The following is a 60000-nucleotide window of genomic DNA, read 5'->3' as shown; positions in this document are numbered from 1 at the left end:
ACGATGGCGATGAATGCGCTTGGGGGCATAAAAATATGTCGGCCAGAATTGACCCAGGCCATGACAAATTTATTAGTACCACTGATTATGGAGACTATAATAACAGTGGTGATGATGGTAGTAGTAGTAGTAGTAGTAGTAGTAGTAGTAGTAGTAGTAGTAGTAGTAGTAAGGGGTGGTGACAATGACGACGACGATGATGAGGATGGGGTGGTGACGATGTTAATGATGATGATGCTGATGACGATGGACAATGCTAACCATGATGACGTAGGTATAAAGCCTTTTTGTGTGATTCACAGTCTCAAATTGACACAGTCACATAAGTGTAGTGGATTACCAAATACGATTAACAATACTTCTATCGGGATTATCTCGAAATGACTAAACTTCCACTTTATATAATCCACTATGAATGGGTAATCATTGATGGTCGCGGCAAGGGAATACAGATTTGTGTGTATTATGTGTGAGTGTGTGTAGATACATATATGAAAAAAATACATACATACATATATATATATATATATATATATATATATATATATATATATATATATATGTATGTATATGTATGTATGTATATATATATATATATATATATATATATATATATATATATATATATAATATATATATATATATATATATATATATATATATATATATAATATATATATATATATATATATATATATATATATATATATATATATATATATATATATATATATAATATATATATATTTTTCAATTCTTCTTTTATAATTCCAAAACAAATTATTAATATTCAAATTATTCGATCTTTTAGAAATAATTTAGGAGGATTTTCACTAATCATCTCATCATTATTTTTAATAATTATTAATTTTAATCTATGTATTAATTTTAATATATGTATTAATTTTAATCTATGTATTAATTTTAATATATGTATATATGACGGGTTTCTTTCAGTTTTCGTCTACCAAATCCATTCAGAAGGCTCTGGTAGGCCCGGAACTATGGAAGAAGACATTTGCCCAAGGTGCCATGCAGTGGGACTGTACCGGGAACCATATGGTTGAGTTGCAAGTGTCTTACCACACAGCCACGTCTACACCGTATATATTTACCATACAAACAAAACCAGGTACTATGTTAGTTAACCTTCCGATCAAAGCCAACGAAGCTGATGTCATGCAGTAAATTCTGTCGATGGAATTAAATATATAAATTGAACCAGAAATAAAATGAAGTGGAGGTTGAGCATTGAAGGATTAATGTAAAATAGTTGAAATATTTGTTTTATCTTAATGTCAAAGAAATATTTCCAATAACAGTCTTAGGAATATAAATGGTTAACTTCTGCTTCGAAAACTACAAGGAATTTTTAGGTGAGGTTCAGTGAAATTGGAGTGTTTCCACTCTGAATATTGCACAAGACTGCTTACTGGTGTTGTGGATGGGGATGTGTGTGTGTTGTGTGTGTGTGTGAGTGTGTATGTGTGTGTGTGTGTGTAATTTTGCATTTGTAAATGTGTGAGAGTACGTTTGTGTACGCAGTTGTGTGCGTACAGATACATCGATACGTGCATATATAAGAAGAAGGAGAAAAGAAATGTATCTATGTATGCATGCATCTATGTACGTGTGTGTATGAATATAATATGCATATATACACAAATATGTATGTATGTGTATATATATATATATATATATATAAAGTACTAACTAGGCTCGACATTGCTTAACTTCGGTGATCGGACGAGAAACTGCCAATCAACTTGATATGGCCGTATGTGTGTGTCTTGTGGGGTATGCGTGTGTGTGTGTGTGTGTGTGTGTGTGTGTGTGTGTGTGTGTGTGTTTGACAGAAGTAGATAGAGAGAAGTAGACAGATGGATGGAGACATACATATATATAGATATAAACGTCAACGTAGGTACGTACGCATGTATGTATGTATGTATATCTGTATGCATGTACATTTGTATGTATATATGCAGTGTGCATATACGAATGTATTATGTACGTATGTATGTATGCATGTACATAACACACTCATATATACATACATACATACATACATACAGAGGTGCTTTTGGCCAAAGCTATGTAGACAACAGGAAACGACCAGCTAAATGGCTACAGGCAGAAGAGATTGAATTTTCCTAGAAAGCCATTTGTAGAGAGATTTGAAAAAGCCAAGGAAGGCCATTTTGACATAAGCAAATTACTTTGCTTTAACACGAAGAAACCTTGCAGCAAATAACGAAATCAATGTATTTGACGGAGAAGCTTAGGCCCATTGACAAATACATTCATATCAAATATTAAATAACCTGAATTATTAAAATTATCTCTGCCTCTTGAAGATGTTTCATACTCACCAACTGGTAACTAAGACCGGCTCAATTTGAGAAGGAGAGATAATTTAAAGCATTAATATTTTTCTCTCTCCGTGTTATTACTTTTTTTTTCGTTCTTCCTCCGTTGTTTTATCCCCTCTTAATTTTTTCTGACGAAGAGCGGAAATTCGAAACGTCAAATACTTCTCTATTCCATTTTTGCCGAGCGTTAAACTAATACACCTGCTTTTTGTTCTTTCACCTGTCTTCAGCTTTTGTTTTCTGTAAATTTGAATTATATATTTAACAACTGCACGCAGAAGAGGGGGGGAAACTGTTCCTAAACTCAAAACTTTTGCATCGATGGTCTTTGTCTATCTTCATGTCCGACACAATGAGTCTTACAAATACATATACACATTAATGAAAATATATCATACGAAAGCAGAATGAAAACGAACAGAGTAACCAAGGAATATTCTTTTCTACTCTAGGCACAAGGCCCGAAATTAGATCGACCCCAGTACGCAACTGGTACTTAATTTATCGACCACGAAAGGATGAAAGGCAAAGTCGACCTCGGCGGAATTTGAACTCAGAACGTAACGGCAGACGAAATACCGCTAAGCATTTCACCCGGCGTGCTAACGTTTCTGCAAACTCGCCGCCTCAGCAACCAAAGAATATTATAATAGATACTGTTTAGGATATGGCTGTATGACAGTGGCGTTTGGTGGTTGTTGTATCGAGTGTGCTCTCACACCCAATGCCACCAAATTTCAAGCAGAAATATAACAAAGGTCTCCCATTAAGATCTGTGATTAAATCAATGAGAAAGGTTAATCTTTATAATGAATTTGCCATTGTCGATGGGTGAGCAGCGCTCACCTAGAACACCCAAAATATACACCCCTGACGTCAGACATTTGCTGTGACAAAAGGGCAATATTCCCACAATGCATTTGCAGTACCATGACTGATTTCAGCAAATCAGCGAGCTGGCAGAATCGTTGGCGCGTCCAACAAGATGCTTGGCGACATTTCTTCCGGCTCTTTACGTCTCGTCGAGATCGACATAAGTATACGCACATACATACATACATACATACATGCTTATGTGTGTGTGTATATATATATATATATATATATATATATATATATATATATATATATATATATATATATATATATATATATATATATATATATATATATATATATATATATATTAATGTTTAGTTATAATAAACACAATTTTACGTGAATCTGATTGGATAATATCAGAATTTTGTTGACAGTGACTTCGAACATTCTTGTTTAAGAATAATGTGTGTATGTGTATGTGTGTGAGTGTGTGTGTGCGCGCGTGCGTCTGTCTGCGTGTGCCTATATACATATACATATATGTAAATGTGAATTTAAAGTTATTGATTTAAAACAAATTCAAGATTAAAAACGGTTCATTTAATGAAGAGGAGACTCAATGCCAAAAGCAGAGTCAAATTTATAATAGAATTAATTTTGACTGGAACTTCGAATTGCAACTGACGGCTTTTTCAACCGATCTATGTGAGAATGTATATATGTACGTACGTATCTATGAGTGTGTATATATATATATATATATATATATATATATATATATATATATATATATATATATATATATATATATATATATATATATATATATATATATATGTATATATATATATATATATATATGCTTGGATGTGGATGAATGTCTACGTGTGTGTGTGTGTGTGTGTGTAGGTGATGGTCTAATCTGAGATTTGCTCTTGGCTGGGTTGTTCAGCCGAAACATTGAATTCTTTATCAGATAATGCTTACACACCACAAAATCGTATATATATATATACATACATATATATATATTTCATGCACATGCTCATACAAACATACGCACATGCACACATACACACCCACACCCACACACACACATATATATACATATGCATGTATGTATATGTGTATATATATATACAGACGAGGGTGTGTAACTGTTTTATGTTGAAGTTTCTTTAAATTATATATCTGCGCACTTATTTACATAATGCACAGACGCACACGCCCCCCCCTTTCCCCAATACATTCACAAACCCACACACCCACACACCCACACACAATATATAAATACCCCAAAGACCATATATATATATATATATATATATATATATATATATATATATATATATATATATATATATATGTATATATATATATATATATATGTATATATATATGTATATATATATATATATATATATATATATATACATATACATATATATACTGTTCGTGTACTCTTCAGCACAAAAATTCACAACTTTAATCTTCTACGAAAATAACCTGATTAAAATCCATGAAACAAAATAGAATAAACTAAAATAAAACGAAATTCTAAAACAAAATAAAATAATATAAACTAAATAATATTTGCGTTTTCTAAAACACAAATAAGTTTTATCACACAAATTTGTACGGCTTCCAAGCTTTATTGGTCGCCGTTATCCACGATACCAACTTATTACTACAAGGTTTCGATGTCGTATTTAAGTATTGAGAAGCTGAGCCAGATATCAATGATAAGACTGACATATTTCAATGAAGCTGATCGGTATTCAATGTAAGTTATCTTTTATGAAGATGAAGATGAAGTAAATCTTATACCGGGGTATAGGATATATATATATATATATGTAGATTTAGATGTATATTTGGACGCGTATTTATATTGCTAAACAGCGAAATATTCAAGATAACGGAGCAAACTAACATTTAAATTTGAACGATACCATATATATATATATATATATATGTGTAGACGGTTTAGATATAGATTCAAGGCTTGAATATGGTACTTATGCGAAGGCACCCGAATATCACATCCCAAAAGGATGGGTGATTAAAATCAAATAATAAGCAACACGGATTTCAAAAGTGATTGCAGTACGCACGTTTCATGCTACTTCAATTTATTTAAGTAATGTGAGCATTACCTTAAATGCAATATGAAGAGCAATCTTCAGCTGCACGAAAAAATGTAGAAAAAATGTAGAAAAAAGACATATTACAAATGTGGCAACATATTAAAACCAAGTGGGAGAGAGCAGAGGAAGAATATATAAGTCCATCTTGACATAGCAGGGTCTATCAGGCTAGTCTGATAGACCCTGCTATGTCAAGATGGACTTATATATTCTTCCTCTGCTCTCTCCCACTTGGTTTTAATATGTTGCCACATTTGTAATATGTCTTTTTTTCTACATTTTTTCGTGCAGCTGAAGATTGCTCTTCATATTGCATTTAAGGTAATGCTCACATTACTTAAATAAATTGAAGTAGCATGAAACGTGCGTACTGCAATCACTTTTGAAATCCGTGTTGCTTATTATTTGATATATATATATGTATGTATATATGTATGTATGTATGTATGTATGTATGTATGTGTGTGTGTGTGTATGTATGCATGCATGTATGTATGTATGTATGTATGTATGTATGTGTGTGTGTGTGTACGTATGTGTGTGTATGTATGTATGTATGTATGTATGTATGTATAATATATACATTCATATATGTATATGTGCTATACATACATAAAATTTACAGCTCTGGTAGAATCGACCTCGGCGGGATTTGAACTCAGAACGTAAAGACGGAGGAAATGCTGCTAAGCATTTCGTCCGGCGTGCTAACGAGTCTTATTTCTTTATTGCTCACAAGGGGCTATTGCTGCCCACAAGGGGCTTTACGATATGGTGACTGTAATGATGATGATGATGACGACGACGACAACGACGACAATGATGATGATGGTGGTGGCGGTGGCGGTGGTGGCCGTAGTGGCGGTGTGGTAGCGTCCAACGGTTGTGATGATGATGATGATGATGATGATGGTGGTGGTGATGGTCACCAAGATCGTTCTCTCCGAGAGGATTAAGACGTCACCCTCCGCCCCGTGCACGCACGTCTATCTGACATGACTAATGCAAATAGTCATAACACACTTCAACCATACCAACTCAACTGCTGCCGCTGCTGAAGATGATGGTAATATCAAGTTGGAGATAGCGATGGTGATTGTTATGGCTAATGTGACGATGATGATGATTGATGTTCGGAGGTTGTTAGCGATCGAATGACACATCGGGTGATGATGATGATGATGATAATTATGATGGTGTATGTGCGCGCGCACTCACACACACACGCATGTATACATATATATATATATTATATACATAATCTTTTTATTATCTTTATCTTATGATATTTACTTTGTATTATTATATTATACTCATTTATTGTGCTTTTAATTATTAATTTTTCTATATGTGATGGTGGATTTTCATCGATGAGTTCATGAACCTTGGTTCTTTTCCCTAAAACTATATATTTTATATATATTTTATCTATAAAGCTCAATTTAATTTTAATTTTTTATAAATTGATTTTAATTGAGTTTTTACCTGTAATTTTGGATTTTGTCCCTAATATTATTATTATTATATACATATATACATATATACATATACATATATATATATATATATATATATACATATACATATATATATATATATATATATATATATATATATATATATATGTATATATATATATATATGTATATATATATATATACATACAGGGTGCGATGGATAGATTGTCACCATTTTATATTTTTAATTTCGCGCTTGCGCAATGTTTGCTTTTGATTTTATCGACTACACAGTATAGTAGGGTCAGTTGGGCACCGTCTGTCAGTATCATGACGCAATTCACTATACTAGAAATTTGAGTACGACATGCAGTACTGCTTGGTATTTATGCCGGAAGCTCCAATCCGAACATTTCAGAGTGTTTCGATGCCAATCTGAGGACAGTGCAGAGGATTCAGAAAGAGTTGGATGAGTCTAATGGTGATTACGAAGGTACGGCAGTTCGGAAAACTCACACTGACTGTTCTAATAAGAAAAGAACTCCTGAATTTGTTGGTGAGATCCAGGCCATGGTAACGATCCCTCCAAGTCAATCACATCCATCGCCAGGGACATGGGAGTATCTGTGTTTCTTATCAGGCAGGTAGAACATGAAGACATTCTGTATTTCTCATACAAGATGAGAAAAGGCCAATTCTTATCCAAAGCCACCAAGGACAAGAGGAAAGACCGCGCTATGAAGGTTTTGAACAAACTCAAGCATCCCCACCAACCGAACATGCTTTGGTTTTCCTCAGATGGTGAACACACAGAACAACCGTTGGCTTGTCGTGTCCCCAAAACATGTACAAAGAGAGATAAAAATCAAACATTCAGTCAACATCATGGTGTTTGGAGTGATCACTAGTGATAGCGATGTTATGCCTCCATTCATCTTCCCACACGGCCTCAGATTCAACATGGAGGTCTACATCAAGTGCCTGGAGGAGGTAGTGTTGCCGAACACGACAAGCTGGTCGCTGGTTAATGACACATGGCACAATACACTATATTGCCTCCTCCTACTTCTGTACCTACCTCTTGTTCCCAAACGCGATTTAAGGCCATTGAACACAGCAAAGACACTCGGAACACACTACACCCAGCTCTCTCCACCCACTGTTGTACACACCCGTTGTTTCACATTAAGTGCTAGGTGGTACGGGTCAATTAAGACATAAGCGTATCGACCCCTCCATCGATCGGAACAACACAAGCAATAAGACATCTATATCAAATGATCCCACGAGTTGAAAGAGAGGAGCAGTAACAGAAGGAAAAGCTGTGTAGCTGTATTTAATATTGCTTGTTTTGATGTTCCATATTTCTACAGAAATATGGAACATCAAAACAGTAACAAATCAATACTAATGTAGACAGCGGAGCACTAAACGATATGTATATATGCAAGTATATATATAAATATGGAAGTATTGCGTGTTGGTGTTGGTGTGTGTGTGTGTGTGTGTGTGTATGTGTATGTGTGTAGGTGTGTGTGAAGTAATTGATATCAATATAAAATGTGTGTGTGGGTGTATATATGTGTGTATATATGTATGTATATATACATACATAGACACACAAGTACACATGTATATATACATGCATATTTCTATGTTCATATATATGTGCGTGTGTGTGTGTGTGTTCATATATATATATATATATATATATATATATATATACACATTATATACATACATGTAAATATATGTGTGTATTTATATATATATATATGTATATACAATAGTTCTACATATAAATATATGCGTGTATGTATGTATATATATATATATGTGTGCGCGTATATATATATACACAAACACACGCACACACATATATATATATATGCATCTATGTATGTATATGCGTATGTATGACTATAAGTATGCATGTATGTATGTATATATAAACAGGTGTATATATTCATATATATATATGTATATATATATATATATATATATATATATATATATATATATATATGTATATATATATATATGTATATATATATATATATATATATATATATATATATATATATATATATATATATATATATATATATATATACATACACATAGACTCATGATTAACTCTTTGACTGTGTCAGTGGTTCGGTCTTATTTCTTCATTTCATATTCCAGCATTGCTTCTGTAGCACCGCACACACACACACACACACACACACACATACCACACTCATGCACTTACACGTAGAGGCAAACTCGCAAACACATACCTAAGCATACATGTCTGTGTGTGTGCCAGTATGCCTACGTACATATAAGCATACATACACAGCGCTGATTTATATACATATATATATATATGTATGTGTGTAAGGACCATATATGTATCTGATTATATATATATAGAGAGAGAGATACATTGTTTTTTTCCTTTCTATAGTTACAGCTCAGAGCTGCGGCCATGCTGATGGCCATTTTTCTGGCCATTTTTCTTTGATTGCTTCCTCCAGTTTCATTAGTTGTTGATTGTAAACGTCTGAATTGATCGTTTGGTTCCTTGGAAGCAGTTCAAAATACACAACACCTTTGTAATCCCACCAAATTGACAGCATGACCCTTTTTTTATGCAATTCAGCTTTCGACGAGGTTTGTGCTGGTTCCTTACGCTTGGACCATGATCATTTTCGATTCATATTATTGTAGACAATCCATTTTTCATCACCATTGATGATTCGTTTCAAAAAGTCGATTTCTTTGCGTTTGAGATGCATATAGCAAATATTGATTCGTTGTGAAACCCAGATATTGAGCTTCTTAACGAGTCCAAGACATCTTAAGTGATTTTCAATTATTGTGTGCGATACATTTAACCTCTCTGCAATCTCTCGCACAGTTATATGACAATCGGATTCAATTATGGCTTTGATTTGGTCATCATCAATTTCAGTAGGTCGACCAGAACGTTGGTCATCTTTGAGTGAAAAAGATCCATGACGGAATTTTTAAAACCAATTCTGATATGTGCGTTTTCTTAAGCAATCAACACCATGAACTTCACATAGCTCTTTGTGAGCCTCAGCAGCTTTCTTGCCTTTACGGAATCGAAAAGTAAACTATGGTAAAAATGTTCGTTTTTGCACTCCATATTAAAATTGTCACTGAACTAACAGCTGTGAACAAAATTACACGCAATTCGCTTCTAAAATAAGATAAAAGCAACGGCTATCAAGGTCAAAAGGAAAAAAGCATAACATTGACAAATGTCATTCAAAAAATCCTAACTCTATTTGCGAAAAACGAAATTACTTTCTTGCAAACTCAATGTGTGTGTATGAGGCTTCCACACAGTTTCTGTCGACCAAATTCACTTGCAAGCCATGGATAGTTGCCTGTCTAAGGTGGCTCGCGGTGGAACCGAACCCGAATCCACGTGGTTGCACAGCAAGCTTCTTAACCACAGTCAACGGCGCGTGGCTTAGTGGTTAGGTGCACTCGGCTCAGATCGTAAGGTCGTGAGTTCGATTCCCGGCGATGCGCTGTGTCCTTGAGCAGGACACTTCATTTCACATTACTCCAGTCCACTCAGCTGACAAAGATGTGTTGTACCTGTATTTCAAAGGGGCCAGCCTTGTCGCATTCTGTATCACACTGAATCTCCCTGGAAACTATGTTAAGGATACACGCGTGTCTGTGGAATACTCGACCACTTGTACGCTAATTTCACGTGCAGGATGTTCCATTGATCGGTTGAACTGGAACGAGAGCGTACCAGTTCTTAACCACGCAGCCATATCAGCGGCTAGAATGCAGAAAATAATCCATAAAACATCACAGTGTGCCAGAATGAAGAATTTCTTTCTGATACCTAATTGGATCCAACCGTTTTTTTTTTGTTTTTTGTTTTTTTGAATCGTTTTACGTTTTTGTTATAGAATTATGAATGAGAGTGAATGTACAGGAATACCGACTGCATAGAAGTATATAAGAACTGCTGTTACTGGAATTAGATTAATTAGTGTCTGGCATAGTATGCTCTGCTTGCATATGTGTACATACATACATACACATATGCATACATATATACAGACAGGCAGGTAGGCAGACATACTTGCATAGATACATACATGCATACACACACAGGCATATATATACAATGAGCTCATTATATATATATATATATATATTCATATATACATATGTATATAAATATATATATAACTATATATATATATATATATATAAATATATATATATATACTTATATACATATATATATATACATATGTATATATATAAATATATATACAACTATATATATATATATATTATATATACATGCCGACATACATACTTACATACCCACGTAAATAGATGTATTTGTGAGTATATGTATGTCTACACACACGCACATGTATGTATGTATGTATATAAATTAGTGGTATAAAATGTGGATGCAGAGAATCGTCGGTTGGCTTCTGATTTTAGTTTGGTATGTATTTATGTGTGTGGAGATTTCTGCGGGACAACCTGTTGAAAGCCACCGACCAGATTTGTGGGTGGTGTAAGGTCCCCTCCCAACCCAGAGTAACGTGGTGGTGGAACAAGGAGGTAGACAGGGCTATTAGACAAAAGAAACAAGCTTGGAAGGACTGGAAGAACGGTGGTAGCAGGGAATTGTACCAATGTGCCAGAAGGGAGGCTAGGCGACAGGTTTATTTAGCCAGAGGGGAAGCAGATAAGGAAAGATTTGCCAATGTTCTGCGCCGTGAGGACCAAAGACTCGAGGTATTTCGGGTTGCAAGACAGTGTAGGAGAGAGAATAGTGATGTTGTAGGAGAGAAATGTGTTCGCATGGATGATGGTACGCTTGCATTAAATGAGGATGCAAAGAAAGAGGTCTGGAGATGCCACTACGATAGATTGCTTAATAAAGAGAATGAATGGGAGAAAGAGAGCCTGCCTTATGTCGACCCAATAGAGGGACCAGCTATCCGAGTTGATAGTACCAGGGTAGATAAAGCAATTAAGAGTATGAAGACCGGGAAAGCCCCCGGCCCATCAGGAATCACTGCAGAGATGCTCAAAATATCTGGCAGTGTTGGCTATAGCCTAGTCACCCGTATTACGAACCAGGTGATACACGAAGGAGTCATACCCTATGACTGGTGTAGCAGCATCATAGTCAACTGCTACAAAGGTAAAGGGGACGCTTTAGATACAAATAATTACAGAGGCATCAAGCTGTTAGATCAGGTTATGAAAGTTACAGAGAGGGTCATAGCCCAACTAATTAGGGAGCGAATCAATTTAGATGAGATGCAGTTTGGGTTCGTGCCAGGTAAAAGCACTACTGATGCCTTATTTCTAGTGAGACAGTTGCAAGAGAAATACCTAGCCAAGGATAAACCTCTGTACCTGGCTTTCGTTGACATGGAGAAAGCCTTTGACAGGGTCCCCCGATCCCTTATCTGGTGGTCAATGAGGAAACTTGGGATAGAAGAATGGCTAGTGAGAGCTGTGCGAGCCATGTACAGAGATGCGGCCAGTAAGGTGAGGGTTGGAAATGAGTACAGCAATGAATTCCGGGTAGAGGTAGGGGTCCACCAAGGTTCCGTCCTCAGCCCCCTATTATTTACCATAGTCCTCCAGGCAATCACAGAGGAGTTCAAGACAGGTTGCCCCTGGGAGCTCCTCTATGCTGATGACCTTGCCCTAATTGCGGAGTCACTATCAGAACTAGAGGAGAAGTTTCAGGTGTGGAAGCAAGGTCTAGAATTGAAGGGCCTTAGAGTCAACCTAGCTAAAACCAAAATCCTAATAAGTAGGAAGGTAGATAAAACACAAACCCCTTCAGGTAGATGGCCCTGCTCAGTATGTAGAAAAGGAGTAGGTAGTAACTCTATAAGATGTACCCGGTGCAAGCTATGGACACAAAGGCAGGTTAACTAGCAAGTTAGTTTTTGTTTGTGGCAGATGTTCAGGTGCAATAAAGACTGCAAACAAACAGGAAACAACTTCTATCTCATTCCAGGGTGAAAAACTAGAGGTAGTCGATAGCTTCCGCTATCTGGGCGACCAAGTTAGTAGTGGGGGTGGGTGCGCTGAAAGTGTAGCTGCTAGAATAAGAATAGCCTGGGCAAAGTTTAGAGAGCTCTTACCCCTGCTGGCGACAAAGGGACTCTCACTCAGAGTAAAAGGCAGACTGTATGACGCATGCGTACGAACAACCATGCTACATGGCAGTGAAACATGGGCTGTAACTGCTGAGGACATACGTAAGCTCGCAAGGAATGAAGCCAGTATGCTCCGTTGGATGTGTAATGTCAATGTGAATACCCGTCAGAGTGTAAGTATCTTGAGAGAAAAGCTGAACATTAGAAGCATCAGTTGTGGCGTGCAAGAGAGACGATTGCGCTGGTATGGACATGTGGTGAGAATGGAGGAGGATAGCTGCGTGAAAAAGTGCCACACCCTAACAGTTGAGGGAACCCGTGGAAGAGGTAGGCCCAGGAAGACCTGGGCTGAGGTGGTGAGGCAAGACCTTCGTACATTGGGCCTCACCGAGGCGATGACTACGGACCGAGACCTTTGGAAATGGGCTGTGCGTGAGAAGACCCGGCAAGCCAAGTAAGATCGTTGCCAGTGCCCCTGGACTGGTTCTTGTGCGGGTGGCACATGAGATGCACCATTTTGAGCGTGGCCGTTGCCAGTACCGCCTGACTGGCTCCTGTAGGATTTTCGAGCGAGATCGTTGCCAGTGCCCCTGGACTGGCTTGTGCGGGTGGCACATAAAAGACACCATTTCGAGCGTGGCCGTTTTCGTGCGGGTGACACGTAAAAGCACCCACTACACTCTCTGAGTGGTTGGCGTTAGGAAGGGCATCCAGCTGTAGAAACTCTGCCAAATCAGACTGGAGCCTGGTGTTGCCATCCGGTTTCACCAGTCCTCAGTCAAATCGTCCAACCCATGCTAGCATGGAAAGCGGACGTTAAACGATGATGATGATGATGATGATGATATATATATATATATATATATATACACACTCACACACATATATACATATATATATACGAAAATATACATATACATACATACATAATATATATCTACATATACGTATTTATATACATATATATCCATATATACATTCATTTCATGCAAACATGTATATACATATGTATGGTGTATCTGGTATAAAATACAGATGATATATCTTATAGCCCCGATCCCAGGTGACTAATGATCAAAGACGATCCATCCGCGACCACCCTGGTTTTTATTCATGCATTACCTTCACCACCACCACCTCTGGTAACCATGACTCCGGTTTCGTTTTGTGATCACACTAAATGATCCACCAATTCCCACAACGTGGTCCTTTCCAAATAGCTTTCGACCTTCTCCAACCCATTCTCAACCACCTTTTCTTTATCGCATACCCCCCCCCCCCAACCGTCACCTTACCTTTCCAATGCATCAACTTACGAACACCATCATCTCTCCCCCCCCCCATGTGCTAACCATTCTGCCAGCTGTGATTAACAACCCTTTCTACTAAAAGCACAAGGCCTGAACTTTGTGGGGAGGGAACTAATCGAATATATCAGCCCCAGCGTATCACTGGTACTTGATTTACTGATCCTGAAAGGATGAAAGGCAAAGACCACCTAGGCTCACTGCCTTTACTCTTTTTTTTTTTACTTGTTTCAGTCATTTGACTGCGGCCATGCTGGAGCACCGGCTTTAGTCGAGCAAATCGACCCCAGGACTTATTCTTTGTAAACCTAGTACTTATTCTATCGTTCTCTTTTTGCCGAACCGCTAAGTTACGGGGACGTAAACATACCAGCATCGGTTGTCAAGCGATGGTGAGGGAGACAAACAGGGACACACAAACACACATACATATATATATATATATATATATATAGATATATATACATATATACGAAGGGTTTCTTTCAGTTTCCATCTACCAAATCCACTCACAAGCCTTTGGTCAGCCCGAGGCTATAGTGGAAGACACTTGCCCAAGGTGCCACATAGTGAGACTGAACCCGGAACCATGTGGTTGGTAAGCAAGCTACTTACCACACAGCCACTCCTGCACCTTAGCTGTTATCAATAATAATAATTCATATTTATTCAGCTCCCTAGCTTACATCGTGGGCTTCTATCTATAATACAGCCATATTAAAAGCAGGGCAATTTTTTTTAAGTTTCAAACTAGAAAAAGCATGTCTTATATACGAGCAAATATAAATAGTTAATTATACAAAATAAAACACATCAATTCTCCATAATATAACAATATTCTCTCAAGGTTTATTAATCTATTTACACAAAGAAATAGTTTTGCTGAATGACTTTGTTGATAGTAGCTGGTTCCAACTTGTTGTTTTTGTTGTCACTGTTGTTGTAGCATCATCATCATTGGTAGTAACAACCACAGAGATAAGAGCAAATAAGAGCCATTTTCAAGTCAGTTCAGCTGTTTTATTCTTCTTCATCATCAGGTGGTATCCCTAATTCTTCATCTGTCCACTTGGATGGAGTAGGGTAGGTAAAATGTCCCTGGAAGGAAGAAGAAGGAAAGAAAGTGAGTCAGAAAGGCAACAGAGAAAGAGAGAGAGAGAGAGAGAGTAGGAGATATATGAAGATAATGAGAGAGGCATAAAGTAAAACAAAAAAAAAACAAATGTAAATGAAGTAAATAAAACAAGGAATTGATAGCAATATCTGACTGTGAGAATCTCTCGTATCAAATTCATCAACATCACCATTTAATGTCCACTTTATCATGCTTGCATGGGTTAGACAGAATTTGCTGAGATGGATTTTCTACAGACTGGATGCCCTTCTCGTCACCAACCCTCACCTGTTCCCAATCAAGGTAAATATTTCCTCAAGGCCAGGCATGTTTCTTTTTTTTATGCACAAAAGGGAAATGAAAAATATTGCTTTCATTTATGTGATTATGCGTTTTTAGAATGACATTGTAGGGCAGGTGCGAGGGGCCAAGTCTGACCAGTTTTAACATAAAACAGGTAGAATATTATTTGTGCCGAATATGGCAAAAGGTTAAACCAGTAAGGTGTGACACAAGAGAAAAATCGAGCAGCTATTTCTAGCAGGTTAAGTGGCCATATAGATCAGGCATAAGAAATCTTTCTCATGGAGCGGGCTGCATGAAACATGGCTTATCATGAGATAGGCCACACTACTAGAAAAATACAAAATAATTTTTGTGCTGTTCAGAAAGCCCTACGGGGGACCCCATTTGCCCTTCACTGGTGCAGAGTGTCCCTCAATTCACATCATCATCATCATCATTATCATCATTTAACGTCTGCTTTCCATGCTAGCATGGGTTGGACGATTTGATTGAGGACTGGTGAAACCGGATGGCAACACCAGGCTCCAATCTGATTTGGCAGAGTTTCTACAGCTGGATGCCCTTCCTAACGCCAACCACTCCGAGAGTGTAGTGGATGCTTTTACGTGTCACCTGCACGAAGGCCAGTCAGGCGGTACTGGCAACAGCTACGCTCGAAATGGTGTATTTTATGTGCTACCCGCACAAGAGCCAGTCCAGGGGCACTGGCAACGATCTCGCTCGAAAATCCTATGAAGGCCAGTCAGGCGGTACTGGCAATGGCCACGCTCAAAATGGTGTATTTTATGTGCCACTCACACAAGAGCCAGTCCAGGGGCACTGGCAACGATCTCGCTCGAAAATCCTATGAAGGCCAGTCAGGCGGTACTGGCAACGGCCACGCTCAAAATGGTGCACACGAGATATTTAAGTCGGTGCTAACATACTTCATGCATGAGGACAGAATGATTTTAATTTTAATTAAGATTACACAACTTATGAGACTCGTGTACCTTTAGCATAATCCTTAAGTATTCAGCTTACTCTGTCAATCGTAATGTTTAAGTTTTCATATTGTTGTGAAATAATCATGCATTGTCTCGTAGCTTCAAGATTCTAATAATGTGGTTGTCTGTTTTTAGAATGGCATTGTAGGATAGGAGTGAAAGGTTGAACGTGGTCAGTTTGAATAAAGAACAGGTAGGACTTTTCAGTCTGAGATGGCCAGTATTAAATGTCAAAGGGTTAATGAATGGTTGTGGTACAAGGGAGGAAACTGTGAAATTTAAATTTTTAAAAAATACCACATGAGGAATGGAGAAATAGAGTTTGGGAGAGTGTTTGATTTTTTTGGTAAGTACAGGGGCAACAGTAATTGATTCTAAATTAATTAAAAACTTAATGGGGGAATTCAGCAAGGAAGGGAGTCTGATCTCTGATAAGTACAGGACAGTCATAAGTTATATCCACAATATACCAAGTCGAAGTGTAACACTACATTTCCACCATATACCAAGTTGCCATGTAATACAATATTTCCACAATATACCATGTTTGTATAACACAGCACTACATTTCCACAATATACCAAGTTTAAAAAAAAAAATAAAACTACACTATACAAAATCACTATATAACATTACATTTCTATAATACACTAAGTCGGTAACTTTACAATATATATAAATATACTGAGGTCTCTCGCTGTAAAGGGGCAACGTGACTAATTACATTTTAGAAGAGAGAAAGTAGGAGTCAGAGAGAAATGATGGTTGGAGGGAGAGTAGGTGATGACTGGCAGAGCTAAGCAGCAGAATAGCAATGATGAAACAATAGACAAGAGAAGGACATGAGAGAGAGAGAGAGAGACGGAGAGATGGTGTTGGTAGATTGCAGGAGTGAAAGTGGGTGAAAGCATGAAATGAAGATTAGAAGGATTCAATACTCACGACTATGTGGTCAAACTCGTGATACACCTTGTACATCATCCAATACCAGACTGTGAATCCCAAAACATTACAGAGTAAAATGGTGGCTTTGTTTGTAATTGGAGGTACATCTCGATACCGAAAACTGAATAAAAAATATAAAAAAGAAAATACATTTACATTATTATTATTATTATTATTATCATTAATAATATTATTAAGACGGCAAATTGGCAGAATTGTTAGCATGCCAGACCAGACAAAATGCTTAGTAGTATTTTGTCCATCCTTACATTCTAAGTTCAAATTCTGCCAAGGTCGACTTTGTTTTTCATCCTTTTGGAGTCGATGAAATAAGTACCAGTTGAGCACTGGGGCAATGTAATCAACTAGTCCCCTCCCCCAAAATTTCAGACCTTGTGTCTTTAGTAGAAAGGATTATTACTGTTATTATTATGTGAGAGAGCTGAGCATGCCCTCAAAGTGACTCTAGGGTAAAATATACAAAGCCCATTATACCCATTATGACTACCCGTCTGATAAGGGTACACCAGGCACATGCATCACAACCATATGTGCATGACATGGTGATCTCATATCGAGATACACAGTGCATGACCTTGCAGGTGGGGCCCAGTTCGAATTTTATTCAGGTCGAGTAGCCCATACCACTCAGAAGGTCCCTGAATAAGAGTTGTTTAAGGATGTTGTACAAAACACCCATGTTTCCAGAGGTGAATTATTCAAACCCCAAAGAATTCCTCTCAGCACATGCCCCCACCTCCACCAATCGCTTGATAACCGATGTTGGTGTGTTTACGACTACCGTAACTTAGCAGTTTGGCAAAATTATTCAAACCCCAAAGAATTCCTCTCAGCACATGCCCCCACCTCCACCAATCGCTTGATAACCGATGTTGGTGTGTTTACGACTACCGTAACTTAGCAGTTTGGCAAAATTATTCAAACCCCAAAGAATTCCTCTCAGCACATGCCCCCACCTCCACCAATCGCTTGATAACCGATATTGGTGTGTTTACGACTCCCGTAACTTAGCAGTTCGGCAAAATAGACCGATAGAATAAATACTAGGTTTAAAAAGAATAAGTTCTGAGGGTCGATTTCTTCGACTAAAACCCTTAAAGGCGGTGCTCCAGCATGGCCGCAGTCAAATGACTGAAACAAGTAAAAGAATAAACGAAATATTTCTATACAAATAAAACTCACTCAACGAAGAACGATAAGCCGTGTTGTTGTGGAACTCATGCCTTTCTCATGGACATCAAAGATGCGAGCAAATAAGCTTTTCCTCTGGCTTAAAACCGAAGATTTCAACCGTCACATCATTCGTAAATTAAATAAATCAAATTTGATTAATTAAATTTCCAAGATACAGGACACTCGCTGAGGTGTGTCATGTTTTTTTTTTCTATACCTAAGGATGGATAGAAAAACAGGGACCCACGGGGCAACGCCGTTTCTAGTTTATTAACCTTCACCCCTAATTGCAAAGTTCCTACCACGTTTAGTTTATGTTCAGCCCTAGGTCAGATCAGACCTGACGCAGCAAATCTATAATGAAAGGCGATCCAACCGTGAACAACCCTATCGTTTTTGTTATTCCTTGTTCTGTTTTTCTTTGTTTTAAAACACTGTAAGATGTAATTCAGAGCTGTTATTTCATTACAGATGCGAGCAAATAATGAGATTTCCGACCTCTAAATGAATTCTTGTTTAGCATATATGCCAACGATTACCCGGGTTTTATAGCCAAATATTGTGACCTTCACATGGTTCGTAAATTAAACAAATAAATCAATATAATTAATTAAATTTCCAAGGTAAAGGAGACAATCGCGAAGGTCTGTTCTATTTATTACACAACCTCTGCGTGGTTAGTAAAAGAGGGACCACCTGGACGAGGCCGTTTCTTATTTATTAATTAACCTTCATCACAAATTACCAAGCTCTCAGCACGTTTCTGTTTAATCCACGATCAAAGGCGTTCTAACCGTGACAAACCCACCGTTTTTGTAGTTTCCTTTCCTATTTCTTTTAATGAGGCACACGGTAAGATGTAATTCTAGGACAATATAGTTGCTATTTCGTTATTTCATCCCAGATGCGAGCAAATGAGGAGCTTTTCAACTTCTAAAGTTATTATTTTGTTTAGAGTCCATGCTAACGATTGCTTTGGGGTTTAAATAATTACAGATTTTGATCATCGCACCGTTCGTACATTAATTAAATATATTAATTAATTTCCCACGATACAAGAAGCCGTCGTGAAGGACTTTGCTAGGTTCCAACCACGTTTAATAAGTTGTTTAGCCCGGGGTTAGACCTGACCAGAGCAGATCTGTGAACGAGGCGTTCCAGCCGTGACAAACCCACCGTTTTTGTTATTACTATCTTTTTTTGAATAACACGATGTATAATTTAATTCTAGGGGGGGGGGGAATAAAGGGATAGATCATCCAGGCAGAGATGATCGATCCCTTGTTTGTAGTAATTTAAAGGTCAAATAGGAGAACGAGCGATGAAGTTTAAATATAATAAATATTACCTGAACGAAGAAGACATTTAAACATATAAATGCAAATTTAATATCGTATTTAATAATAACTCACCTTCCACCGCCTCCATACCTGACAGGTTGAGAGAGTTTGGTTGAACGAAGGCAGGTATTTCGAAGAGAACCGAGAAATCTAAGCGCGACAGACATCGCTGCTTCCTTCTACAAACACACACGCACTCTCTGTCTTTATCTTTCCCCCTCTCTATCACTTTTAGTCTATCGCTCTATTTCTCTTTCTCCGCTCCAAGTCTCTTTACTCTTTCTCTCTCTTTGCTCGACACTCTATCCCTCTTACTTGTCTTCCTCCCTCTTTGTCTATTGCTCTATCCCTCTCCCCTCTCTACTTGTCTATCGCTCTATTTCTCCCCTTCACTCTCTTCTTTCCCCCCTCTCTCTCTCTAATGTCCTTTCAGATTTTCACTCTCACCAATTGCATTCTGGGATATTGATACAAGCGGCTTTCTACAATTTCTATTTCTTCAACTATTTCTGAAATGCCCTTTTTTAAATAATATTTCTCTAAAACTATTTTTCTAAATAATTCTTATTTTTTTCATCGATTTTCCTCGTTAAATTCTCAAATTTGTAAAAATCCAAAATAAAATAATTACAATTAATATTCATTACAACCGAGTTATCTCTCTTGAATTCCGGTGTTCAAAACTCGCTGGAGTCAACTTTTCATTCTTCCAGGGTCGATAAAATAAAATTGGTGTGATGTAATTTGTGATACAATTGACAGTATACTCGACCACAAAATGTATAGCTTTGAGACCATGTTTGAAAATACAATGAGATCTACCTACTGAAAGAAAAAACCTTTTTGATTGGAGTCGATACAGTTTTAATCTATTACAGTAGCGGATCAAATATCCAGTAAGCTTGGGACCGGCAATATCCCGGATTTCTGGATATTTTCCGGTTTTCTGGAGACTATACTTAAAATATGAAATAACCATGAAAAATAAAGAACTGTTTGTTTCGTATTTATTGATGCACTTAAAATATATCATGCTGTACTATGTTATCTTTTACATGTTCCAGTCATTTGGCTGCGGCCATGCTGGGGTTCCGCCCAGGGCTTTTAGTCGAACAAGTAAGCCTGGTACTTATTCTATCGGTCTAATTTGCCGAACCGCTAGGTAACGGGAACGTAAACATTAAATTCCTGAGACCCCGCAAGCAGACGCGAGAGATTCCAGATAGTGGTCAAAGGGAGACAATCCCTTGCGCTTGACACACACACACACCCTCCTCCTTTCTATGCGTGCCCGTAAAAATTGCCACGGGGCCTTTTCTCCTGGCATTAAGGTCTGATGAGACGTGTGTAAATCTAAATTCTTTATATATACATATCTTAGAAGGTTTGGAGGTGATGTACAGGAATTATATATTAGAAAAAATAATTAAGGTACTCAGATATCTGGATGGTTGTACATTTACAGATTTTAATTAATATGTCACATGTTTTTTATAAATTAGCGCTTGCATCTATTCTTGCAGATTCTCCAGATTTAATTTTTCTTGAGAGGATTTGTCTCTTTTTATAGTATTATTGAATGTTTAGGGGTGGAGAGAGAGATATATAGGATAGTAAAAGAGGGTGAGGAACGGGAGAGAAAAGTGAGAGAGTGCGTGCGTGTGTGTGTGTGTGTTTTTACACACTCAGACACTTAAGCATTATATTATTGAGTCAGGCTAGATACAAGAGACCGTCTGGATTAAAACTAGCCTTTATTAATGAGCGGCAGGTACAAAATAGGCTTACGGAGACCCAGCTTCATATATAAGACCAGCGTTAATTTGTTTAAACATAATTTCTGTAACAAGGCATTCAAACAAGTCGCTTCCAAAACAGTCGACCTAGTTATCTCCCCCTTGCCAACTAGTTTAGCGTCTATCGTTGCTATGTTTATGTTGTGCATTCGTCAACAAGTGCATGATACAAGATTATTGGATCTTCCCGCTTCCTCAATTACTCTTCCTGTTATTGTGGTTCCTCAGTGTTCGGTTTTAGAAGAGAGTAAGTATGTATTTGTGTGTATTATATGAGTTATATGTAGATGCGATCGTATATTTCTTGAGCGCCAAAGCTGGCGAGAACACACACACATACATACATACATACATACATACATACATACATACATACATACAAACATACATATACATATACATATACATATATGTACACACACATGCATATACGCATGCTTACATACATACATACATACATGCATACATACATACATACATACATACATACAAACGCACACACATATATAATATGTGCAAATTATTATATATATATATATACATACATGTGTGTGTGTGCGCGCGCTGGGTTAAGTGAACGTTTCATTTTAGAATGGCAGGGAAAAAAATTACTCAACGAATAAAACAGACTTTCTGTATTTCTATATTTCTCTACTTTACTCGATGCTATCGGAGTTTATGCTGTCGAAAGGGAGAGAGTGTGTGTATGTACATGTAAGTGTATATGTGTATGTGTATATATATGTGTGTGTATGTATATATGTGTGTGTATGTATGTCTGTGTATATATGCATGCGTACGTGTATTGTGTATGCATGTGTTTATGTATGTGTGTGTGGGTGAACGTTACGCCATGTGCAGCAGGAAATCGATACGAAGCATGTATTTGAGATATTGATATTGATAAACTGTTTGTCGAAGGCGTCGATCGATCTCTGACCTCGAGGGACGATTGAACTTGTCCAAGCATGTGCGGACATGAGGCATACCTGAGCAGAAAACTGACCATAACGGTGCCAGTCGTTAGTAGTAGCAGCAGCAATAGCAGCAGTAGTATGAGGAGGAGGAGAAAAAGGTGGACACGGAGGAAGGAGTTATAAGTTAAGGGGGCCATGGAACACAAACGGTCATTGTTGTTGGTGGTGCTGGTGGTGGTGGTGGTGGTGAACTCAGGAGAACTCAAAGGAAAAATTTCCGATAGAATGTAGGCTGGTTGTGGTGTGGACGACAAGGTGCGACACAGTGATCTATATATTCTTAGTTATACCATTCCTTTTTTCATCTCCAGGCTACGTTCTGAGTTCAAATTCCGCCGAGGTTGACTTTGCTCTCATCCTTTCGTGGTCGATAAATTAAGTACCAGTGAACCACTGGGGTTGATATAATCGACTAGTCCCCTTCCACCAAATTTGAGGCCATGTGCCTCTAGAAGAAAGGATTATTATTATTATTATTATTATTTGGGTGGCGAGCTGGCAGAATCGTTAGCATGCCGGGCAAAATACTTAGTGGAATTTCGCATGTTTGCACATTCTAGGTTCAAATCCCGCCGAGGTTGACTTTGCTTTTCGTCGCTTCGGGGGCCGATAAATTAAGTACCAGTTTAATCGACTCCTCCCACCCCCAACTGCTACCCTTGTAGCAAAATTTGAAACCATTTATTATTATTATTATTATTATTATTATTATTGGAGTGGGGAGAGGTCGTGTTGAAGAACAAAGAAAGGTAGTATGGGGGTGGTGATAATAATATCCAATTTTTAAATTAATTTTCGTTTCCAATTCAGGTCGATTCTATTAAGACAACTTAAGCAGAAGTGTGAAAGAAAAGAAAAAGGAAGAAAAGGGCTGAAAAGAAATCTAAAATAAATAATTAAATAAATAAACGCAATTTTAACGAAAATGACTGAAAGTTATTGTGAGAACATCTTTGGTGAAATCTCACAGAAAAATGTGTTGTTTTGTATTGAGACATCGGGTAATATGCTGCCGGTATTACCCATTGTCAAAAACCATTTGCAACTCACACTAGAGAAAATGGCTGCCAACGAAAGGAAAATATATTTCAATATTATTGAGTTCAATTCTAGAGTTTTAGCCTGGGCTGATAAATTAATCTGCAGTACACACGAAACCGTCTGTATGGCTATTGATTGGCTGAATGAACTATCGGCGAGAACAGGATGCGATACGTTAGAGGCTCTCCGTTCGGCATTTAGACAAGACTGCATCGATGCTGTATATTTGGTGACATGTAGCCAACCTGACCAACATCCCGATGTCATTTTAGATGAAATAATTCCCCTAAGTAAAGGCTGTCCTATTCATTGTATATATTTTACTGGCGATCTGCCTGACGATATTGTAGAAAACTTCCTGGAAGATCTTTCTCTAGAAACTCATGGAACTTTCTGCATTTTCCAAGCATCAGATGAAGATTACAGATTTTCTTATCCTAAACTATTGTATTCCTCAAACAATAAAAGACAAAATGTAATTCGATCCACATCGGGAGATCGATATTCACCAGAGAAAACATGTAGTGTAACAAGTACTCTACAAGTCGATCCTAATCCTAGCTTGATTCCGAATTCCTACCCAGTCATGTATCCATTTGGCATTGGAATGACAGCTATGACGAAACCCATATATTATCATCCAACAGCAGACGTATTTCCGTATTATTTATCTAAAGCTTGCCTCAGAAGCAAACAGTTTGAAGTTTCTCCTTATCTCTCACCCGGAGCAGGCGCCATTCTTATTGGGAAGAAAGTTCTCGCCCAAAACTACGAAGATGGTTATTTCTACATTGGAGAAGTTCACAGTCAGGTGAGTCAAATCTATTCTACGTTCCTTTCTTCAGCTTTCAGAAATGAACGTTGGGCGACGGACGGGTTGGACATTTTTCTTTATATTTTTTTTTTACTTGTTTCAAACATTCGACAGCGGTCATGCTGGAGCACCGGAGCACCACCTTGAAGGTTTTAGTCGAATAAATCAACACTTTATTATTATTTTTTTTAAAGCCTGATTACTTTTTCTATCGTTCTTTGTTTACTGAACCGCTAGTTTACAGGGACTTAAACATATCAAGCAGCGGTGATGGACAAACATAAACACAGACAGACAGACAGACACACACACACACCTCTCTCTCTCTCTCTCTCTCACTCTCTCTCTCTCTCTCTCTCTCTCTCTCTCTCCACTCTCTCTCTCTCTCTCTCTCTCTCTCTCTCTCTAAACAAAGCTAGTTTTCCTGTTGGACACATTTTTATTTCTTAAAGCATAATAAAAATATAAAGAAGGGAAGCTACTCTCCAAATCGCTTTCCAAGGGAAGTCACTACTACGACACTTCTTTCGTGGAAGACAAATTTTAGCCGTTCAAAAATAGGAAAAAATAACCCTATTAATTTCACTTAAACATTTATAAATTACGATCAGACGTTTCCAGTCGTTCAGTCTACGACCTGGTCGCTCTTCAACAAAAAAATGAATTGGTATATAAAACTGATTTGTGCAGTTAAAAGTAATGAAATTCTGAATGGATATATCCGATTTCCGCAGTAATAAAAGCTAATATCTGTTTCTCCATGCCGGTATGGGTTCGGACAAGAAGTTATTTAATACTATGTTTTTACAGCTGGATAACCTTCCTAACTACAGTCATGTAAACAGCGCCTGTTTGTTTAACCCTTTAAACTATGAAATTAAATTTCATGTTCGTTTTTATACCAGTGTGAGTGCTGTATACAAAGGCAATGGCATGAATGCTTTTTATGTGACTCCGGCACAAGAGCTTTTTATGTGGCGCCCATGTCATAATCCTCCATATCAATCCTCACTCATATATCAAAACCACTCGTCTATTCTCTCACTCTCGCTCTTTCTCTTTTTTTTTTTTTTTTTTTTCGTATCTCTCCCTTAGATTCGAACCAGTGACTTCTTGGTCGCCTTCAGTCCATGCCATAAGAAATACAAAGAAACAACCTACCAAGAGACCAACGTCTGTGACATCATTGATTACAATGAGTCTCTAAGACATTCCATTGAGGTGGGGGATTGTGTGCTGGCGCCTGGCCCACCACCACAGAACACATCCAGGTTTTCATGTGGTCGAGTGTTGGAAGGCCAAGAAGCGAGACAAACCGAACTGAGTAAGAAACAGTTTGTTCTCTATTGGTGATGATGATGATGATGATGATGAAGTGGTGCTGGTGGCGGTGGCAGTGAGTGTTGTGGTGGTGGTTTTTGTGCTGCTGCTGATGACAGTGGTGTGTAGTGGTAGGTAGTGTGTCTATATGCTTATGTGTGTAGTTGCGTGTGTGTAGTTGCGTGTGTGTGTAAGTTCAAATGTGAATATGTATGTGTTTGTGTTCACGTTCACTTAGGCATATGTGTGCATTTGAATGTGGGTAAGTGTGTGTGTGTGTGCATGCATGGTGGTGTGATCTGCATGTGTATGTGTGTGACCGTGTGTGTGTATTGAACATGTTCACATATATTTGCATGTGTGTGTGTGTGTGTAGTTTGGGTGTATGACTGTGTGTAGGAGAGAAGAGACAGTGTGTCAGCATATATGTGTTTGTGTGTGTATGTATGTTTGGGTGTATATTAAGACATGTTTGCGTATATGAGTGTTAATGTGTGAGCGAGAAAGAGAAAAGGATCACGCACACGCGCATGTCTGTGTGTCTTTATGTATGTAAGACTTATCATTATAGAACTTCAACAACAGAAAACCTCATCTTAATTTCTCTTCCAGAATACAAGGATGTCAATCTTGTTGTCTCATTTGAAAATGGAACAACTTCCAGAATTCCCAGAAATGTTGCCATTTGGATCCCTCAAAACGCCTTTGACCACATCAAGTTAAAAGTTCATCAGCCTCGTTCTTTGAAACAAGAACCATATTACAAAAGTCAAACAGAAATGCCTGAATTTTTCCCTTTAGAACCAAGAATTTGGGCCCCTAGTTTGAAACTGAGGGATTACCATCCAATGGCATTACCCCCTTATGTTCCAATGACTCCCCTGGTATATAACATGGGAGCAGTCACTCCTTATGGTATTCCTTATTTAACCCAGCCTACCTGGTACCCAAAATACCAAACCCTTACACCCAAATATTCATTCAGTGCCAAAGACCTTCCTCCAGAGAAAGTTGCTCCTGTCAGTAAATTATGCATCAAAGAGCTCGATGATAAAGTTCAGTCCATGGAAGATGAACCAAAAGACATCCCGAAGACTGAGAAAGAGATACCAAATATTGGTGATGAACAACAGAAGGAAGTCTTGGCAGACGTGTACCAACCAATGCTTTGTGAAACTGAAAAAACCAAGGATGCGTCTATTGAAAACTTCAAAGATGGCACCTCTTATCTGCCTTACACCTCAGAGAATTTACCAGATTTAGGTTTCTATGATGATAATGGATTGGAAGAATTGTATCAAACAGATATAAAAGATGGAGGGATGAATACAGAATGCTTAAAATTCCCGAGCAAACCTAGAAACCCTGGAAGACCAATGTGGAAATACTGGGCCAAAAACCCGACCAAAAGCCTAGGTGTATCAAGGAGAAATCGGAGTCCATTTCAAGAAACAGCTCAAGATGTTCCGTTTGAGTTACGTGACAAAAACAGGAGTTTATATCAAGGTAAATTTGTATTGATTAATTTTAGGCTTTTGATTTTTCTCTCACTTAGGATGAAAGGTGGCTTTTGTGTAGCTTGTTATAGTGCCAGACTGTTAACTCATTAACCCTTTCATTACTGTATTTCTGTTGAGATGCTCTGTGTTTCTTTCAATTACTTTTAAATATAACAAAGAATCTAGTAAAATAACTAAGTTATCATTCAGCTGGTGTTAGGAACATAAATTGTGACTAAGGTTTGGTGGAAGATTTTAATTCAAAACTTATGAAAAGAAAACATCTGTATACACACACATACATCTGGAGACACATACACATGCTCTTACGTCAGTATAATCTCAGTAGTTGTCTTGAAAGAATAACTCAGCTGACATCAAAAGAGTTAAAAGACTGAACTTTATCTGTTTATTTCTCCTTATATGGAAACACTATTTCTTCTCTGTGTTTCTACAGACTACGCCTCAAACTCAGCCTTTCGTCAGGTCGACAGATTTTCGAAACATACGCAAAACGACAGTGTAGCAACATTGTTAAAGACACCGAAACCACCTTCTGTTGCTCTGCCAGCCCAGCAAGAACAACATCAGATACGAACACCAAACAACTGCAGAAACTGTCAGGAAGATTCTAGTCAAAAGGAATGGTAAGGTCAAACAAGTTCATATAATTTCTGCTTATACATACATACATACATACATACATACATACACACATGCATACACACACATGCATGCATGCATACATACATACATACATACATACGTTAACTTAACATAGAAATGGAGAAAGACATAGTGCGAGATATAAAAAAATAAGCCATTTAGGGCCAGAAATAATGCAGGAAACTATGCAATTCTTCGAGCAGGCATGTTTTAGGTGAAATCGGTGATGAGCCCGAGTGACGCTGATGACCTGGTGTCACCTCTGATATGTGTGTGTGTGTGTGTGTGTGTGTGTGTGTGTGTGTGTGTGTGTGTGTGTGTGTGTATGTATGTATACAACAACAACAATATGTATATGCATATGTATGTGTATGTATATATATATACAAGGAGGCGAGCTGGCAGAACCGTTAGCATGCCGGGCGAAATACTTAGTGGTATTTCGTCTGCCGTTACGTTCTGAGTTCAAATTCCACCGAGGTCGACTTTGCCTTTCATCCTTTCGGAGTCGATAAAAAAAGTACCAGTTATGCACTGGGGTCGATGTGATCGACTTAATCCCTTTATCTGTCCTTGTTTGTCCCCTCTATGTTTAGCCCCTTGTGGGCAATAAAGAAATATATATATATATATATTTATATATTTATATATTTATTTATATGTAAAACCTATGCGTTTTATTGCGCCCTCTGTAATCGTTACACGAATTACTATCCTTCAGTGCAAAATCCTCGAAGATGCTTGCAGTGAGACATGGAACAACAACAGAGGAGCACAAGAAGAGATTTAAATTCGGGAGAAGGCACAATCGAGAGAGGATCTTACAGGACATAATACAGGGAACTAATGCCGACTTGAACAGGCAGGAACAGATTGATGTGACCCATGCGGCCAAGAGAGCAGTGAATGCGGAAATATCTCAGGCAGTGACTGAATACCACCAACAACAACAACGCCGACGACTGCAACAACAACAGCAACAACAACAAAGAACGTTACTAAAATGTAAAGGAAATGTGCAGGTGAAACCAGCATCGGTCCGGTTTAGTAATAACAATAATAATAATAATAATGATAATAGTAATAAAAGTAATAATTATCGACAGGAAGTGAAGGGGCTTGATTGTGTTGATAAAAGGCGACAGGGATATGGTGGAATCGATGTGGCCCCTTTAAAAGAAGACCAGAAAAAACAGGTGAATATATAATGTTTTTTTATTTGTTTTTGTGTTTGCTTTTGTTTGGTTCTTTTTTTTTTTTTTTTTTTACTTGTCTAAGTTATTTGAGTGTGGCCATGCTGGAGTACTGTCTTGAAGCGTTTTTATTTGAACAAACAAGGTGCAGGAATGGCTGTGTGGTAAGTAGCTTGCTAACCAATCACATGGTTCTGGGTTCAGTCCCACTGTGTGGCACCTTGGGCAAGTGTCTTCTACTATAGCCTCAGGCTGACCAAAGCCTTGTGAGTGAAGTTGGTAGACAGAAACTGAAAGAAGCCTGTCATATATATATATATATATATATATATATATATATAGATATAGATATAGATATATACATAAAACCGTCCAACCCATGCCAGCATGAAAAACGGGCATTAAACAACAATGATGATGATGGTGACATATATATATATGTGTGCATGTGTTCTTGAGCAAAGCACTTCATTTCACGTTGCTCTGCGATCATTTCGTCATCTGACATGTGGCACCCAGTTGCACCTGTACAGGTAATGTTGATTTGATCACTACAACATTTGATCACTATAAGCAAATCTTCTGTGTGGTTGTTCGGTAAGAAATTGTCAAACCCTCATACATCATCTAATGACGAGAGAGTACATCACCCCCCCCACACACACACACTAATATTGAACAGTGAGAACGAGTGCTGAACACCGCATTGGTGGATAAATATTCTTTATATGTCAGTTAATAAGACAACCAATGTTTGTTCAACTGCACCACATGGGAGTGCTGACACCTGTCTCTATTTTGCATTCTCATTTGAAATAGAGATGAGCACCAAATAAAAAAAAACAAGTATATATATATATATATCAACATACTTATGTTTTTCTTTTAGCAAAATCCTTATGGGAAGAGCCAGCAATACTGGGCCAATGTCCGCAATAACCTTTTGCAAAGGGAATCTCTGGAAAAGCAGAAATACAAAGAAACGCAAGAGACCCGGCTGTTACGAAAGAACAAACCCTTAAAACAATTCAAAGAAGGAGACCAGAATAAAATATATAGGGGACAAGAGTTGGTCCTTTATCGTGCCAAGATAATATCATAGTTCATTTTGGGTTGTTGTAGTGGTGGGCAGGGAAGTTCATTATTTTCCAGTGGATAGATTTATAACGAAGGGAATTTATTTGAATTAGTTACGTATTATATTTTAAGTATACTTTTATCCTTCTCTCTCTTTTGTTGAATATAGAAAAATCTTATTGCATGCATATGTATACATGCATGTATGTGTGTGTCTGTATGCATATATATATATATATATATATATATATATATATATATGCATATATATATATGCATGTATATATGTGTGTATATATGTATATATATATGTGTGTGTGTGTATGTATATATATATATATATATATATATATATATATATGTAAGGAGAATTCACAAAAAAAACAACAGATGAAGACAGGTGGTGTTGAAAACAAACAGATGTATTAGCATAAAGCTCGGGAATTGAAAAAGTCTTTAACATTTCGAGCTTATGCTCTTCATATATATATATATATATATATATATATATATATATATATATATATATATATATATATATGTATGTATGTATAATTATCACTAATTATGACTGACAGTGCAAGTTAGCACCTACATTGCTAGAAATAAAAGTTAAAACTCTTTGAGACACAAAGAAACAGGTATCTATGCACTGACAGGGGAGATAAGCGCCCTCCACAGCATGCAAGATTACTATACTAGTCTAGTTTTACTTAAAATTAAAGCTCATCAGTGGTGATTATTCCATCACTGGATGGTTTGACTAAATTCCAACTGTCAGTATATAGTATTTACAATATGAATCAATGGCTGATTAAGCAAAATGGCAATGTAAAAATTATAAAATAATGAAGACAGCAATATGCAATATAAAACCAAAAAGGAAAAAATTCAATTGTCACTAATTATGACAGATGGGGCAGGGAATCACCTACATTGCTAGAAATAAGAGTTAAATCACTTAGAGATGCAAAGAAGCACATGTCTATAAACATCAGGTGGTGATGAAACAATTGTAAACAATGTATTAAAATAATTTGCTAACTCCATTCTTTGCTATTTGTTATCATATATCTAATCATGTTTCATATACATTCCAGTATGTTAACCAATTTCTCTACCTGACCTGTAATTGAAATTATTGTTTCTGGATAATAAAAATGATACCAGTATCTTCCTTCCTTTATTTGTTTTATGTATATAGCACATGTGTATATTTTTGTATACATGCATTCATGTGTATATTTATGTATACATGTGTGTGTTGTAAGTGCTTAAAGTGTTATTTAGCAGAGGAATAAAGTCTCACTGTTATTTTAAAGTCTGTTTCTTGTGCTATTTTCATGAGTTAACATGTAGCACATGTTATATAATGGCATGCAAGATTCCGTAGTATACCAAGAGAGACTTTATAACCACCCCAGCTAAATAGCAAAGGTTACTTCAAGTTGATTAAGGTTTTGGTAGGGTAGACTCTGGCAGAGGGCAATGCTACCAGGGGCGATGTACCAGGGGTGATGTGATGTGAACTGGACACATACTAAGGCTGGATCAGCCCTGGGTGAATACTTCTAATTGTTGACTGCCCCAAAACAATAAGACCAAGAAACATTATTGGTTATGTATGTGTTCAAGTACATGGCAGGATGGTGATTAGAAAAACAAAGATGGTTTCTTATAGTTTCTGTCTTCTAAATCCACTTGCAAGGCTTTGGTTGACCCAGGGCTATAGTAGAAGACACTTGCCTGAGGTGCTGTACTGTAAGATTGAACACAAATCCATGGGATTGAGAAGGAAATTTAGTCACCCTGCAGCCATGGCTGGGCCAACTGCCTGGGTATATACCATTGTGTAAATAAGAGTGCTTTGCAGTCATATGGTCCCAGGTTCAGTCCCACTGTCTGGCATCTCGAGCATGTGTTCTCTACTATTCTTTTCTACTCTAGGCACAAGGCCCGAAAATTTGGGGGAGGGGGCCAGTCGATTAGATCAATCCCAGTATGCAACTGGTATTTAATTTATTGATCCTGAAAGGATGAAAGGCAAAGTTGACCTCAGCAGAATTTGAACTCAGAACATAAAGACAGACAAAATACTGCTAAGCACTTGCCCCAGCGTGCTAACGGTTCTGCCAGCTCACTGCCTTCGTGGTCCCCACCAAACAATGCCTTGTGAGTGAATTTGGTTGACCAGGGGGCAAGAGTAGAACTCACATGCCCAAGGTACCATGTAGTGAGATTGAACCCTAACCTGTATAGCTACATAGTGAGCTTCTTAATCTCAGTCAAGCCTGGACTGAGCATAATTAAATAAATACACAAATAAACAAATAAATAAATAAAAACAGAAAAATAAAGCAGAAAATACGACCATAATTAATTTGATTTAGCAACCTTATTTTATTAATCCACACATCTGTGACAAAATGATTTAGCAAAGAAATAACATAACAATTAAATTCCATCTTCCTTTAATTTTCCTTAAGATTTGTTTAAAGATGTTTCTTACTACAATATAGAATTCCTGATGTAATAACTATGAAAAGTACTAATTAAGTAAGAGTATGCAGTTAATTACAGTTAGTTAAATAAGAGTATGCAGTTTTTTGGGTTTTTTTTAATCAGTTATGGCATATCTATCATAATTTCTGTATTTGATGGCATAAAAGACGCATGGGCAATGTACTTCATTTTCAGCAGCTCATATTCAAGGCATGACATATTGGTTTGGAATAAGATATTGGCAAGGTGTAGCATATTGGCAAGGCAATGCATATTGGCAAGGCAATGCATATTGGCAAGGCAATGCATATTGGTAAGGTACAGGGCTAAGTCGTGGGACTGCAGCATGGTGGATTGTGAAGAGGCAGTGGAAGAGTTCAAATGAGCCGATAGAGGTCCTTACATTGGATCTGAGCAAAGGGACCCCAGAAGATGACTGATCAAGATCAACAAGCTCTATCAAGAGGGTAACTATATTGCATCCATAGGGGTGATGTCCATCCATGACTGTGTAATTAGCTAATGAAGGAGTCATTATGACTCAGGCTCCCAATTCAGATATGAAAAATAGAATTTGGGTGGGAGGTGACAGAGGGAGTCACAAGAGTCCAAGCAAGCAGCACAACCGGTCAATGATGATATTGAAGAGAATGTATGCTGAAAGGACAAAATCAGCTCAAGGGAGGACCCAACTTCACAAACGAGACCCAGAGTGATATTTTGAACCCCTTTTTTATAATCTTTGGTAAAAAGAAAAAAAAAAAGAAAATGTGCATCTTATATGCCACATGGTATTTAGTAATAGTTATCAATCATTAGCTATCAATCATTAGTTATCAATCATTAGCTACCTATCATTATGTAATATCACTTATCTCTTACATGTTATCGAATAACTTATATACTGAGTGTGAACTCCTGTATTCTAAATGGCTTGAAATACTCATCCTGCCTAGGTTTTCTGTTGTCCTTTTTACTCTAATGTAATATATAAGTACAGATGTATATACATATATATATCTATGCATGTATATATATATATATATATATATATATATATATATATATATATATATATATATATATATATATACATACATACATACATAAATATATATATGTATATATATATATGCATTTATGTATATATATATATATATATATATATATATATATATATATATATACACATACACACACACATGCACATGCACATGCATATATATATGTATGTATGTATGTATGCATGTATGTAATATGCATATTTATATAAATTTCATTTGGGCATGAATCATGGAATTTACTGTATATACATATATATATATATATATATATATATATATAAATATATATATATATATATATACATACATACATACATACATACATGTATACATACATGTATACATACATGTATACATACATGCAAGATTTGTGTGGATTATATTTTGCAAAGACGCTGTAGTTTTGTGGGTTTTCATTCTTTTGTGGTTGGTGTTTCCTTTATTTCTTTCTTTCATATTTTTTCTCTTTTTGTTTTTGTGTTTTGTTTTTTTACAACCAAATTTTCACCGGAACCTTTCATGTATAAAACTTAACAATTCATCTTGCTCTCGATTCATTGACTGGCAGGCAACGAGTGTCAGCAATGAGGTTTTGGGAGCAAGAGTGCCAGATGGTTTACTTTACAACTGTTCATAGCCTGCTGTAGGTTTACGAAAACGGTAAAAGAGATAGACAAGAGCCAGAAGCAAAATTCCAATACCAATGCCTGCTGCAATTCCACCACCAAACGAAGCACCATCAAATGAGCTCTTTTCAGTCGAAGAGGGCGCTGCACTGCTTGTGACTGTACTGTGGTGGTCAGTGGTTTCATGACCCGGAGTAACTGTTGTGTAGTTTCCAGGAGTGGGTGTTGTGTAGTTTCCAGGAGTGGGTGTTGTGTAGTTTCCAGGAGTGGGTGTTGTGTAGTTTCCAGGAGTGGGTGTTGTGTAGTTTCCAGGAGTGGGTGTTGTGTAGTTTCCAGGAGTGGGTGTTGTGTAGTTTCCAGGAGTGGGTGTTGTGTAGTTTCCAGGAGTGGGTGTTGTGTAGTTTCCAGGAGTAACTGTTGTGTAGTTTCCAGGAGTGGGTGTTGTGTAGTTTCCAGGAGTGGGTGTTGTGTAGTTTCCAGGAGTAACTGTTGTGTAGTTTCCAGGAGTGGGTGTTGTGTAGTTTCCAGGAGTGGGTGTTGTGTGATTTCCAGGTGTAGTAGTCGAATGGTTACCTGGGGAACTTGTAGACTGTGTTGGATCATCAGTATGATTCCCATGGGCAGTAGGGGTAAGATCATGTGTGCTGGGTGTATATGTACTCTTGTGATCTGTGGTCTTTGTATGAACATCAGTTGTTGATATTAAATGTGTAGTGCTATGACTTGCAGTTGTGATTGGAGTAGACTGTTCGGTAGATATACTAGTAGTACTTTTCTCTGAAATTATACAAGAAACAAATAAAGACTTGTTAAAACATAAGGAACAAAAAATATTTCCATAATTTTATGAAAATATTTAATAGACATACCTTAAGTGTTTCATTAACTCTTTGCCTAGTGTAAAAAGGCAGGATGCACATGTAGAGGCAACACCACATGTCCACTTACTAGCCAATGCAGCACAAAGGCTGTTGTATATGAGGCAAAGGTGATGTGAAAGGAACTTAGCAGGCAAACAGACATGCAATGATATGTGGATATGATAGAATATCCCTTCAGTACCAGATCCAATGACCGTAAGTCTTCTTAAATACTTAAGAGAGGCAAAATATCACAGCCTCGGCTAGGCATGCATGGTCATTGAAGGAAAGAGCCATGAATGTCAAGTGGAGAATGCTAGAGAGGTTCAAACCTTACTTTAATAGTTGCAGGAGGTGCAGTCTATGCCTAGCAGAAGAAAAAAAAAACTATAGTAAAGAACTCTATTCACCTGAACACCTACTTAAACTGCAAATACAACGTCTTCTTTCCTTGCCCACATGAAAGGAAATATAGGATTAGTTACCTGCTGACTGCATCATGAATATAATTGTTAGAACTTTCACCATAGATACCTCACATCACCACAGTTTGAGTGTTCAACACAATCATTACCACATCCAGCTTTACATGAAAACATGGTTTTAAGATGTGACACCCACCCCAGCCTCTCTTTCCACACACACACTTTGCACACATATCCACATCACACCACCCACACCCAAGCCACAACCCCCACTTTGCTGGCAGTCACCCTTCACACCATGAGGGTAATTCATCTTGTTTTTTTTTTTTTTGTACAAAGGGGCATAACTCTTGATGAATTTCCCTCTACCTTCTCGTGGTTTTTTTAAACATAGTACTCACAAATTGGATGTGATATTACTTGTCTCCAATAGCAGAGTACCATCACTAAATTTTCCCAAGCAACCTCTCTGATAAGCACCATCTTAGGTTATCACCTAACTCATGCATACAAAACCAATTGGAAAAAATAAGCTGGAATGCATCCTTAGTGAAGTACAATATAAATATGGACTTTTCTTTTACTTGTTTCAGCTATTGAACTATGGCCATGCTGGAGTACCACCTTGAAGGGCTTTTGTCTTTTTAGTCAAGCAAATCCCCTTCAGTATGTCTCTTTTAACATATATACATAAGTACAATGCACAGAAGTTCGTTTGGTAAGCACAAGGTTTCTGTTTCAGTCCCACAGCCTGGTAGCTCTGGCAAGTGTTTTCTTCTAGGACTCTCGACTAACCAATGCCATGTGAGTGAATTGCGTAGATGGGAACTGAGTGGAAACTCTGTGGAAGCGAACTAAAACCCTTCGAAAACAGTGCTACAGCATGTCCACAATCCACTGACTGTAAAAAGTAATATCTCTCTCTCTCTCTCTCTCTCTCTCTCTCTCTATATATATATATATATATATATATGTATTATAAAGATAGATAGATAGCGAGACATACATATGTGTGTGTATGTATATACATATATATATATTTATATATATATACATATATATATATATATATATATATATATATATACATATATATATACATATATACTGCTCTATATTTTAGAGTGTGTTTCTTCATTCGGATTTATACTTTTTTACAAACAATTATATCTATCTATCTATCTATCAATCTATCTATCTATCAATATATATATATATATATATATATATATATATATATATATATATATATACATATGTATGTATGTTTATCTGTGTATATGAGATGCTGGGATTAAATGAGCTTGAAATTTTGTCCATATTTCCAATTGTCCACAAGACATGCTACATATCAGCTGAAGACATTCCAGAAATTTACAGGCTTAAAACAATTGTATAAATACACGCATAAATAAAATAAAATGAAATAAAATAAAATAAAATAAAATAAAATAAAATAAAATAAAAGCAAATAAATAAGCGAAGAGAAAATATGACCACAATGATTGAGTTAATCAACCTTATTTTATTAATCTACACATCTGTGACATTATGTTTTGGGAAAGAAATGTTTGTGTTAGAATTGCTGTTCCAAAATATTTCTTATCACAATATATAGACATTTCTGACAAAATATTTATCGTTAGCTACTTTGCAATAATTAATACACACATAACAGTTGCCAGGAATGTTTAATATGCAAACAGTACATCTATCTACACCACAAAACCTAGCAATAACTTTATATACATTCGGTAGTTTAAATTAGGTGCCCTTTCCTCAGCACCTAGCTATACTACTGTGTATGTGTGTGTGTGTGTATATATATCAATTTAAATAAACAACCAAAAGAGCTACAATTAGTTTCATGGCGTATTTATATAAATGCACCTGTTCAGGTATCATAAAAGCATGAAACTATAAATAGCTGTTTTGGTTGTGTATTTAAATTGATGTTTATCTCTCACTGGATGGAATACTATTTTTCTTTTGTTGATTCTACCTCTATTGGATCTTTAAACTATCTATTATCTATATCTATCTATGTCTGTCTATCTATCTATTTATCTACCTATCCAGTAATCTATATATATATATATATATATATATATATATATATATATATATATATATATATATATATATATATACTATATATAATAATAAAAATAATAGACCAAAGATAGAATTTCATAAATATCTTAATGCATCACTACACATGTTTCCACAAATCCTATGTTGTTTGTGACTACAATATGCATCGATAGGAAGGCTACAATAAAATTTGTAATATCCATGGATAGTATGGCTTGTATTGTAATCACTCTATGGATGCAAATTATCATCACAAATAACATGTGATATATATATATATATATATTGGTATATATATATGTGTGTGTGTGTGTGTGTGTGTATATAAAATTAGTGAATTGTTTAGCAAATTTAAGTCCTTCAGGAAGAAGGGTTTTGATATAGAAAGGTAAAAATCTATGATGTCAGATTGTGTGAATCTATGTAATTGTACTTATGGTCATTCGTGTAGATATGGATATAAATTTTGTTGAAAAGCTAGGTATTTTCTTTTTTGATTTGATACATTGTTGACTTTTTTTGTTGTTTCTGTTTTTTTTTTCTTCTTTCCTTTTTTTTTTGTATGTGTTTTCCAATTTTCAAAAAAAAAACAAAAAAAAAACAGGGAAAATGTCACCGGAAAGTCTTCATCGCTTATCATTTAAACCATTCCTTTGTTTGAACACTGTCTACTGAAAGAGAGAGCATTGCATAGCACCAATACCAATATCAAAAAGCGAATTCTTGTGAGGAGCGGATGACAGTCGAAATGTGTCTTAACATTCCTCATAGGCAGGATTAGGTTTGCGGCAGTAATAGAAGAGATAGAGGAGACAGAGAAGCAAAATTGCAATTCCAATACCAGCTGCAATTCCACCACCAAAGGAAGCACCATCAAAGGTGCTCTTTTCAGTTGTAGAAGGTCCTACACTGGTTGAAACTGTGCTGTGCTGGTTGGTGGTCTTTTGACCAGGTGTTGTGATTGTATGGTTACCAGGTGTGGTAGATGTCTCTGGACTACCTGTATGATTACCTGTAGTGTCTGTGTGGGGTGAAGACGTGTGAGGAATGGTAGTGGAGCTTGAGTGTCCTGTGCTCAGCTTCGTACTAGCTGATGAAGTTGCTTCAGTTGTAGCAGGAGTGGTGGGCTCTGAAATTACACACAAAGCAAAAAAAAAAAAAAAAAAAAAAAAAGAGAGAGAGAAAAAAAGGAAAAAGAGCTCATTAATTAGAAAAGAAGACAATGAAAATGTTTCTACAAACATTTCAAAATTCATAATCATCATCATCATCATCATCATCATCATCACCACCATATATATATATATATATATATATATATATATAGAGAGAGAGAGAGAGAGAGAGAGAGAGAGAGAGAGAGAGAGAAAGAGAGATAGAGAAAGAGAGAGAGAGAGAGAGAGAGAAAACTTACTTGGAATTGGATTTGGCTTTCTATCATATAATAATATAACTAAGGTACTGCACTGTGGGACTGAACCCAAAACCGTATAGATGGATAGATAGATAGATAGATAGACAGACAAACAGACAGATAGATAGATAAATAGACAGATAGGTAGATAAATAGATAGATAGATAGATAGATAGATAGATAAATAGATAGATAGATAGATAGATAGATAGATAAACAGACAGATAGATAGATAAATAGACAGATAGGTAGATAAATAAATAGATAGATAGATAGATAGATAGATAAATAAATAGATACATGATGGGTTTCTTTTAGTTTCTGTCTACTAAATCCCCTTACAAGGCTTTAGCTGATTTGGGACTATACTCGAAGGTACCTCCCCAAGGAGCCACACTGTGGTGCTGAACTCAAGACAATATGATTGCCTAAGATACATATATATATATATGTATGTATTTATGCATGTATGGATGCATGTATGTATATGTTTATCAAACACGGATGGCAACACATGCGCACATAATGATACACATCATAGAAGAGCAGAATGGAGTGAGTGGAGCAAGAGCACACACAAATACGAAAAGTGTCACTGAAGAGGTCACATATGTGTGATGGAAGATTTTCAGACAATGGACATGAGTTAAAAATAAGAACAGCAGTAAACGAGTGAAGAAGAAATATATAGTGTGTGTGTGTGACCATCCTGAAATACAATATCTATATATATACATACATACATACATATATATATATGTATATATATAGCTGATGAAGGAAAATGTTCTCTATGTGGCTTGTGTGTTTTCTGTACTCTGCTTATTATCATTTTCTTGTCTACGTTTTGTTTGCAATGTCCTGTACCCAGATATGCACCTATATATACAGGTAGACGTAGGTATGCACATACTTGTACGTATATATGCATATACTCATTTATTATTTGTTATATATATATATATATATATATATATATATATATATATATATACGTAATTTAAGATTAGGTAGGGTATATAATACCACTTGCTAAAATCAAAGTCATTGCTCCAAAAACCACCATAAAAATTGTGATATATATATATATATATATATAATTGAAATTTACAGAAAACAAAAGATGAAGACAGGTGAGGAAACAACGAGTAGGTGTATTGGTTTGATACTCGGTAAGAATGGAAGAGTCTTTGATGTTTTGAACCAAAACTCTTCGGTAAAAAGGATTGACATGTTAAAAAAAAATGGAGAGTGAACAAAAACGAAACTAAGGGAAAATGATTTAATATATGTATATATTATATATATATATATATATATTATATATATGTATATATAACATACATACATACATACATACATACATACATATATATATATATATATATAATTTTATTTTAAAGAGTTCCAACTATGTTTTTTATGTTTTATTTATATTCTTGTAAAATTAATGTGGGATATAGAATATATAATATATAATATAAAAATAAATGGTAAAATGAAATGAAGTATTGAAATAACAATTTTTTTAATATTATATATTATATATTCCATATTCTATATCCCACATTAATTTTACAAGAATATAAATAAAACATAAAAAACAGAGTTGGAATTCTTTTAAATAAAATAATATATTCCTCTATACACGATCATACAAAACCCATTTTTTGTATCTATTTTTTATTCACACACACACACACACACACACACACACACACACACACACACACACACACACACATATATATGCATGTATGTATCATCATCATCGTTTAACGTCCGCTTTCCATGCTAGCATGGGTTGGACGATTTGACTGAGGACTGGTATACACACACACACACACACACGCATATATATATATATATATATATGGGAGAATATACAAATAATAACAACAGACGAGGACAGGTGGTGTAAATAACAAAAGTATATATTAGTATGACGCTCGGGAATACGGAAAGTCTTTGACGTTTCGAGCTACGCTCTTCAACAGAAAGAATACGGAGACAAGGAGAAAAACACGGAGAAAACAATTGAATAGTGTTCAGTCAACGGTCAATCATAATAATGTCAATCATATATATATATATATATATATATATATATATATAGCAAATTTTATTTGCCGACACAATGTGGTGTACCTATAAAAGATGATGTTTAAGCCCCATGGAAAACATCTTTTCCAGCTGGTATGATACATAATAGCTAATTATACAGTACATAGAAGCAAAACAACAAAATAATATATGAGAAAATTGTGTGTGTGTAAAAGAAACTGTATGTGTATGTGATGTGTGGTTAATACTTACTGTTAGTATTACTTTGTCCATGGGCCAAATTGCATACCAAGGCCAAACATACCACTGCTATCACAACTACACATTTCCCCAACATTGTTTCCTTTTGATTCTTACTCTTTCTTCTTCTTCTTCTTCTTTTCTTTTCTTTCCACCTGCTTGTCCTTCACTCTATCTGTTTCAGCAAACTAGATCCGGTTCTGTTATTTTATGCTTCTTGTATATGTATATGTATATATATATATGTATATATATATATTTATATTTATCTGTTTATATATTCACTCATGCACAAGGAGACACTAACTACCAGCGTGTATATATATATATGTGTGTATATATATATATATATATATATATATATATATATATATATGTTATGCTTGTGTTGAATGATAGAAAGTTGTTAGCAATAAAACAGAGCTGTGTAGTTAGGAAGGTCTTGATAGCCAGACAGATCCTGTCTTCCTCTCACACTCTATATAATACACTTTGTAAGTAAGTACGCAATATGACTAATGAATTATGTGACTGATTAGAATTTTACTCTGTTTAAATCGTTTCACTGATAATGTTTCGAAATGCTTAGCATGTTCAAAGGTCAAACTTGTGTATTATCTCTGATACGAAAGAAACTCCTCGAGTTGGGTCTGAGACTCAGGACATACGGTGCAAATAATTTAGACTTTTAACCCACTTCATGTCTGTTTTGTGTGTAGCATATGAATGAGTGTGTGTGTGTATAGATAGATATATATATATACACACATACATACATATGTACATACATATATATATATATACAAATATATATATATATATGTATATGTATATATGCATACACACATGTATATATGTATCATCATCATCATCATCATCATCATCACAATTTGACGTCCATTTTCGTTTTCCCTGATGGCATGTGTTGGACGGTTTGACAGGAGCTGGTTAGATAGATAACTGTATCAGACTTCAATGTCTATTTTTGGCATTTTTTTAACTACTGGATGCCCTTCCTAACACCAGCCACCTTACAGAGTGGACATATATATATATATATATATATATATATATACATATATTTATACACACACACACACACACACATATATATATATCAGGTCATCCCATAAGTTATGTCCGAATTTTGAATAAAGAAGACAAGTAATCAAATGTTATATTTAATTGAAATTTAATCATCAATGTGCTTCCCCTGATTATCTACGACTTCCTTCCATCTATTGACAAGCTTTTTAATCCCATCAATGTAAAACTCTTTTGGTTTCAAAGTGAAGAATTCTGAAATGTTAGTTTCGACCTTCTCCTGGCTCGCAAAAGTTATTTCCCCCAAGTGATTCTGTAAACTACAAAACAAATGGTAGTCTGAAGGAACAAGGTTGGGAGAATGAGGTGGATGAGGAATTTTTTCCCAACCAAGCTCTTCGATCTTCTGTGATGAGATCTTTGCAGTGTGGGGTCGGGCATTGTCCTGATGAAACATCACTCCTTTTTGATTCACTAAAGCGGGTCTTTTTTCTTCAAAGCTTGGTTCAAACGCTCTAATTTCTGACAATAGACTTGAGCATTGATTGTTGCATTAGGTGGTAACAATTCAAAGTGAATTACTCCTTTGCAATCCCACCAGATAGAGAGAAGAACCTTTTTTTCCATGAAGTTCCCTTCTCGGTTGTGGTTGAGCTTTTTCCCTTTTACCAAGCTTTGTACTGTACTCTGCTGCAAACTATATATATATATATATATATATATATATATATCATGTGGTCTGATGTTGTTAGCACACATCTCGTCCTGATATAGGTTGTTTCTCACTATGAAATCGTCCACGATCTTATAGTGTATACACGATTCCATTCTGGGCCCTTAGATTTATTTCACAGCAGCTGTTATAAAACGAACTCATTCTTTTTTATTCAAGATTTTAGTAGCATCGTGGATAACATGAAAGCTCTCTGTGAAGTAGAAGTCACATGATTTTAATCGGTTCTTAAATCTCTCTATCTTATTTAACGCAGTCTTTGTGATGATAGTGGTTGCTTTTTTCTGTCTTTCAGTTTTCAAATAGGCTTTGAAAATGTTGTCCTGTTTTCCAAGTGATGACCACAGAAAGTGATGACGTCAGTACCAATAACATTTGAAGGAATTCCCTCTAAGCCCAGCTCATCTTATTGCTCAAGTGACATCGTCCTAGAACTCAATGATTCTTTTTCCTTAGTATTTGATCTTCAGAGGGAAAAATTTAGTGATTACATATTTGAATAATCTTGCATTGTGGTTTATGAGGGAATGAGAAAGAATTTTTGAGCAGCTTTAGCACACTTTAATGGTGTTTCTATTAAACAACTTGTAAAATTTATGGTTGCTCGTGGTATGTCTTTTTTCCTATCAGGAGACAGACATAATTTATAACACTGGTATTTATGGCAATGTTGCATGGTCGATTATACGATATAAAATATATTTTCTATGTTTTGATGATGGTTACTAACTGCCGTTGATGAACGCTTTATTAGGTTTTAGTAACCCACTGAAGTTATTGTGAAACTCGTTGCAAGTAGCTTCATTGGTGGATAATGCAGTTACCTTCTTGGTCAAGCTTGTCAGAACATGATAAGCATACATTCACACAATACATACACACACTCACATACATATGTATTAACGTGCGTGTCTGGTGCAATCACACACAAACACATATAAACCTACATACATGTGTGTGAGTGTCTGTTTCCTTCTATTTATAAATTTATGTTTCTGCATGTACACATATAAATACACAAACACACACATACACACATTCGCATATAGGTATGTATATGTATTTACAGAGAACACTGAATGAGGCGGGAGAAAAAGTGCGGGGAAAGTGATACAGGGAAAGATATGAGGGCCAGTCATTTATGTAATTTACATAAATTACATGATAACGATATCTTAATCTTATCAGACTTGTGACAGCAATAACAAGGGTGTCACATGAGAAGTAAAACAATTTTAGGGAAATAGACGAAAACACACACATACACGCACAAACACGTATACACAAGCACACACACAAACACACATGCACACACAAACACGTACACACAAACACGTACACATACACACTCACACATACAAACACAAACACATGCATGGCCATACACATATACACACATAAACACACGTATGTAACATACCCGCATATGCAGGGTGGGTGGAAAGTAACTAGGTGTAAGAAATTGCTTATAGAATTTTTACTGTCACTAAAGTCATGACAAATTCATTTTTAAGCAGACAGCACTAATGGGAATTTTGTATTTTCTTATTGTTTTATTTCTTATTCCTTATTTTCCAGATGGCCAGTCACTTGACTGTTCAAGAGCGTGCTAAGATAGCAGCACGCTATGAAGTGTGAGATTCCATAGTTTTGGTTCAGAGATGGTGGCATGCATTGAGAGGTAAGCATGCGACACTACGCCAGAAGGCAATGAAAAGTTGTTATGCAAAGCTGATGGCCGTGGGCTCTGTGAACGATGCAAGAAAAAGTGACTGTCCAACCACATCCCGAATGGTGGAGAATGTGGCAACAATGCAGAAAATGTTTAATCGCAGCCTGCAAAAATCAACACGTCAACAGCTCGTAAAAGTGGTCTAAGAAGACACACAATACGTATGGCGTTGTATAACGCGCGGAATTTTCATTCGTGGAAACCCCATTACGTGAAGGAGCTAAAACCCGAAGACTGTGACCGCAGAAGTCCGGAACTCCAAGAAGTCCAGCCCTCACTCCATGTGATTTTTACCTGTGGGGTTACACAAAAGAGGAGGTGTACAAGACAAAACCTCGCACACTGGAGGACTTGGAGACACGGATTCATGAGGTTCTCAATGATATCCCAGATAATGTCCTTCAGAAAGGTGTTCTTCATTCTATCCGTGGCTGTTTGAAGAAAATGGTTGACGCCACCGGTGTTTACGTTGAAATATGAAGATTTACTCTTTCATTTTCCCATGAAATAAAGAACATTTATCATTTGTTTCAATAAATTTGTAAAAGGAATATGGATTTTATTTCCAATTTTTAATGCCTGCTTACTATGTGTGTGTGTATATATATATATATATATATATATATATATATATATGTATGTATGTATATAGACACGCACGTCCGTGTATATGTATATGGGCATGGGTGCGTTCACAATCTTGAGAGTGGAAACGACAAAAAAATGCAAAGGAAAGGTCGGGGAGCAAAGGAGTGTTCAGGGTATCTCATCAAAATGACCAGAGTGTGATGTGTCGGTGGTGGTGGTGGTGGTGGGTGATCAGTGGGATAAAAGTTCACTTACTATTCTCGTCAGAAGATAAAAGAAAAATCTACCATCCACCCTTAACCCACCAACCCGTAACCTTCGACCCACACAATTTAAATTTAATTAAACAACAATATAACTATATCTGTACATTTCTTTTTAAAAAGTAATTGAAGAGTTGGCAGTATCGGTAGAGCACCAGACTGAACGATATGTGTTGTTTAGTGACGCCTCCTTCTGTTCAGAGTACAATTCCCGACTGGCGTCCTTAAAGATAACAAATATTTCATCTCTTAACCCTTTACCCTCAAAAATATGAAGCTATCTGTCAATGTCAAAAATCACTACTACTACTACTACTACTACTAATTGGTTCTCCGTCTGTTACGACGACGAGTGTGCCAGTTGATTCGATCAATAGAACGACCTGCTCTTGAAATTAACATGCAAGTGGCTGAGCACTCCACGGACACGCATAACCTTTAACGTAGTTGTTAGGGAGATTCACCGTGACACAGGGTGTGACAAGGCTCGCTCCTTTGGTTTGTAGGTGCAATGCGTTTTCGCTAGCTGAGTGGACTGGAGCAATGGAGAAATAAAGTGTCTTGCACAAGGACACAACAGCGCGCCACCGGGTATCGAACTGTCGACCATACGTTCATGAGTCGAATACCCTGACCACTAAGCCTCGAACCTTTACTACTACTACTACTACTACTACTACTCCGTCTATTATTACCTTTGTCCTCAACAGCATTACTACTGCTACTACTACAGTTGCTGCAGCTACTACTACTACTACTGCTGCTGCTGCTGCCAGAGCTGAAAAAAATCGTTAGCATATTGGACAAGATGCTTGGCGGCATTTCTTCCTTCCGCCTCCTTATGTTTGTGTTCAAATTCCGCTGAGGTTTAATTTACCTTTCGTCCTCCTAGAAATATAATTACCGGCCAAGTACTGTGTTTGATGGTATCAGCTAATATACCCCTCCCCACTTTCGCCTCAATTGCTAGCCGTCTGTTCATTTTTTTCTTTCCTTGTTTCTGTATACATTCGCTGCTTTCTTCCAAGGAATCTAATGCTCTTAGCTTAGTTTTTCCTTGGGGCTGGCCAGATTGGAGCAATATTGAGAATAACCAGCCGAAATTGTAAGGATAATCTGGATCTTGACTGAAGAAAGAAAATTCCGAATGACCTGTCCGTGTTTTCTTTGTATCGTCTATCTGGATGTTTTGTCCCTTTCTTGTATCACCTAACTGCCTTGATGTTTTGCGTTCTTGTCCCATTCTGTATTATATATATATATATATATATATATATATATATATATAGAACATGGGGTGTTTAGTTCACTGATCTCAACCAATAGGTAAGCTGCGTAAGTGCTATAATTGGTCATCCTTTAGGCTCCAAGTTCTCAGCTGAGGCTGGCGCTAGGAATCTGTAATAGGCTCTTGAGTCAGTGGGTGTATATTAAAGGAAGATGAACAACAAAATCAAGACAGGAGGAGCCTCTCAGGTCATTTAGAGTATTTAATTAAAGTAAGGTGAATCAAAAGGAGAAGTAGAAGTAATTAATGTCTTACAGCTGTTTCTGAGATATCGCAGGTAATGGGTCAACACCCTCATACACTGAGCATTCCGTTATTAGAGACAAGGTGTGTATGCAGGAAAGTTCCAGAAAGATAATTCACCGTACATAGAAGAATATATAAATACTGTTTTATTCTTCTATCTACAATGAGTTCTCTGTCTGGAACTTCCCTGTATACACACCTTGTCTCTGATGATGGAATACCCAGTGTATGAGGGTGTCGAACCATTACCTGGGATATTCCAGAAACAGCTGTAAGGCATTAATTACTTATACTTCTGCTTTTGATTTGTCCTGCTCTAATTAAATATTCTAAATGACCTGAGACGCTCCTCCTGCCTTGGTTTTGTTTTCCTTTACCTTTAATACGTATATATATACGAGGGGCTACCCCAAAGAAACTGGAATTTTGCAATCGCCTTCAAAGTGTTCTCCATTTGAAGCAATGCATCGGTCCAGGTGCGTTTTCCATTATCCGAAGCGGTCCTGGAACTCTTGTGAAGTGATTCCTTTTAACGCCTCCATCATTTTTTTCAACATCTTCCACATCTTCAAATTCCGTAGCTCCAGCTTTCTTCACCAGTGATGACCTTTGAAAAAAGGTCCGGATCAACTTCCAACTTTTCTTTGAGTTCGTGACACGCATTCAGTCGTGACTGCTTTTGATCTTCCGGAAGCAATCGACACACACATTTTGCTGCAAACTTTTTTTTCATTCGCAATTCCTCCTCACTCAAAATTTGTTGCCAGGAGCTCCAGGACTCACCAATCATATCAAAAAGCTCGTCAATTATTCGGTGGCTGTCCTTCAAGATCAGTTCATGAATTTTCATGATGTTTTCATTCGTTCGGGAAGTTGACGGTCGTTCGGAACGAAGTTGATCTTCAAGGTGTTTGAAGCTTGTCAACTGTTTCCACCGCCGTTTAGAAGCACGCTGTTCCTTCATTTCAGCCATTACAAAAATTGATAAACAGACGAGAAGCACTACAAAACAAAGACGCACCATGTTGCAATACAGCCTAAGCCAACGCCGCTGGTTGGCAGACTGATGCCTGAGGGTCGCATCAAGTGGCTTCTAGAGGCGGAAGCCTGAACTAAAACGGGTTTGCCCTGCAGCGAACGCTTCCAGTTATTTTGGAGGTACCCCTTCGTATATATGAATATGTGTGTGTGTGTGTGTGCGTGCGTGCGTGTGTGTGTGTGTGTGTGTGTGTGTGTGTGTGTGTGTGTGTGTGTGTGTGTGTGTGTGTGTGTGTGTGTGTGTGTGTGTGTGTGTGTGTTTATATATATATATATATATATATATATATACATATTCTTTTATTCTTTTACTGGTTTGAGTGTCCCCTCGTATATATATTCTTTTATTCTTTTACTTGTTTTAGAAATTTTGACAGTAGCCGTGCTGGAACACCGCCTTCAAGGGTTTAGTCGAATGAATCGGCCCTAGAATCATGAAGCTACAAAGATGTAAACAAACCGTCACCAGTTGTCAAAGTAGTGGTGAGGGACAAACATAAGCAGAAAGACACACACACACACACACACATAATATGATGAGGCTTCTTTCGTTTTCCATCTACCGAATGCATTGACAAGGCAGTGATTGATCCGGGGCCATTGTAAAAGATACTTGCTCAAGGTGCCGTGCAGCAGGACTGAACCTAAGACCTCGTAGTTGGGAAACAAACTTCTTAACCACACAGCCATCTATTCATCTATTAGTCTTTCTCTTCTCATACTTATTCGTACTTTGCTTTAAATATATATCGATATAATACTACTAATTTAGTATTAGATAAGTAAAAGAATGATTTGCAGGGACGCCTTCTGCAGGAGAAATAAACCGATTCAGGCTAATGCAAAGTTAATGCCCTTGGATAATTCTTCCGTCCAGTTATTATCGTTATTAGTAGTCTCTCACACAAAATCAATATATACGAATCAATTTTATCGGATCTGACAGATATTGATACGGGTGTTTCACTGATGAGGGATAATAAGACCGAAACGTGTCCCTGTTTTATGTTAAAGCACAGATTTACTCATATTTGATAATTCTTTCTTTCTTTTTTTTTTCGAATTTCGAAGTTATGTCCCTTGTTTCTTCTTCTTCTTCTTATTATTATTATAAGGGAAAAGGAAGAGACCCCGTAAGACCTTTGACAACAGGTTGCTGTACGCTCTTACAGACTAACCTAAGTACAATCGAGAGTGCAGGGAAGTACAATGGAAATGATGATGATGATGATGATAATAATAATAATAATAATAATACTAATACTAATAATAATAATAATAATATTCTACTCTTTTAATTGTTTCAGTCATTTGACTGTGGCCATGCTGGAGTACTGCCTTTAGTCGAGCAAATCGACCCCAGGACTTACTCTTTGTAAGCCTAGTACTTATTCTATCAGTCTCTTTTGCCGAACCGCTAAGTTACGGGGACGTAAACACACCAGCATTGGTTGTTAAGCGATGTTGTGGGGACACAGATACACATATACATACACACACACACACACATATATATATATATATATATATACGACGGGCTTCTTTCAGTTTCCATCTACCAAATCCACTCACAAGGCTTTGATCGGCTCGAGGCTATAGAAGAAGACATTGCCCAAGATGCCACGCAGTGGGACTGAACCCAGAACCACGTGGTTTGTAAGCAAGCTACTTACCACACAGCCACTCCTACGCCTAATGATAATAATAATAATAATTCTCTGATATAGATCCAGGAACTGGCTCTTATGGTTTCTGATCTTAACTGATTGGAAGTGTTATCATGTACATTGTTATGTTTTGGTATAAAAGATGGGCTACAGCAAATGTTCTGCTCAATACCACAGATTTGATTGTCAGTTATTTGACCTTAACCATTTGAGCATGTCCTTTATTGTCTGACGATATGTGCATCTCTGATCACGAGCGAGATGGGCTACTCGACCTGAAGAAAATTCTAACTGGCCCCCACCTACAAGGCCATACGCTGTTTATCTTGATATGAGATCACCAAATCGCGTGCATATTGTGATGCATGTGCCTGGTATACCCCTATCAGACGGGTGGACCTGATAGGCATACTGGGCTTCGTTATTTGTACCCTAGTATCACTTTGATGGCATGCACTGCTGTCGCACTCAATAATAATAATAACGATGAAATCTTGGAAATAACTAATTTTTAAAAATATCTTAAATTTGAAAAGTGGTTATTATAAAGGACTTTGAATTGAAATAAATTATTGAACAAACTTCGGTGTTTTTGTGGTGTTACCTTTTTATTAATTTTTTTTTTTTAGGGACAGGAGTTTACAAAAGGACCAGAAGAATCAGAGCATATATTGATATAAGCAGTCTTTGGGCTGTTCCATTGTTATATGATGTACCTTTGCTAGTTGTGCTATATAATGGCTTCTTAGTAACATGTGGCGTCGATCTGTTAAAGTCTGGACTGTCGGATGACAACGTTGAGATGACGGTCGTAAAATCTGCAGTAATAAATTAAAAAAAATATATATATGTATATACATATGTATACATGTATATATATATATTCACACATGTGTATGTGTCTGCACGGACGGTTATGTGGAGTTCGTAGGTATATAATGAACTACATGTCTCTATACATTCATGCGCGTGTGTCGTTTTGTATAAGTATTTTGATAAAGTAATGGGAGACACTAACAATACGCACGTCACATTTATGTCCCATATACTGCCACTAACATCAAATAACAGCCTTGTTCTGATTGAATGTAGCAACACCAATAAATAAGAAATGTGATTGTTGATCGTAGCATTTCTCCCAAGAAACTCGCTCATGTAAAATATGTACATACATATAGATGTATACACATGTTCGTCTACCGCAGGGGTTCTTAACTATTTTTTTTTATCTATGGACCCCTTTGATAACTATTTTAGGATCTTTTTTAAAACGGAGGCCACATTTTTCATTAACGAAACACTTTGAAACTGGGAACACTGGTAGAATGTGTCATATAAAACATGTTTTTCTCTTAGACTTCTTTAAAAAAAAAGAAATCCATAAATTATTCCATGTTAAAGTTGTCGTATTTCTGTAATTTCAACCAATCACTGACGTCCATTCAGCCGATATACATTAAGTGCCGACTACATAAACAAACGATTCTGAAACAATTAACCCTAACCCTAACCCTAACTCTAACCCTAGGGTTAGGGTTAAGGTTAGGGTTAGGGTTAAAGCAAATTTAAAATGAAAAAAGCAAATAAAACGAAGAATCGTTTGTTTATGTAGTCGGCACTTAATGTATATCGGCTGAATGGACGTCAGTGATTGGTTGAAATTATCGAAATAAGACAATTTTTTACATGAAATAAATTCGAATACAAAAATATTTTTCTGTTCTATAACACAAGATAGATAAGTATACGAAGTTTGAAAGTCTTTCGGTACCAAAAGCACTACGTAAAACATTAATGGAAAATGGGGCCCCCGTTTTAAAAAAGATCCCTATTTTATTCTGTTGGACCCCCATAGCCATTCAATGTTTAAAAACTAGCTTTATATATTCTTCTTTCAAAATTCCTGTTTTATTTTTCGCACATTTACTTGTGTAGAGAGAATACTCAATATATACTAACACACACTTTTGCCATTTTAGTTTCTCTATTAACCGTCCTCGCGACTCCCTTCGTATCAACGACGGGCACCGCGAACTATACGATGTAAATCCCGAGTTACTCGTGGTCGGTGAACTTCTAATAAACATGCGAAGGTGATTTATCAATTCAAAAATCGATACTCACGAAATAATCATGCTTTCTGATTTTTTAATGCTAAAAACCTTCCTGACGACTGTCTATGTAATCCCGAAAAATATCGTAACCACTGGTCGAGCCGTCTGGCCGTAAAGAGGGAACAGACAGACGGACATAACGCCCATTATAATAAGATAGCAAATCTGCCCATCGACGGTGGGAAATAAAGGGATAGCATCGCAATTCTAAACCCTCTAAATTCACGAAGTATACGGTGGGGTGGGGATATCCAGAGTTGATCTGCGTTGCAGGAATTTTAACAGAAACAAAAAAAAGATTAAAGGTAATTTATTAATACAAAACTCAATATCCACTAAATAATCATATTTTTTCTCATTTTTTTCGCTAAAAACCTTCCTGATTAGCATCTCCCTAGTCCCGAAGAGCATCGTGGCCATTGGTCCAGCCGTTTGATCGTGAAGAGGGAACAGACAGGCAAGCATACGAACAGACGGACATAACACACATTATAATAAGATTCCATCTCCCCTAAGTTGGTTACTGCCGCTGGGTCCGGCAGAAGAAGCCCGCTTATTTTGCAAATAACTAACATACGTCACGGTCATACAACCATCCACCGTACAGGAACGAAGTTCGCTTAGGGAGTGCAAAACCAGATCCAAAATTTTTATGAACAAATTCGATATTTTAAGATCTTAATAACAAAACAAGACCAGGTATAATAGTAATAATAATAATTATCATATTTGTACAACAATCAAATCAGATAAATTCAATAACGGAAAAGTAATGTGTGTGTGTGTGTGTGTGTGGCCTGTGTGTTTTCTGTGCTCTATTTATGTTCTGTTTCTCATTTTGTCCACGTTTTTTTGTAACGTCCTGTACCCAGATATGCATCTATATATACATGTAGATGTAGGTATGTACACACATGCACGTATATATGCATATACTCACATATTATTTGTATTACACACACACACACACACACACACATATATATACATACATATATATATATATATATATATATATATATATATATATATATATATATATATATATCAATTTATCAAATCTGACCCTGAGGAGATACAATATTCCATATTTTATAACATACAGGAGTGAGTCAGGATATTGCATCGAAATGGTCATAGGTCATTAAAAAGTTTTTTTATACAATGGATCGCGTTATAGCTCTTATTTAAATTGATATGCACACAAAATTGTATGATTAACAACCTTTCATATGAGAATTTTGCTTCGATGATAATAGGTACAATATTTTTACCAAATTTTGGGTAGAGATCTATAAATACAAATGTATATATATATATATATATATATATATAAATTCCAAAATACGAGGAGCAAACACACACACAAAAAAAAAAACAACAACGCGAAGACGTCGTACGTGTAAAGTATTAGCAGACGCTCAGTGAAGGAAAGAAAGGTGGTTTAACGTTTCGAGTAGAGCTTTTCTTCAGAAGCAGGAGACAGAGGAAAGTCCAATACAGAAGGAAGACGGAGGAAGAAAATCGCCAACGATTCACATGTGGTTACACCATACATATATATATATATATAATTATTTTTTTGCTAGTTTATTTTGTCTCTTTGTCTTCTCTCCTGGTGCTGTATGAACATTTAATGTGGTTTTAGAGTCAAGGTTTGACTGTTATTTCAAGCATGATAGTATCTCTTAGATACCCTAAATTATAATTTTTATAATAATTATTACCTCTGAGGATTTTATTGCCATACTGGCCACCTGATGGAATCGGTATTTTTAAATAATGATCTTATACTTAGCTATATAAATTTTTATATATATAGAGAGAGATTCATATACATATACATACATACATACATACATACATACATACATATATATATATATATATATACATATATACACACATACATACATACATATATACATATATATATATATATATATATATATATATATATATATATATTTCTGATCATCATCATCATCATTTAACGTCCGTTGTCCATGCCGACATGGGTTGGACGGTTTGACCAGGGATGGTAAGCTGGAAGGCTGCACCAGGTTCCATACTGATTTGGCATGATTTCTATAGCCGGGTGCCTTTCCTAACGCCAACCATTCTCAGAGTGTGATGGGGCCTTTTACGTGCCATTTGTGTGACACACATACACGTGTGCACTGACGTGCACGCAGATACACACACGCACTCAATCACGCACACATACATGCACACACACGTACACGTGCGCACGCGGGCACACACACACACATACACACACGCACTCTCTCATACACATACATGAGCACACATACATGCACACACATATACATGCGCACACATATACATATACACACATACCTGCGCACATTTGTACACATACACATGCACACACATACACATATATGCACACACTTGCACACACATACATGTGCGCATTCAGGCAAACGCACACACACATACACACATATGCATACACAAGACGTGCTTCTGCACAGTTTCCATCAAATCCACTCAGACGGTATTGGTTGGCCCATTGTTATAGTTTGTAGGAGGAAACACTTGCGCAATAGAATTGAACCTGAAATCACATGGCAGCAAAAAGAGCTTCTTAACCACACAACCATTAAAACCAATGGTCAAGAAAAAGATTTTAATCACATATTTTTTTCAGGATTTGTGTTGTCTGGGTTTCAACAACCAAGGTGTCCTTCAGGATTTTCAGAACGGAAGGGTGGATTTGGTTACTGTTTCTTGGAAGTGGCGGGGGGGGGGGGGGCTATGCAAATGGATAAATAATGAATGTATAGGAAAATGTTACCTGCATGAATACATGTGTGGTTCCTCTGGTCCCAAATGGTGTGGTTTTTGCAGTGGAAGGCCAAAAAGCATTCAGCGGCGCCACACTTGTAAAATTTAGTGACGTCAGATTGATCTGGGATTAATGTGTCTGGTTTGCAAGGTGTGCAATGTCCTGGAGATGTTCCATTCTTACAGTAACACCAGCCAGCTATAGACAGAGAGAAAGAGGCGGGGTAGAGAGAGAGATAGATGCTAATAATAATAATGATAATGATAATAATAGTAATAATAATAATAATAATAATGATAATAATAATAATAATAACTTGTTGTCTCTTGAGGTCTCTGGGTGAGACTTGGATCCAACTTGTACAAATGCAAAACAAAAGTCAAACATAAAATAATAATAATAATAATAATAATAATAATAATAATAATGATAATAATAATAATAATGATAATTTCAAATTTTTCCATAAGGGCAGCAATTTTAGGGGGAGGGTAAGTCGATTTCGTTGACCCCAGTGTTTCACTGGTACTTAACGTATCGACCTCGAAAGGATGAAAGGCAAAGTCAACCTTGGCGAAATTTGAACTCAGAACATAGTGACAAACAAAACACCACTAAGCATTTTGTCCAGCACGCTAACGTTTCTGCAAGTTCACCACCATAATAATAATAATAATAATAATAATAAATGCCCGGATGCAGTACCAGGCAGTGGCTCTCATAGCTTCTCATCTTAACTGATTGGAAGTGTTATCATGTACATTGTTATCATGTACGTCAGATTGATCTCCGATAAAAGTTTCTGGTGTGCAGAAATCTTTGGGGTTTGAATAATTCACCTCTGGAAGCATGGCTGTTTCGTTCATCATCCTTAAACAAGCCGTATTCAGGGGCCTTTTGAATAGGATGAGCCACTCCAACTGAAGATAATTCTAACTGGGCCTCACCTGCAAGGTCATGCACTATTTACGTTGATATACGACCACCATGTCGCGCACATATGGTTGTGATGCATGTGCCTGGTGTACCCTTATCAGACGGGTAGTCATGATGGGTATACTGGGCTTTGTTTATTTGTATCCCAGTGTCACTTTCATCTCATGCAATGCTTCCGCACTTCCTATCATAGTAGGTGCCTTAGGTATAATAAAAAAATATTCAGACAAATACATAACAAAAACACCAGGACTTACAAATATATATAACATACAGAAAATTGCACTACTGGGCACTGCACACATCCTATGCAAAATACTTTCAATACAGTAACCATAAGAACATCACAGCAAACCACAGCACATACCCAAGGCGCACAGAGCTGCGCTCAGTAGTGAAGTGAAAGCTCGTTATAAAAATAAAACTACTGAACAATAATAATAATAATAATAAATTAAGTACCAGCTGTGCACTGGAGATCGATCTAATTGCCTGTCCCCTCCCTCAAAATTTCAGGCCTTGTGTTTAGAGTAGAAAAGATTATCTTACTTGGAGTGTCTGTGCTGTGATGGCTTGGTCCTGTTGTTGTCTCTTGAGCTGGAGACTGTGTGTTGTGAGCAGTTTGTGTAGTGTGTCTACCAGATGAAGTTGTGTCATGAGACTGGCTGCTGGTTTTTACGTCTGTGCTCTGTGAACTATGATCTGTGACGATGGTTGTTTTGTCTGTTGTTAATTTCCTGGTATGTTGGCTTCCGGTGGATGTTACTTCAGACGACTTGTGCACGTGGACTTTTGTGATTCTTGCTAGTTTTTGTAAAAAAAAAAAAAAAAAAATAATGATGAGTGAAAATTTTGTCAATATAGTTATAACAGTGAAAAACTTACGCTTATATAACCAAAATAAATATCTAAATAAATGAGTGAACATTTTTCGCATTATCAAGGAAATATTTTGTTGCATGCTGGGAGTGTCATTAGGCCAATAATAAACATATGCACAAGCTCCTTTCACTTTTATCATCATTATTATTATTGTTATTATTATCATTATCATAACTGTTATAATTTGTTATTATTATTGTTGTTGTTATTATTATTATTATTATTATTATTTTCATTATTATTATTATTGTTATCATTGTTATTATTATTGCTGTTGTTGTTATTATTATCATCATCATCATCATCATCATCATCATCATCATCATCATCATCATCATCATCATTATTATTATTATTATTATTATTTTATGTTTGACTTTTGTTTTGCATTTGTACAAGTTGGATCCAAGTCTCACCCAGAGACCTCAAGAGACAACAAGTTAGAAGTTCATGTAGGTGTTATGCCTAGGGTACCATATATTTGGATTTGTACAGTTTTGTTCAAGTGAATGTTTAAGAAACCATATTATTATTATTATTATTATCATCCTTGTCATAATAATAATAATAATGATAATGATAATAATAATAGTAATAATAATAATAATAATAATGATAATAATAATAATAATAACTTGTTGTCTCTTGAGGTCTCTGGGTGAGACTTGGATCCAACTTGTACAAATGCAAAACAAAAGTCAAACATAAAATAATAATAATAATAATAATAATAATGATAATAATAATAATAATGATAATTTCAAATTTTTCCATAAGGGCAGCAATTTTAGGGGGAGGGTAAGTCGATTTCGTTGACCCCAGTGTTTCACTGGTACTTAACGTATCGACCTCGAAAGGATGAAAGGCAAAGTCAACCATGGCGAAATTTGAACTCAGAACATAGTGACAAACAAAACACCACTAAGCATTTTGTCCAGCACGCTAACGTTTCTGCAAGTTCACCACCATAATAATAATAATAATAATAATAATAAATGCCTGGATGCAGTACCAGGCAGTGGCTCTCATAGCTTCTCATCTTAACTGATTGGAAGTGTTATCATGTACATTGTTATCATGTACGTCAGATTGATCTCCGATAAAAGTTTCTGGTGTGCAGAAATCTTTGGGGTTTGAATAATTCACCTCTGGAAGCATGGCTGTTTCGTTCATCATCCTTAAACAAGCCTTATTCAGGGACCTTTTGAATAGGATGAGCCACTCCAACTGAAGATAATTCTAATTGAGCCTCACCTGCAAGGTCATGCACTATTTATCTTGATATAAGACCACCATGTCTCGCACATATGGTTGTGATGCATGTGCCTGGTGTACCCTTATCAGACGGGTAGTCATGATGGGTATACTGGGCTTCGTATATTTGTATCCTAGTGTCACTTTGATGGCATGCACTGCTGTCGCACTCAATAATAATAATAATAATGATGAAGATGATGATGATAATGGTTCCAAATTTTGGCACAAGTGCAACAATTTGGGGGCAGGAGGATGAGTTGGTTACATTGACCCTAGTATGCAACTGGTACTCACAAGGCTTTGGTTGGCCCGAGGCTATAGCAGAAGACACTTGCTCAAGGTGCCACGCAGTGGGACTGAACCCGGAACCATGTGGCTGGTAAGCAATCTACTTACCACACAGCCACTAATAATAATAATAATAATAATAATAACAACAACAACGACATTGAAAAATACCTTAGGAATGAGAACCCAAGTTTGAAATTTCCCCAAGACACCTGATGAAGGCTGGAGGGTGTATCAGCCAAAACGTTGTGTTAACAAACAAGATGAGGACAAATATCCGTCAAATGTAAATAATGTAACTTCAACAATATGAACAACAGTGATAACATCCTATATTCTATACCAATTGAATCCCATCAAATGCCATAATGTCACTGAGTGAAACAATGGGTAGTTTTTGGTTATCTTACCCCCCCCCCCCCCCATTAAAAAATTGGGTTTATGACCCTATATTTTACGAGAAATATCGGTACTTTTTGTTATTTCCTTCAACGTCAACAATACATTGAAGTATTGAATCAGAAGGATCTAACTCCTTTAATCCAATCTCTTTGTCCGCCATATAAACTCGATGTTTTTTTTTTTAGTGGGGAGGTAACCCAATTTTTTAATGGCAATTTTTTAATGGGGGTGAGATAACCAAAAAATACCAAACAAAGATAGACAACAACAGCAATGTTAACAATACCAACAATTCAAATAACGACAAATACCTTTTGGGTCTACAGTTTTTGATACAACTTTGGTGTTTGCAACACATACCAAAGCAAGCGTGATGGCTGCCACAAAAATTAACATTCTAGACATTTTTTCCATGTTTGTTTTGTTGTTGTTGTTCTTGTTTCGTTAGCTCTTGTTTTGTTTTGTTTTGGTTTTTTTTTGCTGTTTTTTTCTTTGTTTTTGTTAAAAGTAAGTGGCACGCTTGCTAGTGGTGGCTCTTGATGGAAGTCTGCGCCAGAGCTAATTCTCGTACCGCTATTTATAGTGATCATGAATGATCAACACCACCGCCACCACCACCATTGCCTTTGCCACCGTCACCACCACAGCTGTTGCTACTGCCACTACCACCACCACAGCTGCTGGTGCCACCACCACCTACTACTACTACTACTACCAGTGCTACCTCCTTGGGTCCACCCACCCACCCCCACCAATTAATTTACTTATTTGTTTATCTAGTTATTTTGTCAATCCTTACTGAGTGTCGATGATCAATCAATCAATCAATCAATCACATTATCGGTCACAGGACAATAATTAAG

General features: G+C 36.6%; 3 protein-coding genes across 6 annotated transcripts; 1 reads left to right on the top strand and 2 right to left on the bottom strand.

Moving 5' to 3' along the window:
- Positions 1-15114: 15114 nt before the first annotated feature.
- LOC106884103 (NADH dehydrogenase [ubiquinone] 1 beta subcomplex subunit 2, mitochondrial) lies at positions 15115-20465 on the bottom strand. Its single transcript, XM_014935321.3, has 3 exons — positions 20248-20465; positions 17639-17762; positions 15115-15388 (listed from the first exon to the last, which is right to left on the bottom strand). Exons 1-3 carry the CDS (start codon positions 20340-20342, stop codon positions 15311-15313), a joined length of 297 nt encoding a protein of 98 aa, XP_014790807.1. The 5' UTR covers positions 20343-20465; the 3' UTR covers positions 15115-15310.
- Positions 20466-22066: 1601 nt separating this feature from the next.
- Positions 22067-31732, top strand: LOC106884100 (uncharacterized). 3 transcript variants are annotated; one of them, XM_014935317.3, is made up of 7 exons: positions 22067-22218; positions 23759-24800; positions 25899-26127; positions 26736-27629; positions 28080-28269; positions 29010-29484; positions 30371-31732. In XM_014935317.3, the coding sequence occupies exons 2-7, from the start codon at positions 23874-23876 to the stop codon at positions 30581-30583; spliced, it is 2928 nt and encodes a 975-aa protein (XP_014790803.1). In that variant the 5' UTR covers positions 22067-22218; positions 23759-23873; the 3' UTR covers positions 30584-31732. The 3 variants fall into 3 exon arrangements, with proteins under 3 accessions (XP_014790803.1, XP_014790805.1, XP_014790804.1); XM_014935318.3 differs by having other exon boundaries at positions 22104-22222; XM_014935319.3 differs by lacking the exon at positions 29010-29484.
- Positions 31733-32934: 1202 nt separating this feature from the next.
- On the bottom strand, positions 32935-59709 carry LOC106884102 (uncharacterized). 2 transcript variants are annotated; one of them, XM_089339087.1, is made up of 5 exons: positions 59449-59709; positions 56858-57112; positions 55382-55570; positions 38971-39258; positions 32935-35527 (listed from the first exon to the last, which is right to left on the bottom strand). In XM_089339087.1, the coding sequence occupies exons 1-5, from the start codon at positions 59549-59551 to the stop codon at positions 34746-34748; spliced, it is 1617 nt and encodes a 538-aa protein (XP_089195213.1). In that variant the 5' UTR covers positions 59552-59709; the 3' UTR covers positions 32935-34745. The 2 variants fall into 2 exon arrangements, with proteins under 2 accessions (XP_089195213.1, XP_089195214.1); XM_089339088.1 differs by having other exon boundaries at positions 39142-39258.
- Positions 59710-60000: the final 291 nt, after the last annotated feature.

Source organism: Octopus bimaculoides, chromosome 21 (assembly GCF_046866305.1).
Source record: "Octopus bimaculoides isolate indiv1 chromosome 21, ASM4686630v1, whole genome shotgun sequence".
Lineage (NCBI taxonomy): Eukaryota > Metazoa > Mollusca > Cephalopoda > Octopoda > Octopodidae > Octopus > Octopus bimaculoides.
This window is presented reverse-complemented; position numbering and strand designations above follow the sequence as displayed.

Coding starts and splice junctions, on each gene's coding strand:
- LOC106884100 (XM_014935317.3), top strand. CDS start 23,874: ATGACTGAAAGTTATTGTGAGAACATCTTTGGTGAAATCTCACAGAAA. Junction 28,270..29,009: donor GATTCTAGTCAAAAGGAATG/GTAAGGTCAAAC, acceptor ACTATCCTTCAG/TGCAAAATCCTCGAAGATGC. Junction 29,485..30,370: donor AAGAAGACCAGAAAAAACAG/GTGAATATATAA, acceptor TTTTTCTTTTAG/CAAAATCCTTATGGGAAGAG.
- LOC106884102 (XM_089339087.1), bottom strand. CDS start 59,551: ATGGAAAAAATGTCTAGAATGTTAATTTTTGTGGCAGCCATCACGCTT. Junction 57,113..59,448: donor AAAAACTGTAGACCCAAAAG/GTATTTGTCGTT, acceptor TACAAAAACTAG/CAAGAATCACAAAAGTCCAC. Junction 55,571..56,857: donor TCACAGCACAGACACTCCAA/GTAAGATAATCT, acceptor CTCTGTCTATAG/CTGGCTGGTGTTACTGTAAG.
- LOC106884103 (XM_014935321.3), bottom strand. CDS start 20,342: ATGTCTGTCGCGCTTAGATTTCTCGGTTCTCTTCGAAATACCTGCCTT. Junction 17,763..20,247: donor AGGTATGGAGGCGGTGGAAG/GTGAGTTATTAT, acceptor TTTTTTATTCAG/TTTTCGGTATCGAGATGTAC. Junction 15,389..17,638: donor ACGAGTTTGACCACATAGTC/GTGAGTATTGAA, acceptor TCTTCCTTCCAG/GGACATTTTACCTACCCTAC.